Raw genomic sequence first — 71740 nt, forward strand, 5'->3', positions numbered from 1 at the left:
TAGCCGGAAGGCTCCAGCCCACCCCAAAATTACTTGAATTTGTGTCAGAGTTCTTTTCTAACAATGGAAAGTGCACTTACTTTAGACTAAGTCGCCCACAGATACTAACTGTCCTGGGAGGAGGCTGCTGTCCATTCCCTGCCCCGACCTCGGATTTCCCGCCCTCACTCCTAATGCCGATTCCCGCCGGAATTCAGTAACTCCCCTCACTTGCTTGAGCTCTTATAGGTCAGGGTCTCCTCCGCTGCTCTGCCACCCTGACATCACTCATGCGCCTGGGTCGTGTGTCACCGTGTCTTACCTCCTCTGTGCGTTCCCAAGACCATCGCAGAGTCTCTTCCCCAGCTCACACGTGCCTTCCCCGCCCCCAGCGCCCTGCGTAGAACCCACAGTGGTTCATCCTAAGTAAATATTTGCTTAGTGATGCCCGGTGAGCTGTGACTGTCAAAACACGAGAAATGGATATAATTTTTTTCTAAAAAAAAGTATCATGACAGCTCCCTGACCCCAGAAATAACTTGCACACCCAGCCCCTGGCTGGTATCATCAGAGGCCTTCTCACAGGTGGATAAACTATGGCCAAATGAGGCATCCCAGGGGAAGGGACGAGGGTTTACTGAGCATTGCCCATGTGTGTCAGGTCCTTCATATGATCTCTGCTAATCCTGCACCAGCCCTGGGAGATGGAGGTTGTGACCCCATCACACACATGAGCAGACTGAGGCTGACAGTGGCCAAGTAAGCCAGCACCCTACTAGATAGGGGTGTTCTGTTTGCCCTGGAGGAGCAGAGTTCCTTCTGCCCCTATGGTGTTGCCTCCACACCCTGTTGCCTGGTGAAAGATGCTGGGTTACCTCTCTCTCTTATTTTGATATCCACCCCCTTTTCACCTGTATGAAATGTAACCTCCCATTAAAACTCAAGCCTTATCTCCCCTGCGAAGTTCTATCCGGAAGATTCTAGCCCAGGCTGATTTCCAGTTTTCCCGAGTGCTTTGAGCACTGATTTCACACATAATCCTACACTCTGCCTTGTGTTATCAATTAGCTTTTTATTTGGCAAAGGATGTTCCTGGGTTGAATCCGAAGACCCTAAGGTGGGGAGCTCTGTCTCACGCATCTTTGAGACTTTCCAGGATCCGAGAGCCGTTTTGTGTACGTTCTGGGCGTTGGTTGGTGTTGCTTTGTCTTGTTTTCTTTCCCTTCATGTGTGTACCTTGGTCGTTATGCGTACAGTCTTCTGCTGTACATGTGGAGTTGAACAAGACAAACCCTCTTTTCGTGGCCTCACAAACTCGGGGGGAATGTAGGTGTGTCTTGCCATCCAAATCTTTTCATGCCTCAGTTTAGAGAGTGAGGTTAGGGGTTCAGTAGGGAAGGATACCAAATTCTCTAAATCAGTTTAGATCCTGAGATTTGGATAGCAGATAATGAGAGTTTGGATGGCCGTGGATTTTATCTGAAATTTTAACTGAATCTTTCTCAGTTCTGAGTTTGGGGGGCAAGGGGCTGCTGGTAGAATAAAGCACATACTTACCCACCACAGGTGCAAAATAAGTGTTGTAAGGCTTAAATCAAGTCGCAGGGGGTATGCTAGGAGCAGGGAGCCATTTCCCTGGATGCAAGAATTCAGTCAATCAACAGGAAATTATTGAGGCCACCGTGGGTCAGAGCCGAGCTAAGAGCTGGACACTCACACCTTCTCTGTTTCCCTCGAGCAGTAAGCAGTGGAAATCGGTGTGTAACATAGCAATAGGAAGATGCCTGTTATCAGGGGAACACAGACCAGAGGTGGATGTGCACAGAGAATGTTGGGGAGGGTGGGGAAGTGAGGACTGTTCCGTGGATGATTGTGAAGTGTCTGTCACATACCGGGCACTGTTGGACGCACTTGACCCACATAAATGAACAAATCTGCCAAAGGGCCTTGCCTCCCTGAAACTTAAATTTTAGACAGTCTTCCAGGACTTCGGAGGAAGTGGTGCTTGAGCTGCTTCTGGAAGGTCAGGTGACACCTGGGTGGTGAGGACAGAAGCCAGTGTGGAAGGACCATTCTACTGGGAGGGCACAGAGAGGCCAGAACTCCACCAACTGGTTTCCCTGGGATATCCCTACAGCAGAGACTGGAGAACACTTTGATCTGATTAGTAACTATTTTAACAAAAGCTTCCTTTGCCGGGTTGCTAAGGTTCTGCCCTCCTGAGCTGGGTGCTTCGTTTAGTGGACGGTGTCTTCCTCAGTACCCATCGGAGGGGTGGAGGGAAGGATGCCGACGGGTAGATCACTCGCCGTTTTGAATATTACCATCAATACGGGAAGGGAATCACCCACAGACTCAGATCGGGGACCTCTGGCTAAAACTTCTCAGAGGACCCAGACGAGAACTCTAAAACCCCGGGCCCCTCAGTGTTCACTTGGCCACCCCCCAGAGCCCCAGTTTCAGCCAGGAGTGACCCCTGCCTCAGTTCTGGTGGAGGCCACAGGTGTCTGATGGCTTGTGCTTCTCTCGTTTCAGACTAATCTGCCATGACCACAGCACGGTGCCGGCCCACCTGGGACCTGGCCCTGGACCCGCTGGTGTCCTGCAAGCTGTGTCTCGGGGAGTACCCAGTGGAGAAGATGACGACCATTGCCCAGTGCCAATGCATCTTCTGTACCCTGGTGGGTCTTGCAGAAAACGCCAGTTTAAAAGAATTTCAGGATGAGCCTTTTTCACTTTTGTTTTTGGAGACACCGTGCAGCCCTTTGCCCTCACTTTTACCCAGTTATCGGAGGGATTCTCCTCCAAATCAGTCAGGCTCCCCAAGCAGGTTCGATTGCAGGCGCTCGTGGTGCAAAAGTAATCAGTTAAACAGAATCTTAGGAGCTGGGAACGCAGTGGAGAAACCCTGAGCACGGCGTGTGCGCTCCTTTCTGGAAAGGCAAAGCTTCACCACAGCTCCCTTTAAATTTAATTGGACAGTGACATGACTGAGATTGCAGGGGTGCTGGCCTGGTGAGTGCGTACGGCAGAACAGTCAGCTCTCCGTGTCAGCCGTCACTGCTTTAGTGCTAAGCCGGAGAGGCTGCATCTTGAAATCACATTTGAATTTCCTGAAGATGCAGCCAGCGTCACCGTGGGCCAAATGGCCTGCTCTTAATGCCTGTAGGGGCTTCTGTTCCCATCAGGCCTCTCTCAGACCCAGCATTTTACCTATCAGAAGAGAAACATGAGGGTGTAGGGTTTGTTTTCAGTTTGTCTCGTTTAATTTTGCTTGGTTTTTCTTCCCATTCAAGAAATACAAAAAAAAAAAAAAAAAAGAAAAGAAAAGTCCGGAAAAAACAATTTTCCTTTAAACTGTGAAAAACTAAAAAAGTTTCTGAATTTGACTCCTGTTATAAATGGACTGTAGGGACGGCCTTCCCATGTATGGTTCAGACGTCTGGACTGGGTTCTGTCCCCAACAGCCTCCTCCTGGTTTTCAGAGACTTCTTTCTTCCTGCCCCTATTTTACAGACCTTATTCTGTTTGCCTCTGTTTTACAGACCTTGTCTGTTTGGGACCTATGTGCATTCAATAGCATCATCTGCATTTTACGGATGAGACGGAGCTTTCAATCGTTTAAGTCTGGGTCTCTGACTTCCCTTTATGTTAGACACTGGCTTCCTGAGGGCACGGTTCTGCCCCCAAATGCCTGGTTTGCAGCGGGGCCCACGATAGATAATCGGGAGAGGCAGCTGGGGTGGACCGCACAGAGTCAGCCTCAGCCGTGTGCTTAGCAGCCGAGAAATGTGCCTCATTAAAGCCCCAGGAAAGTAACTTCAACCTGGACCACCGGAAGTTGCTTTGGGCTTTTTCTGAGCTGGGGAAGGATGGGAGGGAGAGAGCCCTGGGGGGAGGTGGGTGGAAAGACAGACGTGCAGCCAATGAACACAGAGAATTGGGCTTGTTTTCATTTCTGGAGGATGAGATGGTCCAGCGTGGGGATGGATCAAAGGGTTCTCTTTATGCAGGAATTGCCCCCTCTTGCCTGAAGGGGAGTTTTCCGCAATCTCAACCAATTGGCTCGATTCTCCTCTGCAGATGTGCCTGTAGGCGAGCTTGCTGCCACTCGTGTCCCCTGCCTGCGTCGTGTGGAGAGGGCCTCACGGGCCCACGACTTCTTTTCTTCCACTGTGAGGTCGCCCATTCACCCTGGCATGGTTTTACCCAGCCTTTCATTTGTTGTCATTGTTGTTTTAGTTTTCTATTTCTAGAGCATAGTAGTGAAAATAAATAGGCAAGTCTAATTCAGATCAAACATTTAATTTAAGTCAGGGACTGTGAACAGAGGAAAATAACATTGTTTTCTCAAAGAGGGGTTTGCTGGGAGCGCTGAGAAACAGGTGACAGCTGTGATTGTTTTCTCACAGCCATTTATTAAAAATTAAGATGTTGAGGCAGGCTTACTTGTGTCCGCAGCTCCCTGCACCGTGAAGCACAGGAAACACCTGCGTGTCGCAGACTGGGGGAAGGCGCCCATGTCCCCTAGGGCTTCCGTCACCTGCTGTCCCCTCTGTGTAGGCCTCAGGGGCCCCCAGCCAGCAGAACTGCCATTGTCTTCTTCCTGGGGACAGACCTGGGAAGGTAGGAAAGAGTGAAGAGAGAAAACTGTGCAAAGCTGAAAGGGGGCACTCTTCAAATAAAACACTACTAGAGAATTATGGGCTTTAGGTCTGAGGTAGATTGACCTCAAGGAGGAAGGGGCTCGAGGGGAAAGCCTGGTGTTTGGGGTCAGGCGTCAGGGCACTGAAACGCAGGCTGTTTCTGACCTCAGCTTCCCTTGTGTGCCTCATCTGTATAATGGAGCTGAACGGAGTTTACCCTAAGGTTCAGGAAGGACGTGTGAAGGAGTTGCCACGTGGAGGCTCAGATCCTCTCCATCTCGCTTCTGAACTGGGACTTAGAACCGCAGGGATTCGAGGGAGCTCTGGGCAGCTTTCCCCAAGCGTGTGTCCTGAGGAACACTTGTCCTCAAAGATGCACTCAGACAATCTGTGTGTTTCAGTGGATTTACTAAACACAGCATACCGTGTCCCTCTCTCTACCCTTACCCCTGGGACGCTCTGGGTGCCCAAGAGCACAGAGAAAGCCCCGAGGAACCCACACGAGGGACAGCTGTTGATTTAACCTGCATCTCCCCAGATTCCTCGAGCACCAGAAGTGTGTGCCTACCACGTACTAACGTGGCGTGACCATGACACATGTTCTGGGGGATTCCCCTTGTTTATAGGGGGCCTGGTGGCTTTAGGGTGAGTTCAAAGGTCATGGAGAGGCTGTGCACGGGGCCGGTGGGGCGTGACACAGGTAGGAGGGGGATGCACTGGTCCAAGGGTCTCAGTGGCTGGAGGGACCCTCCCAGCCCCGTGCACATTGCAGGTATGATGCTAAGCTCCAGGGGTTTGGAGATGTGACGCCCACCAGGTAGCTCAAAAGGTCAAGTTTTGGCTGAGTGTGAGAATGAAACTTAAAGAGATAAACGTAAACATTTGTGTGCAAAAATGTGAAATCTTCAAGTATGACCATCAGTTTCTGTGCAAAAGTACTGGGAGGAGAGAAAGGGTTGTTGACGTTTATGTCAAAACATGTCCTTAAACTAAGATCCTGCACTGAGAGCCAATCCCACCTCCATTTCGTCAGCCTATGTTTCTGGTGGCCTGGGAGATGCCCCGTGGACCAGAAGCTAAAATGTATGACATTTTAAGCTAAAATGAAGCCCATCAAGGCCATTGTGGTCTCCCCTATACTTGCAGCATCCTATAACATAGAACGTTTATGGTGTTTCACTGCTGACAAAGCAGGGTCAGTGTGACAGCTCGCAGCACTGGAGGGGATCTTCTTGTTCCGAAGGTTGGGGGGACTTGAGGCTCAAAGACGTGGGGTTTTGTGGTTCTCCCCTCAAAATAACACGCCCCAGGGATCAGGAAGGTGGAAATGTCTGTTTTCCGAGACCCAGAACTTCTGACTCTTTCCCTTAGTTATGTTTTCTCATCCAGAAATCCAGCACGTGAAGAGATGGACCTTGACTTGCACACCTTAACATCCCCATCAGCTTTGCACAAAGTGGGTGCTTGGTCACTTCCATTCTTCAGTCCTTGTCAAGCGCCAGCCTGTGCCAGGTGCCCTGGGTACCTGGGGGAGATGAGAGCTTCCAGTCTCTACTCTCCTGATCCCATGTGTAGGCGCGAGAGAGGTCTGGGTTGCTGTCATTGGGATGGAAAGACTTGTAATCGCAGTATAAACAGAGGTATGTGACGACACAGAGAAGGGAACTCACCCGGCAGGCTTCAGGGGGTCACTTGAAGAAAGCGTGATGGATAGAGCCCCATCAGGAAGGGCAGGCAAAGGACGGGGTGTCATGGGGGGTTCCCACAGTGACATAACTGGCAGGGACTAGAAGGGCATCAGGCCAGAAAGATGCGAATGTGCAGCTGTGCTTGGATGGTGACGTGCAGAGAGCAGGGCAGCTTGGGTCATCCATCTCCCACATGAGGCCAGAGATGTGCAAGGAGCAGAAAGCTTTGGGCCTAGAAAGTGCATGAATCTTCCAGTGAGACCAGCTTCTCGGCAGGGCATTGTTTGCATAGACAGCCACAGTTTGGACACTGCAGGAAGGGCACTTGGCTGTAATTCACAAGTGTTGACTAGTCCTAGGGTCCGCCCCACCATTAACAATGGGGGGCCCTGGGCGAGTCCCTTTCCCCGTCTTCTCTGATGCCCTTGTCCAGGGAAGGAAAGTGGGACTCTTTAGTCTCTGAGCTCTCAGACTGCACGGACATTGTCACTTGCCAGTCCCACTGGCACTGCCTTTGTGTAGGCATTAAGAGCTTCCAGTGGCATGAGGATCCTGCCCGTGACCCAGGAAGCCTGCAGAGCTGGGGCTCCCAGCGATGGTAACAAAATGGTAGCAGCTGCAGATGGCACGTCCTCACCCTGCGCTGTCCACAGGTAGAGCGAGGGCATCTCTCTCGGTGACTTGTGGGTAAGGAAGACACGTGTGTTCCCAGGGAACCCTCTGGCCTCCTTGGCTGTGTGACCGTCATTGCTCCTGTTCTTGGGGCCGGCGAGGTGGGGCACTGCTCACAGGCTCCGCAGGTGTGGTTTTCATTTTTACGTCTGGATTTAGGGTCCCTCTAAAACTTCCCCTTGTGGGTGAAAGAACAGCTTCTCTGATTGCCGGTGGTCTACCCCGTGCCTTGCGACATGGCCGCACTTCCCATAAGACCCTGCCAAGTGGGCAGGATTCTCCATCTCCTAAAAGGGACACTGCAGCTCAGAAAGACGGGGCCAGCTGCTCTAGAACGTTCACTGGGTGTGCCTTGACTCCGGTGCATTTGATTTTTGCATTAAAACCTGATGCCTGTGCATTAACCATGCAGAAGAAAGTGCTGACTCCTGGTATCAGCTTTGCTGACAAACATAACAGAGAACTGAAGGGCTGCTGGGAGGCATTTGCAGGCCATGTCGTGGGTCACGGGCACTGGGCTTCCTTCTCATGCCCCCAGATCTCAGTACCTTCCTACCCAGGAAGGACACTTGGGTCCCTCTTTCTCTCTCCTTGTTTTGTGCACTTGATTCTGAATCTCAAAGCCGACCTCCCTGTTCTCTTGCAGGAGGCCTATCCGCATCCTGCTGCAGTCAGGGTCCTGGAACCCTGCCCCACTGATGGCAAGACACCCAAATGGGCATTCTCGGTCTCCCCAGCCCCTTCTTATTCATGAGATAAAAGACAAACAAAAGTCTTGGTTTCTCCATTCGATGGAATAATCTTCAGTCCTTTGGAAAATCTAGACAGCTGAACCTAACGAGACTGGGTGAACAGAGTACCCCTCTGTTAGAATTAGCCCTCAGGTACCACCTATTCTGAGCAGTTGCCCATGTACTCCCATTGTCACACCCTCAGACCCTCAAACTCATCATATCCTTGCATCCCCTTCTCTCACGTGCCTTCTTAAATTCACATGCACACAACACACAGATCCCACACAACTGCGCACGAAACACACTCATTCTACTTTCAGGAAGAGTTCAACCCAAGGTTTATCTGTTGCTTCTGCATTTCCGGCCTCCTGGACTTTTGGTGCAGAGTAAATGAATATCTGTTGAGTGCATGAAACAGAGGACCCCTTTGTGTCCCTGACTCTGATTTCCATGTTAACCCTGCCCACCACAGCCGGCTCTGTCTGGCCTTCCCTGGGAGCTCTTGGTGATGCAGGTGTGGTTTGGTGAAACGCTCATACTTGCTTCTCCGCGGCTTAGGAGAAGAGAGACCTTGTCCTACACACACGGCATCTCCTGCAGCTCGTTTAGAGCCCGAGGGTGAGGAGAGCGCCCTCCCTGCGGAGGAGAGAATGGTGTCTTCTCCCCAGAAAGGCCCAAGGACAGCCAGGGAGCAGAGCACTGAGGTTACCTGGAGCAGGGCTGACTGTGGGGCTGCACCTGGTCTTCAGCAAAGCCGAGGGGTCGGAGCTCAGGGGAGCTTTAGTCCAGGAGACAGCAGATCCTGTGGTGTCAAGAGCCGAGGACAAAGAGAGCACAGAGATGAGAGTTGGGTTTTGTTTTCTGGGGGTTTTCTTTTGGTAGAAAGTACGTCTGAATTTTGTTTTCCTCTAAACTTTTACAATAGCAACCTTCATACTCTGGACTCGCCTGCTTTGGGTAAAGTCCCATTCCTGCAGTCTGGAGCAGCGTCGCGGCCAGCACATTCACCACGGGGCCGGCTGGGTGGCCTGCTCAGGTTTCCAGCCCCTGGTGGCATGGCCGGGGGGCGGGGGGTGATGCAGGAAGCATCCTTGTCATGCCTGCTGTGCCAGGCAGTGGCTCCCGCCTCCCTGAGGACAGCTCTGTGAGGAAGGGCTTGCCCTCCCCGCCTGCGGAGATGCCTGGGATGCCACGTCGTCCAGCTGCTCTTTGGCAGTGACCTGAGGTCCGTGCCGCCCTGGGTCTCCCCTCCTCTGCACGGCTGCTGAGTGTCTGTGTCCATGCGGGTGTCGGCTTGTCGTGTGTGTGAGCGCTCGGCTCCCCAGTTGTTGGCATCTGCCTTTCCCTGCAGCGTTGTTAATCCCTTGCATTCTACCAGCACTCACAGGCACAGGGACTGGAGAGATAAACAGTTCTTGCTTTCAAAGAGCCTGCCTTCTAATGGGGAAGGAATGTAAGCAGACCCTCAGTGATGGAGGCTGAGGGGATGCCGGGCAGAACACGTGGTGCGTGTGCGGGCACCATGCCGGAGCACTGCGGACCCTGGGGCACCGACTGTAGAGGCACCCTTTTCTGTCCGCCAGGCTTGTCTCATTCCACACCGTGGAGGACGGGGGCTCAGAGAGGCACAGCTCCGGCTCCAGTCACACATCTGGCAGGCGGGTTCGCTGGCATCCCAACCCAGGGCGGGGATTCCAGGGTCCTTGCTGTTTGAACACTGTTCGTGGGGGTCCCACCACAGTTGTTTGGACCTGCCTGCATGGACTGTTTGTAAACAGTGGATCTTGGTAAGCAGAAGCTACTCAAGCACCTTTGAGCACAGTTTCTGGAGGTTTCTTTCAGCTGTTAGCATCATCAGTAGCCAGCAGGCCTCCAAGGGAGAAAGCAGATGAAATTCAGGCTTGCTGCAGACTTTACATCAGGCAGCGGTGTCTGCGTGGCCCCCTTCTCCTTGGCAGAAAAATTCTGGCACAGCGGAGGTACCTTAGCAGATCAGCAGTGCTGCCTCTGCCTTTGGACCGGGTTTCAAAGACTTGGACGACAGAGTGGAAAACGAAAGGCCTGGAACATTCTGTGGCTCTCAACAGCCCCCCTCCCTCCTCCTGCCCTTTGTGTGGTAGACGCTCCTTTGCTGGGACGTCTTGTCCCTCCGGCCAGCTTTCCATCTCTGGGATGCCTTCCTGACCACCCGCGCCCCTGAGGTGGGACCCCACTGGAGCCCCCAGCACAGTGCGTCTTAAGGATCTGCACCCGCATCTTTTCCCACAGGGGCCTTGGGGTCTTGATGTCATGGAATGTCCTGGCATCCAAGCATCAGGGACACATAAAGACACAGTCTAGTTTGACTCAGACTTTGCCACTTTAAAATGCATACAATGCTTTGTACTGAAAGAAAAATAAAAAAACCTCATGAGGTAACAGAAAATAAGTAATAAATGATTGCTTATGAAAGAATTCTTGATTGGGGAGGAAGAAGACACGAGTTTAGAAAAACAAAACCCTCACCTCTTTGGAGTCCGGCACACGTGGGTTTGAGCTCGAGCTCCTACACTTACAGACTCCACCTCTGGGCTCTTTTTTAACCTCCCTGAGCTTTGTTCTCTCCTCCATAAAATGGGAGTGATTAACACCTCCTAAGAGCCTCCCGTTTATTTAGTTGGCTAACACAGGTAGTGATGAACACAGGGTCCTGAGGCATTTGGTTACAGAGAGCTATAACTAATATGATGGTAGGAAGTATCAGTACATCAGTGTCTGCCTTTGTCATGTATATTTTGACTGAGGTTTCTCTGGCGTACTTTTGTGCTCCTTTCAAGACATCTTTTTGCTATTAGATTGAAAACCATAGCTTGTGAGTCACGGTCTGCTTTATATCTGGAAGAAGCCCGGGCTTGTTTTCGGTGGGTGCTTGGTCAGACACTTAGATCCTCATCTCTTTTTATATAGTAAACAAACGGATGCTTCCAGAGCACAGTCATTTTGCAAATTGCATAGCGGCCTGCTAGTGGCATAGGACGGACGCTGCTGGGTAGTCCTCCGCAGACGTGACGCACTGCTTGTTGATATGTGCCGTCTCTTCAACAGCGTCGTTCAGACTCGGAGATGCCCCCCGGGTGTGTGCTTCACACCAGCTTTCATGGTTGCATTTTGTAAACCTTCTCTCGTCACGTACTTCTCTGCACAGTACTGTGAGAGTTTTCAGCATTTTATCAGTTTATGGCATTCCAGTGTCCTCCAGAGACTCAATGTAGACAAACTTAATTGTAAAAAGTAAAATGATGATCTTGTTGCTAAGGTTCTGACTTTCTTTTCACCTATGACTGTAAGGCATCTATCACCCAGAGAGACACACCGCAGGTAACAGCGGTCCCTCTCACTTAGCTGGTCTGTGTGTTGGGAATTGTGTCGGGTGCTTTTGCATAGTTTCTTTCTTACCGTTGCAAAAGCCCAGCAAGATGGGCATCTGTATTCTGTAGTCAAGGGGGCTGTGGCCCAAACTCTTCACGTAACCGGTCCGCGGCTCTGCCTGGAAGGGCAGGGATTCCAGGTGTCTCTGTAGCTCTGAAGCCTGCGGTGTTTCTCTGCCTCAGCCTCTGCCCCCAGCCCCACACGGGACATTCGCTTTCCAGTCACCTCCCACCGTGAACAGACCTTGCTGTCGGGGTTCAGCACACCACCAAACCCTGGTGCCGTCCTCCTGAAGAGGTGCAGGCCTGATGGAGGCTCGGCGTGACCCCCTCCCTCCTCCTCTGCCCCTCCCTCGTTCTGGGAAGCTCCCATGTTGGTTTTGATGAGTTTACCTCTGAAACCTCTGCCATCTTAGGCCTCAGAGGCAATGCCAGGACTAGGCTCATCCTTACTCGGTTCTCTGGAGCTCTCTTCATCATCACTGCATTGGTGAAACATAGATGATCTGGGGAAAACCTGAGTTCAGGGTCCGCGTGGTCACAGGGAGCTTGGATAGGACAGAGGCATACAGGGCCCTTGGGTTGTAGGCACCCAGGCTGCAACTGACACGTGGAGTCTTAGCATTCTGTTCAGTGCTCTTGAGAGAGGCTGTAGGAGGTGGGTCTTTTCGAGGACTACCTTGATTTCTATTTTTTAAAGGAACTGCCATCTTTAGAGTCTTTAGTGAATGAAATATTCTGGTTTTGCTAAAGTGGTGAGAATTACCCATTTAGATCAACTGTCATTTATATATTGAGCATATACTCTTGTCCATGTAGTCTTCTAGACTCTTTCTCTTTTTGTTTTTTAACATAAATGTATTTACTTATTTACTTATTTATTTATTTTGGCTGTATTGGGTCTTCGTTGCTGCGCACGGGCTTTCTCTAGTTGCGGCAAGTGGGGATTACTCTTCATTGCAGTGCGTGGGCTTCTCATTGCGGTGGCTTCTCTTTGTTGCACAGCACGGGCTCTAGGCACGTGGGCTCAGTAGTTGTGGCACATGGGCTCAGTAGTTGTGGCTCGCGGGCTCTAGAGCGCAGGCTCAGTAGTTGTGGTGCACGGGCTTAGTTGCTCCGCGGCATGTGGGATCTTCCCAGACCAGGGATGGAACCCATGTCCCCTGCATTGACAGGCGGACTCCTAACCACTGAGCCACCAGGGAAGTTCTCGACCTCTTTCCCTTGCACAATATTTTTTCAACTCCACCATGATGTAGGCTGAACCACCCTAAAATGCAGATCCAGAAAAAGAGGCTGGTAGAGAGGCAGACTTGTTCAAAGCACAGAACCACTGGAAAGTGCAGCTGGATCTGATTTTAGGCCCATCCGTTCCTAGGAACCATGCATTCTTATAATGAAATGGATTAGACATTTTGCCGGGGGGAGGAAGAGGCTTAGGAAACAGCTTATGTGCTTTCCTTTTTTTTTTTTTTTTGAATTTTTGAATTTTATTTTATTTATTTTTTTATACAGCAGGTTCTTATTAGTCATCAATTTTATACACATCAGTGTATACATGTCAATCCCAATCGCCCAATGCATCCCATCACCACACCCCCTGCCGCTTCCCCCGCTTGGTGTCCATACATTTGTTCTCTACATCTGTGTCTCGATTTCTGCCCTGCAAACAGGTTCATCTGTACCTTTTTTCTAGGTTCCACAAATATGCGTGAATATACGATATTTGTTTTTCTCTTTCTGACGTACTTCACTTTGTATGACAGTCTCTAGATCCATCCACGTCTCTACAAATGACCCAATTTTGTTCCTTTTTATGGCTGAGTAATATTCCATTGTATATATGTACCACATCTTCTTTATCCATTCGTCTGTCGATGGGCATTTAGGTTGTTTCCATGTCCTGGCTATTGTGAATAGTGCTGCAGTGAACATTGGGGTGCATGTGTCTTTTTTTTTTTTTTTTTTTTTGCGGTACGCGGGCCTCTCATCGTTGTGGCCTCTCCCGTTGCGGAGCACAGGCTCCGGACTCGCAGGCTCAGTGGCCATGGCTCACGGGCCCAGCTGCTCCGCGGCATGTGGGATCCTCCCGGACCGGGGCACGAACCCGTGTCCCCTGCATCAGCAGGCGGACTCTCAACCACTGCGCCACCAGGGAAGCCCCTGCATGTGTCTTTTTGAATTATGGTTTTCTCTGGGTATATGCCAGTAGTGGGATTGCTGGGTCCTATGGTAGTTCTATTTTTAGTTTTTTAAGGAGCCTCCATACTGTTCTTCATAGTGGCTGCATCAGTTTACATTCCCACCAACAGTGCATGTGCTTTTCTTGAATCGCTGTGACACGTAATAGTGTTATTATAATAGTGTAGTGGTGATGGAATTATGAGCCCCAGTATTACACTGGGCTGTGACTGAAGGGAGGTTTGGAGACGCTGGTGAGATATTGTGCTTTGTTGTCCCTTCTCTGAAAGGTCTGGTTTCCCATGCTCTTTGAGTTCTGATGTAAGCGCTTCAATGTTTGTCTCAGTCACAAATGGTAGTGAGCTTGCAACTAGGGAAGGTCATGACCTTTCTTCTACTTGTTGTTTACAAAGGCTTTTTAAGGGAGTATTGGATTTTTACGACTAGCAGACAGTGAAGCAAGAGTAAACTGGCATTGGGAAAGGCCTCCTCGCTTTGGTATGAACTTTGCTTTGTGTCCCTCACTGATTTTTCTGACTTACTTCAGATGTCCAGCCAGACTGCCAAGTAGCGGAAGGTGGTAGCAAGTAATTGCCCAGTAAGTAAGGGGTCCCTGAAGGAAGATGGGCAGCCATACCTGGGTTCTCGGTGTGGGGTGCAGGGGCGACTTAGAGGCAGGCGAGGCTGGCTTGGAATCTGGGCTCTGCCCTTGCTGTCTGGGTGAGCTGGCAGTTCCTTCTTTGGTGACTCAGTGTTCACACCCGAGTGATGACATGGTCACACCTTTCCTGTGAGAATATTCTAAGGAGCACGTGAAACAATGGAATATAGGGGACTGAGCATGGCGCCTGACGTCTGATGTGTGTCTGAGGGACGCGGCTTCCCTGCTTCCCTCGATGCCTCTGCTCCTGACCTGGGCGCACTGGCATGGTGTTTGCCGAGGTCGGGTCCAGGGGTCCAGCCCGCATCCCTAGTCCCGGTGCAGAAGAGGTACCACAAAAAAATGCATTGGAACAATGTTCTTGATTTGCCCTTTTTTTTTTTTTTAATGCCTCACTGCTCCTTCAGCCTTAGGGAAGTAAAGATGTTTACAGATATTTCTCTGTTTTGTTTTTTCTTTTTTTCAGTGCCTGAAACAGTATGTGGAACTCTTGATCAAAGAAGGATTAGAAACTGCAATTAGCTGCCCTGATGCTGCCTGCCCCAAACAGGGCCACCTACAGGAGAACGAGGCACGTTCAGCTGGGAAAACTGGGGTGCACGAGCCTGGGCTCCTCAGCGGATCGGGGGTTATGGGTTCTGTCTAGGCTGACCTGGCATTGTAGTCTAGCCCTCAGATTGTTATACTCCTTTTTCTTTTTTCCCTTAGATTGAGTGTATGGTTGCAGCTGAAATCATGCAAAAATACAAAAAGCTACAATTTGAAAGAGGTAGGTGCCCCAGTGTCGTAGCCCGTGACAGAATCCGGGTAACTTCGGGGAGTGCTTTGGGTGATTGTGATTATAGATCATTTGGCTACAGCAGAAGTGAAAACGTGGATGTAAATTAGACTTCTAAAGTTCGGCTGTCGTTTGAATTCTCTGCAGAGCTCACAGCTGGAAGGCCTCTGTTGGGGATCTAGTTAGAACAGGAAAGATTCGTGAAACACAGCTTGCTTCTAGGGGTTTGGGATTTGGGGGGTAGTTTAAAGAGACCCTCGTGGGGCATTATTCTCCAGCCAGGTTAAGGCCTAACAATCTGAGAACTAATTCTTTGACCTCCGGAGAATTTAAGAGATACAAAGGCCTGGAAGCAAGTCCCGAGGTCACGCAGGGTGGAATCGTGGCTCTCGCCATCCTGACCGCACACACGTCCATCGCCTTCACAGGCTGCGTCATGCACACTGGGACCAGTGGGTGCTGAGTCCTTAGTTCACCAAGTCTCCCAACAGCCCGACAAGGTTGTCTGTTAACCTGACACCCACAGGGACTCACTGACGTGCCCTGATTTCCATCTCTGGTGGGTAGTGGGGTGGGGTGTGGACCAGGTCCCCCGCAGTGCCCTGCCCAGCCCTGCTGGCTGGAGCCGGGCCGCTCCAGAGTTCAGACACGCTGAGCGTCCGGGATGGGTCTTTCTCTTTGCCGTCTGAAATACTTCAGGATCATAACATGGTACTTTAAAGAGTCTGTGGATTCTGTTTGGCCTCGTTTTCATATATATTCTGGACCTTGGGCTCATCTGAAAAGGAGCAGAATAAGACATGGGTAGAAGATGCTCTCTATGTAAAGCTTTATTGTGAAGATGCTGCATCCGGACTGTAAAATTTTCAGCTCAGTTTGTGAGCACTGAAGTTTGCTCCCCGCTCTTCCTGGACTGGTTCTCGGTCCTTGCCTGGATCAGGCATTTATGAGAGATGAAACCCTGGGTGGCGTGTTTACAGGAAAACACCATCAGGATGGGAATGGAATGCGGAATAGACTAGAGTAAAGTGTCCAGAGACTCTTAGTTTAGCTGAATGTGGAAAGTTTTCTTTCTTTTTTTTTTTTAAAGAACTGCTAAAGATAGCTGCATTTCCTCTTGAGGCTCACTTCTCAAGAAACAAAAAAAAAAAGGTAATGTGTGGCCAACCTAAAAAAAATCAAACAGGATTTTTGATGGCATTGAAATTTGTTTTCAAGAGTTTATTTATTCAAATGCCATATATTGTTTGGTTTGGGGCAGTTTATAGCTTAAATATAATGTCATGTGATACAAAAGTCAGTATGTGGAGCAATAAAATTAAGTTGGATTTCTGAGACTTTGAGCGTCTTCTGAAAACATTTTCCAGTGGGAATCTTGACAGAAAGTGGCAGTTACTTGGGTTACAAGAAAATGAACTTTCTATGACATTGAATTTAAAAACGCAGCTGGGTAAATATTCCTACATAATAATTTTAACTGTGTTATTTCTTCCGAACTTTAGCTTAGTCAAAGATTTTTTTTTTCCTTTGCATAATAATGAACCCAACTCGACTTAGGTTAAAAAAATATCTCTCAAACCCATCACTTTAAAACATTTTTCTAGCATTACGTTCAAAGCAGCAAAACACACAAAAAGGACTCGGACTTAATAGGACCAGAGACCGGTCTGAATGAAATGTTAAAATGTTAGGGCTAATAAAATACAGCTCTTGATTATAGCTGGTCACTGAGCAAATTCTGAGACAGGATCAGTGAGCAAGTTTCAACGTACTCCCTCCCTTTGAAATTCGTTTTCAAATGAGGATGGTGACTGGATTAAAAGTGACAGTTGCCATGATTTTCTGACAACCGTTAGTTACTAAAAAGTCCTATGGTTAAAGTTTCAAACACTGTCTTCCTGTGAACTTTGCACGTCTCATCTTATATCAGAGCCTTGATTTCAATCTGAGTTTCCCCACTCCTCCAGCCAGGTCCTTGGGAAGCAGGAAGCCAGGAGGGAGGCTGTGAGGTGCTTTCTGAGCACCTACTCTCCCAACTGGAAGACCCCCAAGGCAGGGAACAAACAAGCTTCCAGGGAAGGTCCATCGCCCTTGCCTGCATGCCCCACTGGACGACACACGAGCTCCTATTTGGGCGCCGAGCACACCACGCTGCAGGCATTTGTTTATGTATCCAGGGCAGTGAGAATGGACCAGTATGAGTGGGGATGCTGGGCCCTTCACAGTGTGCTTCTCAAAGGACAGCTGTGTTTAAGAAAGAAAAACATCTTTATGTGGCACATATATACAATGGAATATTCCTTAGCCATAAAAAGAAACAAAATTGAGTTATTTGTAGTGAGGTGGATGGACCTAGAGTCTGTCATACAGAATGAAGTAAGTCAGAAAGAGAAAAACAAATACCGTATGCTAACTCATATATATGGAATCTAAAAAAAAAAAATGGTTCTGAAGAACTTAGGGACAGGACAGGAATAAAGATGCAGATGCAGAGAATGGACTTGAGGACACGGGGAGGGGGAAGGGTAAGCTGGGACGAAGTGAGAGAGTGGCATGGACATATATACACTACCAAATGTAAAATGGATAGCTAGTGGGAAGCAGCCACATAGCACAGGGAGATCAGCTCGTGCTTTGTGACCACCTAGAGGGGTGGAATAGGGAGGGTGGGAGGGAGGGGATATGGGGATATATGTATATGTATAGCTGATTCACTTTGTTATACAGCAGAAACTAACACACCATTGTAAAGCAATTATACTCCAATAAAGATGTTAAAAAAAAAAAAGGAAAGAAAAACATCTTTTAAAAGAGTTGGGCTTTTTGATAAGTAGAGCTATTAGGGAACTGCTTCATTAATCTATTATGAATATACCTTTGGGAGATGGGAGTTAAGATGAGTTTCTTCTAGTGTGCAAGAAAATACACTACTTGCCTTGTGTGAAAATATATACAAATATGTATATATATATATATAAAAGATACAATATTTATAATAGTTATATCATATGATATAATGTATCTAATGTATAGTATAACATATATATGTAATACATAGGTAGATGGACAGACATAGATATGTGTGTATATACACATCCTGTAAAGAAAACCTCTGCTGTTGCCCGGTGTGGATTTTCCTGTTGATTGCATCCCATCTTGTACAACCAGCTGGCAGACTCCAGCAGCGGGGTGATGATGTAGAATTCCAATAGACGTCTGAGAGAGGAGCCCAGGCTGTGCCCACAGGGGCATGTGTGCCGGGCGCACGACAGAAGGGTGTTCTGAGCTAGCAGATCCATGGGGCAGAGTGTTTGCCCTCCACATCTCCCACAGGGAGTCTCTCCCATAGGGATGGGCGGTGCCATAAGGACCCAGGTCGCACAGTTGAAGTCGTTACCATGGAAACCCTAACTGGGTCTCCTCTGCTGTGCGCTGCAGGATATAATTGGGCCTTTCATGAAAAGCTCCCCCCACCACCCGCCGGCAGCCACGTGTGCCGTCTAAGAGGAGTGGACGGAAGATGGCGCTCTGCCGTGAGATGCAGGCAGAGATTCTGCTGGTCCCCTCCTGATGTCACAGGCTCCTCAGAGCAGACGCGGGGTGCGGTGGGAACTGGAAGGGTCTAAACTGGACAGTGTTGCCCCTTTAGGGGCAACAGCACTAAACACCTTGCCAAGTTGGCAGGGAAACAGACCCCACTGAGGACGTACCTGCCCGTGTCCAGCTGTTGGAAGGCCGAGCGCGCACATCCCGCAGCACTGCCCTCGGGGGCCGGGCACGTAGGGGCCCCGTGATGTAGGTGCGGCAAACCCTGGCTCACCCACCAGCACACCAGTACCGGAGGCAGAGCTCTTAGAGAACTTCCAGATGACGGAGGGGGAGGGCCGCCTGCTAAAAGGCACAGGACCCTGGGGCAGCGGCCGCCTCTGCATCCCTCCCTCCGCCTTCCTCCTGCCTCCTCAGCCCAGGGGCCTGCAGGCCGCTGCCCCACACACGTGCGTTTTCCCAGAAAACCACTGCCTCGGATCGGACAGCCAGAGACAGTATTAGAAAAGCCCCCACTCTCAACTCATCGTGACAAGAGCGAACTTTACTCCTTTGCTCACTATTAGGCGCATCAGGAAGATTTTACCTTATTATAAAGAAAAACAATTAAAAAGTATCACATTTTCCTGAATGCAGGTGTTCCTCTGTATTAGCAAGTCTTCTAAAGCTTCTGCCAGACCTACCAATTTGATACTTTTGTGCTGTTGATTAATTCACCTTTTAAAAAAAGTTAGATTAGGTTAGGAGTCGGCCAGCCATGGCCAGTGGGCCAAATTAGTACGGCCCCTGGCTTGGGGTTATAAATCAAGTTTTATTGGAACACTCATTTACGGATCAACACAGATGCCTTTGTGCTACCACAGCAGAGCTGAGTAGTTGGATGGAGACCTCATGGCCCTCCAAGACTGAAATACTTACTGTTAGCCCCCGGATTGGTGGTGAGATGGGTTTTAGTTCAGTTGTACCTGACAGGAGCTCATTCATGGCGGGCTGAATCCACATTTGATTGGGGAGCATGGCAAACACACGGGTGGCCTGTTGAGGTGAGGCCCGGACGCCTGCAGCTCATGACAGCCCCAGCCTGTTGGAGTGCCCAGTGACTACAAATCCTGTCTCTGATGTGGGTGAACCCACCCACCCTGGCCGTCGCTGGTCACGTGGCCGAGAAGCCTGCAAGCGCCTTTCACTGCTTCCAAGTTCCCAGCACAATGCGGTCCGTTCCTTCTCAAGAGCGACCCTCAGTGGCTGACTTGGAGCCCTTTGAACACACCCTGGAATCCTCTGGCCTCCCTTGCGGCGTTTTGGCCTTGCATCAGCATCCGTGTGGGTTCCTGCCCAGCTCTCCCTCCCACTGGCCTGCATTGAGAGTCCAGTCACACTGGACAAAGGGTCCAAGGAACCAGTAACCAGGCTCACGTGAAGGACAGCTCGGGACCGTTATTTAAAGAAATGCGAGATATGAAAGCAGATGTGAAGGAATGGGAGGGTTGTGGTGTTCTGTTTTTCAAAATCAACTTCCTGACTGATATCATCAAATCAGGCTTTTTAGTGACGTGGGCTCCACTTCAGAGGGAAAGCCTGCTGTTGAAGAGTGAATTTCATACAGTCCTTAGCTCAGGGCTTAGCTTTGAACTTGGGAGGGAGATAGTCATAAGTCAGAGGTCTGACCTTCGATGGGAAGAAGAATCAGCCATCGCCCTTCCCTCTTTTCCTTCCATCCTTAACCAGTATTTGGGGATGCCCGATGCACGCCCCACACTGGGCTAGGTTGTGAGGCTATGAGCCTGAAGGACGGTCCTGACTCCACGAAGCTACGTCCCAGGGCAGGCGGGCAGCGAGCAGCACGTGGTCCCTGGACCACAAGGCTTCCAGGATGTAGGGGCCCCTGAGCCACGAGGACTCTGGGGGTACTTGGGGATCTGCTGTCCCCCACGTGAGTGGAGTGGGAAATGGGGAGTGGCTGCGGGGGAGGAGGTAGAGCCAGATGGGTCCCGGATCGTGAAGGGGATGTTATGTCTGACCTTGATTTCCTTTTCTCCCTTAAACACGTGAAGTCCGTGTCCATCAGTCCGAAGCTCCGCCAGACCCTTGGTCCTGCGGCGTTTGACTTGCCCATTTTTATTCCCTGTGCCAGAGGTGCTCCTGGACCCCTGTCGGACTTGGTGCCCGGCGTCCACCTGCCAGGCTGTGTGCCAGCTCCAGGAGATGGGGCTGCAGACCCCGCAGCTGGTGCAGTGCAAAGCCTGCGACACGGAATTCTGCTCCGCCTGCAAAGCCAGCTGGCACCCTGGCCAGGGCTGCCCAGAGACCATGCCCGTCACCTTCCTTCCTGGGGAGACCAGGTACGCTCAGGGCACAGACTGCAGGCCGGGAGAAGGAATCAGGCTTCTCCCTCAATGTGCCTCTGGGGAGGACAGGGCTGCACCCCGGTCAGTCTCCAAGGTCAGTCTTCTCTTGGGTCTCATTCAGACCTGGGTTTGTTTATTATTAAATTTTGAGAACTGATTATGTGCCTGGCACTGTGCCAGCCTCTGGAAATATAAAGTTGCATAAGAAACAGAGTACACGCTGCCCATCCAGAAAGGCAAACGTATGAACAGTCAGTTACTAGGCAGGGTTTTAAGTCCTGTGATAACCTGAAGTTTTGCCAAGACTCCATTGTGCTGAAGATGATCCGAAATGGGGGTGCGGGAGCAGAAACGAGAGGGGGCAGTGGTTAGAAACACCAGAAGGATCACCAAATACAGGCTCCTGGTGCCTGAGGCCAAGGGGGCCACATGTCCCTGAAATGGGGGCCTTGGCAGGAAGGCTGCGGTAAACCACTATAGCGGTTTTGCCCTCCCGTCGCCCGCCAGACCCTCAGCCTGGATGGCCAGGTGGACACCACAGCACCACTCTGTGTACCTTGAAATTTAGTAGGTTGAAGCATAGAAACTGATCGTATTCAGCTGTTTTGTCCTCCAGTATCTGCAGTGGCATCTGGTTCAATCAGATAGAGGTGGCCCAGCGCCTGTTGAGGCCAGTTCCTGGTGGAGTAAATCTCACCATCCACCTGAAGGTGTCACCAGCCTGTCTTCCTCTGTCCCCATCTGCTGCCCCCGCCCCTCTCACCACAGCTCGACCTGCCCAGGGACCCTCATGGCGACGCTGGACACACTCCTGTCCCCTGCCGACTGCACCTCTGCGCTGTGCCTGGAATGTCCCTTCTCTGCCCTCCTGCTTCCCCTGGGGACTCCTTGCCACCCTCGAGGACATGGCTTATGTCCCCTCTTTTGTCAAGCTTCCCAGTTCCCGGGGCAGGGTTGGAGACCCATCCTCTGTGCCCCCGCTGGAGATCGTCTGCATTGATGACAGCACCAGCCTTGTTGGCTGTTAGTTCATCTGTTTATGTGGCCAGTCCCTCCACTAGGCTGAGCTCTTGTGTGTGTTTGGGCGTTGTCACCCCACATCTTGGCATACGGCAGGCGCCGAAACACTTAACTTATACTTAGGGTCTTGATCCTTCATAATTTTGTGAGGAGAGCCACACTGCGAGTGTGACAGATTACACATAACCGGGAGAGCTGGATTTCCAGGCTGGGGAAGAAGCAGGTAGAGGGCAGGCGGGGCTGTACCCTCGTGAAGCAGTCGGGTGACTGTTTAAGAGAAGGCCCCGTTTAGTGAGTGAGGGGCTCCTCCCTTCCAAGAACCAGCGAAACCAGGAGTCAGGAAGAGCCGGTGTCCTGCTCTTGGGAGGGATGGAGAAGGGATCCATAAAACCTCCTTAAGGTGGAGGGTGGTGGGTGGTGGGTGGTGGGAGCCTGATGACTTAGTATTTCTTCATCTGTGGTGCTCTGATTTCATGGAGGTCATTGCCCAAAGACTGCAATTATGTCACGGTGGCACAACATACGTGTATATTAAATCATCCGTGATATACCTTAGAAAGGACAAGAACAAACAAAATGAAAAAAAAAAAATCAGGTTGTGCCACCTAAGAAACTGACACAAGGGCAATTTGAGTAAGAACTCACAAATCTCATTTTGTGAAAATATAAAAAACAAAGATTTTACCCCCAAAAAATCTGACTTTCTGGCTTATCCAGCCACATGGAACTCCATCCCCACCAGGAGACAGGTGTCTGGAGCTGGGCAGCAACCCCTTCTCTATCTGGGGTTTCTGGCATCTTTACTTTGCCACAGTCCTCACCACTCCCTCTTGTCTCCCTGGCCCCTGGGCTGACTGTCAACTACCATTTATAACTGAGGACATGCTCGGTTATTTTCATATAACAGACTTTTTTTTCCTTTAAGTTAAATCTTCCTTTAACCCCCATTCCCACCCACCACCTGACAAGCCCCACTCATTTATGTTGTGTGTTTGCCCCTTAAAGACATTAGACCACGTAAATTGTGATGAAACTGTCAAAAGACTCCTACCTGCCTTCACAAGTTTGAGTGTATAGTAGTAGTTGTTACTAATAATCATTTTAAATATAATTAAGATACCAGAAAATGTTTGAAAACTGTTGTCTATACCGTATAATTTCCATGCCGCAATGCACCAGAACTTACATATTTTAACTGTTTCTGCTTGAAAAGTCTCCCTGAGAGGCGCTTTCCACTCTCCACTAACGTGGCCTCTGTTCATGGCATTTCCTTCAAAATTAGTTTATGAGTCACATGAGAAAATTGGTTTCATTATTTTAAGGTCACACCTGGCTTTCAAATCAAAACAACGTTTTCTAACCTGATAGTCAACCTTAATCACGGGACTTGGTACCTCCTGACTTTTGGCCTTTGTTAGAAATCAAGCTCATTCCAGAAGGAGGCAGCTAGCGTCTGTGCATGGCTGGCCCCTGCCCATCCCCATGGAGGTACCTGCACGTGTTACGACAGCCCTGCTTCATTGTAAATCTCATTCTGTGCAGCCAGGCTGGTCCACAGTTTGCTGTTAAATTAGAGATGAATTTGAGCTACAGTTGTATTATCTTTCAGTAATAGTATTACTAACAACTAGCATTTATTGAGTGATTACTATATACGTGCTGGGTTCTATGTGCTCAGCACAGAGAAACTCTTTACATCTTCATCACCCGCTCTGAGACGGATGCAGTTTGCCTCATGTCTGCAGACGTGGAGACTGATAGTATGTACACAGCCCAGCTAGGGCTTGCATGTCTGTCTCCAGACCCCCTGACTACGAGGACATACTGCTTCCTTCCAGGTCGTCTTACCTGGTCACCTTGTACTAGTGAACGAAACAAGAAGCTATTAAGCTGGGGCACGTGCCCCACGGTGTAGGAGCCTCGAGCTTAGGAAAACCCTGAGACTGCAATTGTTCGGAAGCTCACTGATCCTCAGACAACCGTGTAAAGCGATGACATAATTAGGGCTGACATTCACTACGATGCTTATGGAAGATCCTTCAGCCAGAATTTACTCAGGATGCCAGAATTTGCTCACTTGCAGTGAATTTATAGTCACGAATGCATTAGGTTCTGAAAAGGCTGCTCATCCCAATGGGAAGTCACTTTTCTCCTGGTGACGTTGAGTAGCTGCAGTGAGTTCAAGCAGTACGTGCCCCATAATCAGCGATGACTGCCCTTGGTGGCTTCCTTTTCCAGATGATTCCATATTTTTAGCTGTCTTTTAAGATGAATAGCATGGGATGGACATCGTTCTACAGTCAACCTAAAAAGATACCTAGGCCGTCTTGTTATGAACAGCATAGAATCATTGCTGCCGTTTACTGGGCACTTCACACAGGCCTGCACTGCCCTTTGCCCTTCACACATGCATAACCCCATCTGTCACACTCACACTGACCAGAAGGCTGGGCCTCAGAGAGGTTGCCACCCCGCCAGTGTGCAGATGAGCTGCACTTGACCCCAAGCTTAAATGCCACCATGCTCACCCCTGTGGGCCTGCTCAGACCTCTCAGGAAAACAGTTTTGTACAGACAAGCCAAGTAGATCTTAATAAGTGATTTGTGTGTATGTGTGTGTGTTTTAATATTTTTTTCTGATAATGGCAAAGAACATACCATGTGTTACCAACCCTTAGGAAAGTACACAATTATATGAATAAGGGCATAAAATTCGACCATAATCCCATTATTCAGAGACCTCCATTCTAAGCCTTTTGCCCTATTTTCTTTGGTTTGTCTGTGCACGTCTAAATTTAGACATGTGCTGATCTTGCTTTTTCTTTTCCCCAAGCCAAACTGGCTGCTTCACAGTTTTTCGGTGATTGTTTTCCAGAGTTCGAGTCTCTTTGGTTTCAACATATTTCACAGGTGACCTCAGTCCCTCTATTTGAGCTAGTGCTTCCAGGGTTAACCTGTGCTGGCAGGTGTCTCCTGGCCCTCTGGCCCTCTGAGCACAGCCCTGATGCAGCTTCTCCTTCAGCAGCTCCACTTTCCAACTGGAGGAGGACGACGCGCCCATCAAACGCTGCCCCAAGTGCAAGGTCTACATCGAGCGGGATGAAGGGTGCGCACAGATGATGTGTAAGAACTGCAAGCACGCCTTCTGCTGGTACTGCCTCGAGTCCCTGGACGTGAGTACGCGGCGGGGGCTTTGGGGGTCAGGCTGAAGCCGGAGGCGTGCGCCAGCCGCTTCACTGAAGTTACACTGTCAGGCGTTTTCTCTGTGCGTATTTATGGTAATGTGAGCTCCCTGGATGCAGTGGTATCAAAAGATGGGAGTTTGTGCAGGAGCCCTGGGAGCGAAGGGTCAGCTCAGACTGGGCTTCAGCCTGGGTGTTAAAGGGGTGGGTAGGATCTCAGCATCTCCCCACATTGGGGAGCTGAAACAACAGACGTTGGTCTCTCCGTGCTGGATGCAGGACGTCTGAGGTCAGCGCCGGCGTCCTCAGGTTATGGAGCCGCTTCCTGGTGTACAGACGGCCGCCTCCGCTGTGGCCTCACCTGGCAGAGAGAGGGAGCTCTGGACTCTCTTCCTCTTCCTATAAGGACACGAATCCCATCATGGGGGCCACAGCCTCATGACCTCCTCTGAACCTAAACACCTCCCAGCAGCCCCACCTCCAAACACCATCACACTGCAGGTCAGGGCTTCAACACAGGGATTTGGGGGAATGCAAACAGTCCATAGCAGGGGCCGTTACTGGAATAGCAAGGATGATGGAGGCAGGGGACCGCGGATGCTGGGCGCGGGGCAGTTACTTTAGTGACCCTCGTGTCACCTGCAGGGCAGAAGAACATACAGACCCTCTGCCGTCTGGCAGGATGGCAGTTTCTGGCCTCATACGGCCACCGTCTCCCCAGTGTGCCCTGCGCTGTCTCTGCTGTTTGGAATGATGTCTGAAGCCTTAAAAAGTCTTCAGGGCCGTCAGAGGCTTTATGTGTGTAGTTTCTTTATTTATCGTATATATAATTATATATATAGTCCAAATATATAGTCTCTATATATCATATATAGGCTATATATAGTCTCCCTGTATTATACATAATATAAATATATATGTAAGTTGCATTTTACTGTATTTCTTTTTTTTGAAAACTGATTATTAAATTATGTTATATTATCTAAAGTCTGGCCTGCAATTTGCAATTCCTTATCAACTTTTCCTAAAGGGGGAAGGAAATGAAATGCCAGTTTTACCTCATGTTATCAAATCTCCTGGTAGATTTTTTGGGGGAAGTATTAGAAATGGACAGACACAGATTTCCAGAGGGAGCATTGCTTCTGCTGTGACCTCCCCTGCTACCGTGACCTCCCCGAGGTCTGTCCCCTTTGAGCCCAAAGCTGTTCTCTCTCTGCTCTGGTCTCTGGAGAGACACCCTCTCTGTCCGTCTGTGTGTCCATCTGACTTGGCTCTAAAGCACAGTCCCTGCCGGCCAGAGGCCCCGTTGTGTCCTGACTCTGCCCGGACCAGGGACAGAGGTAGCACAGGGCAATTTCCTCCTTGAAGCTCAGTGTCCTTGGGGCCAAGGGTGGCCTGTTTTCCTCTGTAGGTGATGAGCTGCTGAAAAGTGACCCTGTGACCACAGAAAACAGACCCTGAGGGACAGGGGGTCTGCTCTGCAGCGGTCAATCAAGGACAGTAGCCGTGATTTAGGGCAAGTGTGTGAACGTGTGTCTGGAAGCAGCAGAGCTTCTGAGACGGAGGAGGGGCTTACATGGCCCCCTTCCCTCCTCTCGGGAATTTTCCTCTCCGAGCACCGGCTCCTGGGCACGTACACCTCCCGGAGTTATCAGTCATCTTAGGGTGATTCTTTCCATTCTTGTCCTTGCCCCTGCCCCCCCGCCAGGCCCCGCCCTCACCCGTGAGGCCCAGGACTGCACTGCTTCTCTGCTGCCCCTGCGGGCCCAACATTCACCGCTTACAGACAGAAGGGACCCGCTCGCCTTCTATCGTTTTTGGAGTTGGTGGTAAATGGTCCCTATTTATGAAGTGATGCTTACGTGGGCTGAAGGTTAGCCTATCTGTGACTTGCGCTGCACAGCCCTGTTGTTTCATACGGGCGCTCCTTCTGTGAGAGGTGGAATGATTGTTTCCTGACTTTAAGAAGCAGTCCAGGAAGGTTAACCACCTTTCCCCAAAGCACCGAAGGAGTGAGGAACGGACTCGGCATCCACTCTCTGATCTTTCAGACCCCAAGACCCAACAGCTTGGGTACGACCAGTCACTGTCAGCCAGAGTAGGACAGGAAGTCTCACACCTTCCGTGGTGGAGCTGCTCTGAGGAATTCACTGTTATCTGCGAGCATCTGGTCCACCGTGCTCTCTTTCGCCAGCACCATTGTTTCTGCTTCCACCCAGAAGCTTGATGAGGCTTCTCTGAACAATGTAAGGGAAACATTCACTCTCACCACGCACCTAGGTTCCTGGCAGGCCCTGCGGTGGGTATACCCAAGGGCTTCATCCAGGAACTTAAAGTCACGATGAAATCACTTTTATATTGTAAAAGCAACTTGGAGTGCTTTTGTTAGGGAGAAGGCTTTTGTTTTGCTCAGGAAGCATGCCGTGAGTGTTGGCAACTCAACTCCGCATGGAGGCCTGGGCTGCCAGGATGCCACTGGCAAAATCCGTGACCTTGAGGGGCTGGTGACCTCTCGACTGAGAAGCCCCTAGTAGCACCTGGTCCTCGTGAGCACAGTGCTACAGGACGGCTGGTGTGGAGTCCCCAGCAGCCCCTCCGGGGTGGGTCACTGGGTCTGGGGTGGGAGTGGGGTGTGGGCACAGCTATGGAGTTAGCCGACCAGGCAGAGGGCAGAATGTGGGAGACGGGTCACCTCCAGAGGACAGGACGTGGTCAGGAAGGATGTGGGCTGTACGTGGTCTGTGTCTGGCCGAGGCGGGTAACGTGACCAGGGTCTCCGTGCTGAGCTAGAGCTGGACCTCTGGCACGAGGGCTCGTGCCCCCCAAACACTGGTCCAACAGCAGCTTGATGAGGGCCACGTGGGACATCTGTGACCTGGGTACCCCCCCCCCCCGCCCCCGACCCAGAGTCAGGATCCGCGTTTCCCCAGGCGGCCCCAGGGACTGTAACGTGCAGTCCCCGGGTTTGTCCAGCTTTGCCAGGCGAGAGCCCTGAAGACTTTTCAGCTGGGTCACGCAGAGCAGCTCAGCTTGCGTTTCAGAAAACAAATCCAACGGCTGTTAGGAGTCTACAGAGCAAGGCCGTGAGAGGCAGCCTGGGAAAATGAGGCTTAAAGTGGGACGTGACTATCCGTGGTGTGTGGGTGAAAGAAAACAGAATTAGGAGTTCGAGGAACAGAGCGTCTCCGTGGACAGAAGTCATCAGAAATGGCCCCAGAGAGGACAAGCTCCAGCCAGAAGAGGCGTGCGTTCACCCGCGCCTGTGCTTCCTTGGACAGATGAGGGTCTAGGACAGGGGGTGAGTCGGGGGGTGGCCGTCTGGGCCCTCGCCACAACCCCCAAAAAGCCAGGATTTCCTTATGCTCCAGCGTGTGTTCAGGCTCCACGAGGCCGACCTATAAAATCATCAGACTGGAGCCTCCCTGGGAGGACCACCCAGCGGGGCCGCTAAGGACCAAAGGACACCACCGCCCCCGGCTCTGCCCGGCCCTCGGAGGAGTGACTTCCCGCCTCAGACACGCTGGGCCTTGTGCTTATTTCCCCTTTTCTCAGAAAGAGGCTATGTTTACAGGCTCAGTTAAGTGAACACACAGCGTCAGCCTCTCTCTTGTGCTGTTTACTGAGCTGGCCCTTTTCATGGACGATAGGAGAGAAAATGGCGCCTCCTGTACATGGAGAAGCAGAGGGCTTTGTCCAGAAAATGCACTCCTGTTCCTCGGTCGCTGCTCGCTGAGGTTTGGGGGCCGCGCACCGAGCCGGGGATGTGGTGACAGAGGCTGACATCAGCTCAGGGTCCCGGCTCCAAGAACCTGACGGTCTGGTGAAGGTTGTCAGGGGAAGGTGATTGGAGATGGAGGTGGGACGTGAGGACACCTGGAGGTGGTAGGGTGGGCAGGATGTTCCCTCGCGCTGTCTCTCACTTCTAGACAGTCCGAGGTGGAGGGTGGGTCTCCTCTTGAGTACTGAGAACATTTTCTTGGTCTGAGCTGAGAGGAAGGAATTTCAGGGCGAGGAGGATGGACCAGACATAAATAAGTCATTGCATCCCGGAATAATCCTGCCAGGGTGGCGGGAAGATGCACAAGCAGAGACTCGTGGGGAGTAAAGCACAGCCAGGGCTGGGGGCAGCTCGTGGAGCAGCAGGGGGCTCTGACCTACTTGTACAGAAGTCCTGCATCAGCACAGAGTCCCTGAGCCCGGCGGGGGTGGGGGTGGGGGAGCCAGGCTGCCGCAGAGACCGAAGCTGGAGCAGGGCTCCCTCTAGTGGCCCGTGAGCAGTCTGTCGGGGACGCTCCACGGAGGATGGAGAGCCCGGGGACTCACAGGGACCTGGGGTGGAAGCAGCTCCCTCTGGGTGTACGTTCTTCCTCTGCTGTTGTCCTCATTCTCTCACATCCCCAATCAGAGCTTTAAAAAAAGAAACTGGGACCAGGCAGGACTCATTCACTGAACAGAGAGGACTGTCCCACCCACCCCTGTTTTTTCCCTTCCTTCTCAGGATGACTTCCTTCTGATCCATTATGATAAAGGGCCCTGCAGGAACAAGCTGGGTCATTCCAGGGCATCTGTCATCTGGCATCGGACACAGGTAGGAGGCCGCTCACCTCACACTCTGACCTCTGGGGGAGAGGGGGAGAGAGTGTGTGTGTACATGTGTGTGGGGTTTCCAGGAGACTTGCCGGTTGGTCAAAGGTCTGTTATATAGAAAAACAGCTAGTAAATGGGGTTCCTGCCTGAATTTTTCCTGGACCAAGATGATGCTTTCAGTAGGCCTGGAATAAATATGCACCACGCTTAGCCCCTGATGATGCTTCAACATCAGGCTTTCCATTGCTTGCACCTACTCTCGACCTTGGTAATGACCCACTGTGCTTAGTCAGTCCTTGCATGGCCTTTAATGGAAGAGCTGTCCATAGAGGCTCCCAGGTGAGCAAATTAGTCACAGAGAAGGGTAAGAGGGAAGGAATGGAAAGGTCCCTGGGTGATGATGTCTGTGCAGCTGGTGCGGTTATTCATACTTTCAACACGTATTTATTTCCTATTGTGTGCCTGGCAGTATTCTAGGAGCTGGGAATACTCCAGTGAATAAGATAGATGCATCCTTCTCTGATGGAACCCACATTCCGTGTAGGGACAGATAACGTATATATATATGATGTGAATTCAGCTACAGGGGAGGTGTGACTGGGGAGGGGTCTTTTAGATGGTGTGGCTGGGAAGGCTTGTTGGAGGTGTTGCTTTAGGACTGAGCACTGAGTGTTGGGAAGCCGGCCATGGGAGTAGGTGGGACAAGGCAGAGGAGACAGTGCAAGCAGGGGGGAACGGAGATGGGCTGATGGGAGGAACTATGGCATAAAGGTCCATGGGGACCAGGAGGCAGCAGTGGTCAGAGATGATCAGAGTTGACCCCATGGGCTTTGCAGGATGAGGTGCGATCTTCGGGGTGTGCTCTGGGCACGGGAGGAGCCCACCGAGGGGAGCTGCAGGCAGGACTCAGGTGTGCGCCAGCTCCTGGGTACGGGGAAGAGCCTTGATGGGCTCCGACCATTACCACATTGTCGGCATTTCTCAGCACAGCCTTGAAGCAGGCGGTCTGGGAGATGCAGGAACCGAGACTCAGGCAGTTTTGTGGGAATAGAAGGAGACCACCCGTAAGTGTGCTTCTTCGGTGATCCTCACTGCAGACCATGTGGCAGGGCTGATGAGCCCCCAGGTGGCCGGACAGTAGACCGTCCTGGCTTTGCAGGCCATAAGGTCTCTGTTGCAACTATCAGCTCTGCCTGGTAGGGAAGCAGCTGCCGCAGCCAGTAGGCCAGCAAAGGCCCGTGGCTGCATTCCAGGAAAACGCTTTAAACAATCAGGTGGTAGCATTGACTGTGGTGAAGGTTGCACAATTCTGAGTGCACTAAAAACCATCAAACTGTGCAGTAAATAGGTGAGTTGTGAGGTATGTGAGTTATAGCTCCATAAAGTTGTAAGAACCAAACTAAACAAAACGGACCGCGGACCAGATCTGGCCCGAGGGCCAGTCTGCCGACCTCAGCGTGGAGAGTGGATTTTAGCTGCATTTTATTTCGTCCTCCTGGCCAGTACGGCCAGCTCCAGTGCTCGCCCCTCCACCTCTGCTGTGTAAAAAAAGCACCCCAAACAACAGAAATAGACTCCCTCGCGGTTCTAGAGGCCAGGAGTCTGGAGTCGAGGTGTGGGCAGGGCTCCCTCGGAAACCTGTAGGAGGGCCCCGCCTGCCTCTTCCGGCCCCTGGTCGTTCCCTGCAGTCCTAGCTCCCAGGTGCGCCTCTCCAGTACTTCATGTTTCTCTCTGCACATCTGTCTCTGTGTCCAAACTTCCCGATGGATAAAGACAGCAGTCATAATGGATCAGGGCCCATCCTGGTAATGTCATTTTAACCTGATTCCCTCTGTAAAGGCCCTCTTTCTGCATAAGGAGCTGTCTCTCCATGTGGCCTGAGCTCCCTAAGAGCACGGCAAGCTTCCCAGGAGAATGTGAGAGCTGTGGAGACCCTGTCCAATAGCAAGGCTGGGCTGGGTGCTCACACCTCAGCCCTCGTGCCTGCTTATCCGCGGGAGTGAGTCACGTGTTCCTGGGGTCCTGGAACAGTTGCAGTTCCTGGTAACAGTCATTTAGAGAACGGGCCCTTGAGAAATGCAGAAGCCTGGATGGGGGTCCGTAGCCTCCCCTGTTGTTGAGGAAGGATCCTGGGGGCACCTCCCACCAGCCTCTCTCAGCATCGTCGGTCGGCACCTGCCAGGGGCACCTGCTGAGTGCCAGCTCTGAGTTACCCCTGGAGCCACATGGACAAAGGAAGCCCCCCCCCTCTGCCCCGATCTCAGGCCCCTCTCGGTGCTGGTGGAATTGAACAAAGGCACTCGGGGTGCAGGGGTCTCTTCCTTGGGGTGTGAGGAACCCTGGAGACACACAGGGCTGTAGACAGATGTCCACACATTAGTGTTGGATTTGGGGTAAACAATAAAATATGAGCGAGCAGTGTCAAAAGGAAAGTAAGGGAGTCACGAAAACTAGCAAAGCATGTGACATATAAACCAGGAACGAAGGCCAGAGGCTTGGGAATTAGCGAGGGACATGGTGTGCAGTGGAAGAGCCCCGCCCAGAGCAGACATTCGTGTGCAATCACAAGACCAATTCGCTCTTAAGCCTTCAGTTTTCATAGTTAGAACCGCCTCCCAGCACATGATACAGAACCTCCATTACTGAAAGGAACTTGCACTCTCGTAATTTGCTTTTGGAGGTAAAGCATCCACGTGGAAGCTGGGAAAGGCCTCCCTTCCCTTGTGAGTCTCCTGGCTCTCCATCCGATTGGTGGCCTCCATTCCCTTACCCCTCAGACGGGCTCTGGCTCAGGGCACGTTCATCATCTGCTTCGTCAGTGATCCGCGAGTGGAATTTCACTTTGCATTTATCACCAAGTCTCTTAAGCAGAAATGCAGGTTTGATTATCTTCCATCAATTTACTCAGGAAAATTGCATTCAGTGTCTTCCTAGCGCCCGGACGTCATAGTAGGCGCTGATGTCCAGGTGCTCTGGGATGGCGGGCAGGCCCCCGTTCCATGGCCTGACTCTGGGTCTCCCTCCGCAGCCCCTCCTCTTTTTCTCCTCGTCACTCACTGGCCTTCGGGACGCAAGCCCCCAGCTGTGCTGTGTCCCTCTCCCTGGCCCCGCTGTGGCCCCGCTGTTGTCCTGGTCTTCATCACCCACCCCTCTCTCTCCCTGTCTTGCCCATGCCCAGCTCTGCACGTCCTAATTCTGCCCCCTTCCCTGACCACACTGAGGGCTCACAGCCCGGGCCTTCCACCTGCCCTCGTGAACACCTCTGGAAACACGCTTGTTGTGCGGCGGCCCCTGCCTTTCCCGGCGCTGTTCCAGCCATCGTGCGTAAGAGACAAGGGCGGCATTTCTTTCTCAGTCAAGTAAATCTTCTTCCTTAGGAGGCCAGCACCTGACAAGGGGGAGTCGCACCCACACTGGCTCTTCCTTTTCTTCTGAGCAGGAGACCCACCTCCCTGTAAAGAGAGAGCTCACTTAGCCCGAGGGTGGCATTTCACACGCGGCTGATTGCTGATGCCTGTGTTCACACGTGGTGGAGCTGTCCTCACTCAGCCCCCCCGAGGCCAGGCTACAGGGCAGGGGCCTCGCGCAGTGACCTGTTCTGAGGGTGTTTTTCACTACGCTCAGGAAAATACACGCAAGTTGTGTCTTGTACTTGAACTAGACGCCCAGTCCTCTCTGTCTTAAGTGCTGGGGCCTTTGGAATCGCTCTTTGGCCACAGATGTTGCATTGGTGGAATGAGAACATTGGACTGGATCATTATCCAGGGTCAACCGTGGTTTCATTATTCTACATTTATAGGCAGGTGGGACCAGCGCTTGTGACCACGGCAGGGAGGGGACGTCGTGTCAGCCCTCTGTGTGCATTCCTAGAGCCCACGGCCCGCCGGGACTGCAAGGCTATGTCTGCCTCACTTCGGTTTCCGTCCTGGCGGCCCCACCGAACTCACAGCTTCTTGCCTACCTGGCTGCCGGCCATCTCCACTTGGACGTCTAACGGTACATTTCAGCTAGCACAGGCGCGAACAGAAGTTTAGATTTTCCCTCAGGATCGCCTCCTTCTCCAGGTCTCCCTCATGGCGGGAAGCACACCCCCAGCTTCCGTATCTTCTGAGCAAAAGACCTGGGCCGCCCCCAGCACTCCCCGCAGCACCCCTCCACTCCGGCCACATCACCTCCTTCCTGCTCCCTGAACGCTACTCCCAGGCTCACTGCACGGGTAGCCGTCTTAACGTTCCCTGCTGGGGTTCTTCTCCTGCAGACAGCAGCTCGGCGATCCCATCCTCAGAGACAGCTTCCCGTGTCTCCCTTATCAGGCCCCTATCTCCACCTGCCTGACCCCTGCGGGTCCTGACGCCTCTCCTGGGGCTGTTTTCAGTGTCCTGACTCTGTTTTTGGGCAGAAGTTTTTCATTATTTGCATCCACCTCCTCCTCCCAACAGGAGAACCCATTCTCTCAGAGGACAAAAGCAGACCCTAACTCTCTCGCACTCTATCCAATCCAGAACGGCAGATATTCATGAAGCAGAGAAAAGAGGGGCTCTGTGGTGGGGCGAGGAGGACTGCAGTGGGAGCAATCGGTAAACGTTCCATGTAGACGACGCAGCTGCCACCGGCCCCCTTAGCTCATTCATCCCCTGCCTCAGAACACACACAGGGCCAGCGCAGTGAGGATATTCAACAACTGGCCATGGGGCGGCAGGGGGCGGGGCGGCGTCAGCACCCCCAGGATGGCTGTTTCAAGTTGCCAAGGTGATGTCATTGGATGGAGAACTGGAAAGAGACATGGGAGCAGCCCCCATATACCCCAGCACAGCCCTCGGCCAGTGGCCCGGCCTCTGCGCATGCAGGCCTGGGCACAGCAGACACCCAGGCTGTGTCCAATGCCAAGTTTCAGTGAATTAAATGTGTCCCGTTCATCTCACCATCTCTTTGACTTGGGTTAGTGTTCCCAAGCCCTGGAGTGGTTTTGTCACAGAACTCTCTGGGGCCAGAGGATTCAGAAGCTACTAGATTCCATTGAACTGGTTCATCCTATAAACACATATTGGACATTGGTTAAGGCAGAGCCACCAGGCTGTGTGCAGGGACTCATGGTGGTCACACAAACTGTGTCCTGCTCCGAATGAGTGTACCTCTTGAGAAACTGTCTGACTGCTTAGCCGCTCCTTCAAATCAGGGTTTGCCAGTAGGAATGATCCTCGTTTCACCGTGATTCCTTCTTTATCCTTCTGTCTTCCTACAGTATATCATTTCTGCCTGACACGTACTTATAAGATGCTCACGAAGTGATTATTTTTGTTGTGAGGTATTTGCTTCCTGTCTCATTCTTTACTGTTGGCTGACTTCCCTCTGACAATACCTGTATCCTCCCATCACCAGTTGGGACCCACTGGGTAACATTGCTTGTTCAATGGCATGCAAAGAAAGAGACAAGATAGCCTGAGTGAAAATGAAGATGGGGTCTTATTGACCAAGAATGTGAGCATTTGGTGAAGGATTTTGGTGTGTTATTGGTGCAAGAGTCCCTGGCTCCCTAGAGACTGAGAAAGTGTCCCAGGTGGTTGAGGTTATCCAAGATGCCCTGCAGATCGGTGATGCCTTCCTGGGGGGTTTTATGTATTCTGAAATATCTGCGTGCGTGATTTTAACAGAGCACGATCTGAGTCCACACCACGTGATTCCACCGTTGACATTATGTTCAGACAAATGCACTCAGCCAGGCGGCAGAAAACACAGATTCTGAGCATAAGCACAATCTAATTTAGAAACACAACACGGTGTGTGTGTGTGTGAGAGTGTGTGTGTGTGTGAGAGTGTGTGTGTGTGAGATGATTTTCCAGCAAAATCTAAGGGTGCGCTTTCATTCACACTGCTGTGATGCTGCAGCGTAGCCTCATACTTCAGAGCTGATACTAGCTCTTGGAGATCTTTTACTTTATCTGCTTATTTTATGATTGAGAAAACTGAAGCCCAGAGAGGTGAACACACTGAGTCAGGATTAGAACCATGAGCCCAAGGGGTTCATGTATTTATCGCTCTGAACACTAGGTGGCGGACGAGCTCCACCTTCAGATTCCGATTCTGGACTCCAGCAGCTGGTGGAGGGGGGACCATTTAAAGAACCACCCCCCTTGCTTCTTTGTCCAGCCTCACTGTCTGATTTGAATGACAGTATGTCTACATTTGAGGCTTACTTCCTTCGGTATTTACTCATACCTAGGGGTAAACATATGTTTTTTAAAAAAATCAAAATTCGTAGCAGTAAATGTTGGGTTTTAAACTCCAGGAATAACACAGGTCTGGTCACCCCCTAATGCACCACGCCTGTGCCTTTCTGTTCTCCCACCTGGAATGCTTTATCCCACTCATTTTTGTTTACCACCCACGTCCTCATAACCCTTATAATCTCAACCGTTTCCCATTGCACGCAAAGTCTCCTGCCCCTGGCTAATGTAGGTGTCTGGCTCCTGGGCTCCCTTTACACCCTGGAACCCAATGGCAGTTTTTGTAAAATGTATTATTATCAGTTGTAGTCATGGTCTCTTTCCACCAGACTGGGTGGTCCTTGAGAGCCAAGATCTAATGTGCCTCTGTGTTTGCCGCCGCTAATACAGCCTTTGGCTCGGAGGAAGCTTGTTGGTTAACTGGATGTATAATTGGATGGATGTTTGGGTATTTAGGTGGAAGGAGGGAAGGGAAGAGAAGGGGAAGGAAGAAAAAAAGGGAAAAAAGGGAAGGGGGAGTGAAAGGAAGGAAGGGAAGGGAAGGAAATATGGATGGATGGATGGATGGATAGGTGAGTGGATGCTGGATAGATGGATGACGGATGGGTGATGAGTGGATGACTAAATGGATTGATGGATGGATGATACAGGTGGTAGATGATGGAAACACGCATGGGTGGATGGACGAGTAGATGGAGAGATGAAAGATGTATGGAAAGATGGGTGGACGTTGTGTGTAAAATGGATGGATAGATGGATAGGTGGATGGATATACGTGGGTGGATGATGGATGCGTGGATGAAGGGATGGATGGATAGATGGGTGGATATAGGTGGGTGGGTGGATGGGTGGACAGATGGATGGATGGATGGGTAGTTGGATGGTTGGGTGGGTACAGATGGATGGATGGATAGATGGGTGGATATAGGTGGGTGGATGGATGGGTGGACAGGTGGATGGATGGATGGGTAGTTGGATGGTTGGGTGGATACAGATGGATGGATGGACAGATGGGTGGATATAGGTGGGTGGATGATGGATGCGTGGATGAAGGGATGGATGGATAGATGGGTGGATATAGGTGGGTGGATGGATGGGTGGACAGGTGGATGGATGGATGGGTAGTTGGATGGTTGGGTGGGTACAGATGGATGGATGGACAGATGGGTGGATATAGGTGGGTGGATGGATAGATGGGTGGATATAGGTGGGTGGATGGATGGGTGGACAGATGGATGGATGGATGGGTAGTTGGATGGTTGGGTGGGTACAGATGGATGGATGGACAGATGGGTGGATATAGGTGGGTGGATGGATAGATGGGTGGATATAGGTGGGTGGATGGATGGGTGGACAGATGGATGGATGGATGGGTAGTTGGATGGTTGGGTGGGTACAGATGGATGGATGGACAGATGGGTGGATATAGGTGGGTGGATGATGGATGCGTGGATGTTGTGTGGTTTATACTTTAGCTATTGAACTTGCAGATCAGCCAACTTACCCTCTGCTCCTCTGTTTCCTTCTTGCAGGTTGTGGGCATTTTTGCTGGATTTGGGCTCCTGCTCTTGGTGGCTTCACCTTTCCTGCTCCTGGCCACTCCGTTTGTACTTTGCTGCAAGTGCAAGTGCAGTAAAGGCGACGACGACCCCCTACCCACCTAGAGGAAGGCGTGATGCTGGAACAAGACCCCACCTCCGGGAAGCGTGGTTCTCTCCCATCCCCACCCCGCCGTCCCCCTCTCACTAAACATGTTTCTTGCCTTATGTGCCCCATTGAGCTTCACAGTGTCACGCCGGATGCCGTGATTTCAGGGACTGATATCAGATCGTTGGCGGAGGCCCCAGGTGCAGTCACCCCGGCGTGGGGGAGGCAAGGCTGGCATGGGTGGGGCACGTCCCACAGAGGCTGTCTCTGCAGACTTGACAAGGGAGCTGCTGTATGGACCACCAGGTGGTGGTAGACTAGGAACGTCTGGTGTTGCTTAGGAGACCTTCTCTCGCAGAATGTTGTCCGTCTCCTCCTTGGCTTCAAGCTGGCGCCACGTTGCTGAGAGAAGCAGTCTTTTAAGGATCGCATCTCACTTCAGACAGAATCCAAGTGTTCTGACTTGAGAAAAGCACTCTGTTTATGACAACTCTTTTTATTACTAATGGCATTTAGTAAAATCCTTTTTAGAAGGTTTTTTTTTTTTTTTTTTTTTCCAACTGAGTAGTGAAAAATCAACAAGGTGCATTGAAACCATCCTATGCCTTTTCTTGAAATGTGCATTTTAAGAAGTTATGGTTAAATGACCTTTCTGGCTCGGCCACTTTTCAGGAGATTTAGAAAGCCTTATGCGCTCTTTGTGTTTTTCTTGAAACTTGTGGAGACTTTTTGGATGCTGTAAGCTGTGTACTGTTATCAACGTGTTTCCTGTATCATTGCATTTCTTTGAAAACACGGATGCATTTGAAGGGACATGCCCATCCTTAGGTTTGCCTTTTGTCTTTCTCTCTCTGGTGATTCAGCTCAGCTCACAGGACTCCTCTCTTTTCACCCAAGTATCAGTAAATATTTTTTCATGTCTTCAGAAACCAAATGTTTTACTTGGAAATAGTTCTGCTGAGAATCCCTGTGGTTTGGCCGTAGCCTCAGTCTCCTCAAGCAGACAAAACCAAGCAAATAGTGACATTGATGCCCAGAAGGGGGGCCTCCTATCAGGGCTGGGGGACTCCCAGGGGCTGGGGGAGAAGCTTCCGGATGTTCACAGTTTTTGTAATGACTAAGCTAATTTGGAGAAATCATCTTAGTTCCAAATCCTGTTGCTTACCCTGCTGAAAAAAATCTTCCATTTCACTTAGTTATTTGGATTGGTCTTTTACAGGCTGTGTGTGTCGATTACCATGGCAGCAGGATGCCCGGATCAGTAAGACACACGGAACTCCATCGATTGCCTTTGGACAGTGTGTTCTTTACAGAAAGTTGACTTTAATAATGGCTTTTAAAGAGCAAACTGATTGCATCCAACTTGGGACTTCTAAACATAGTAGAAAGGCAAATGTTGTAGATTTATCATGGTGGAACTTTTTTTTTAAACTTACTAAGCATTCCACAAAGGAGTAAAATGAAAACAAAACCTGACTTTTATCTCAGTTGTTTGCTTGTGGCAAGCACATTTGTAAAGTGTGGTGGTGTTTTATATCCTTGACTTCTGCAATTGGGTACCTGTCTCAGGTCCTGGTTTACCTTCCCATAGAGAAATGTCTTTATTTCTTAACATTTCATCAGTTAGGAGAAACAGGCTCACCTCACTCTTTCCCTCTAGTATTGATTTTCTTTTTGAAACCGAAGCCATTTAGGAACCCAGTCTGTGTCAAAATTACATGCAAAAAATCCTCCTTATAATTGCAGTTTGAAAACTCAGTAACAATAAGAACATGCCTGGGACCATCTTTTTGGATGAAGCCTGGGCACTAGGTCTCTGCAGTTTGAGACATTTTGATCGGCCCTGGAGGTAGAATGGCTTTTCTGGAGAGAGTGACAGCTCCAGGAGGCCTGAAGATGAGGTTGGCGGCCCAGGCGTGAGATGGCTTCATGATCTGTGAGTGCGCTTTAGAATTCGTATGGAATACAGAAGGCTTGTGGCCCATGTCCAGTGGTCCACGGAGCAGGCCTTCATCATCCCAGGTCATCCTGCCTGTGCTCACTACTGCCCATTGCATACAGAGGTCCACACAGTAGTACCCCCTCCTTTTGGGTGGGAACCAGAGGCTTTGGAAAGGTTGCATTCCCTGGGCCAGTGCTCAGGTTCCTTTATTCCTAGCGAGTCGGGCTGTCTTGTCTCTCCTAGAAGAGTCCATGGGCAAATCGTGCACATCTAGAGCATCAACCATCCCTGTGCCTTTACCTCTGCTCATAGCACATGGTTTGACCCAGGTAGGGAACACCGGAGATTCTGGGGCTGGCCGGGTACCTACTTGCTCTGAGTTTTTGCATCAGGCATGCCTCAGAGTGCTCAGTCTGATTCAGTAAAAACAAAACTAAAACTGTCTATTCCCTAGAAAGATACCAGTGGGATCGCATTGAGATCCTTACATAGACTTGCATCGCCCCCATATGACTCCTTTTCTTTCAGGGAGGAATGCCATCCCGTTGTTTGTGGGGATGCAGTATGAACCAGGCTTGATGTCAGACGTAAACAGGATGTGGGAAGGTGGCCCGCGGTTTGGGTTTTGACCTTTCGGTCCCTCCCACTAAAACCTGGGGATTCGATGCTTAGGAGCTGGTCTTAATTAAAAATGACACTTTTACAGGTGGTTTTCCTGCTGACTCTCTGGAAGCACACGTCTGTTTATTCATTTAGAGGCCTTTAAATCTGGGGAGGAGGGGTGGAAGAGCATGGAGACAGACCACGACTGACTCTGCCCCTGTCCCGGTGGGGTTATCTGAGTCCCTTTGGTAACTGACAGCGCTGTGAGGTTTCCCCGGCCGTGCCTGGTCTCTGAGCCTGATCCTGCCCTGCATCCTCCAGCCTGGCCGGCCGAGCTCGCCATCGTCACAGGGGACCAGCGCCTTCAGAGGCGTCTCTGTAGATGCTCACGGGACAGAGACCGACCTAGGACCTGAGCATGCGCAGAGCCTTTGACAGCACGCATGGCTGTCCAGACCAGTGTCTGCTCCACCTCCAGGGGGAGCTGCGGGCTGAGGGACCAATATCCGCCACCTCTGGCATCTTTTTAAAGGGGAACAAATTCTCTTTACAGCATATTATTGCACAAAACCGGTTTAGCAACCAGGCCAGTTCCCGGGGGAAGGGGAGTATCAGATATGCAAAAATTACTCCAAGATGATTTTATCTTTCTCTCCTATGTTACAAATGTTAAAGGTTATTTCGCAAATTAGAAGAGAGCATTTTCCCTTGGTCGTCTTTAAAAATGAGAGGATTGGAAAGAACCAGGGTGGGTTTTTTGTATATTTCTCAGATTCTCATTGATTAATAAATACCCTGGGATGTGTATATAATCACAGTAAAATCATCAAGGGAAAACATTTTGCATGTATAAAGCTTCCTGAAGGTCTCTTTAAAAAATGCCAAAGCTTGTTTATTCCTTATCATTAACCCAAGCCCTTATGAAAGCAAACAAGAGTTATGACTGGTATTGTCAAAAATGCCTGCTGGAGAGAAGGGGCTGCATTAAAGCAGAATGATGGACGCCTCCTAACCAGGAGAGCCTGCTGTTTGGGTGTGTAAAGCCCGTGGTCTCCCCGTCCTTGGTTTGCACAATCCTGTCTTCCGAGATTCCAACAGCCTTCAGGGAGGGGTAGGTACCCGACCTTTCCTTCATTCCATGCTCATTTTACCATGGGTGTATTTTAATCTTGTATAAAAATATGCATGAATGAGTCATGCACATGTATACATTATGTATTTGACAAGTGGTGGTAAAAACAAAACAACAAAAACAAGTTTGGTTTGTGTTTTTGAGATGTCAGTACGTTTTGTGCCACTAACACTGTGATGTATAAAAGAGCTGTTTGAATGCCTTTTAATGTTGTGTTTTGTACTTTGGAATCATATGGAAAAGTTTGATTTGTAATTTCAATACATATTTTAAGTGTATTGTGTCTTATGTAGTTTGCCCCCCCACCCTTTAGAAGGGATTTCTTTTTAAAGATATTTTGGCTGGAATACAGGTTACTTTTGTAAATCCTGTCTGGCTCTATCTTTTTTATACTCTTAGTTGACTGCTGTCTTGAAGATTGAAAATACTATGAGGATTGGAGGTGGACGGGAAGGGGAACTTCTACCACCGGGAAAACAGGGTTTTTTTGTTTGTTTGTTTAAAGAGTAATAATTAACATACACTAGGATATTGTTTTGGGTGTACAGCATAGTGATTCAATATTTTTATACATTATGAAATGATTACCACAGTTAGACCAGCTACCATTCGTCACCATATAAAGCTTTCACAATCTTTTTTTTTTTTATTGGAGTGTAATTGCTTTACAATGTTGTGTTAGTTTCTGCTGCATGGCGAAGTGAATGAGCCATACGAACACACACATCCCCTCCCTCTTAGACCTCCCTCCCATCCCATCCCCCATCCACCCATCTAGGTCATCCCAGAGCACCGAGCTGAGCTCCCTGTGCCATACAGCGGGTTCCCACTAGCTATCTATTTTACACACTGTAGTGTATGTATGTCAATGCTAATCTCCCAGTTCTTTCCACCCTCCTCTTCCCCGCCATGTCCACCCTTCCATTCTCTACGTCTGCATCGCTATTCCTGCCCTGCAAATAGGTTCATCTGTACCATTTTTCTAGATTCCACATACATGCATTAACATACGATATTTGTTTTTCTGTTTCTGACTTACTTCACTCTGTATGACAGACTCTAGGTCCATCCACATCTCTACAAATAACCCAATTTTGTTCCTTTTTATGGCTGAGTAATCTTATTGACTATTTTCCCTATATTACATTACATCCCTGGGATCTCACAGCTGGAAGTGTGTACCTCTTAATCTCCTGCACATTATCTTGTCCATCCACCAGCCCCCTCCCTTCTGGCAACCACCAGTTTGTTCTCTGTAACTATGAGTCTGTTTCTGTTTTGTTTCATTTGCTTGTTGGTTTTGTCTTGTAGATTGCACATATAAGTGAAATCATAGATTCTTTGTGTTTCACTATCTGACTTAGTTCACTTAGCATGATACCCTCCAGGTCCATCCACATACACTGAGGTTTTCTCTCTTGGGAATGTTCTCAACTCTGTTTTGCAGCCAAAACGATCTGGGACGCTGGGAAGGTGGGCCCATTCATCCTCCCGTGTCTCCTTCTCCCGGTGCCAGCCCAGGAAGGCGGCATCAGAAAGCATCCCAGCCTGGCTCCTCTGCCTACGTCCACAGAGACAAGCACTTGCAAAACTACCAAAGTTTACAAGAGCATCATCAAAGTCAGTGATCATCCTTTCCCTACTGGGAAAAAAAGAATAAATATGGATTCTGTGTGTTTAGCAGGGGAAAGGAATAGTAACTCTGAGTATTCCACCTTGATTTTCCTTTGCTCCATCTACACCTCATGGAGGAATGTATGTACCTCACTCATTAACCTGAACTGAAAGGCTAGAAATAGACAGTTAATTACCTGTCCTATGGCTATGTTTTAAAAACCACCCTTAGAATCTGGAGATGCAGATGGAGCGAGGAGTGTTGTGTGAACTGGGGACTCATTGCTAGCATTGAAGACACAGAGTCCCTGCTCACAGGGACTCTTAGTCTGGAGTGAGGCAGGTCTGTCCATCAGAGACGATGATTAGTGATCTGGTGGGCCACCTGCAGCCCTTCAGCCGGAGAAGGAGGATGAGCTGTGTGAACTGGGTCTTGGAGATGAGTAAGGGTCAGCCAAGCAAAAACGAGGGCTGGAGTGTTCAAGGGAATGGCCCAGTCCAGCAAGTGCAAGGGCTTTGGTCAGACCAGCACACTGGGGCTGGACTGTCACTCAAGTGTCCACCTGCGGTGGGCACAGCGTGAAAAGCTCTGGGACTTGACCTTCACTCTAAAGCTACGGGGAGTGTGTCGGCTTTCTAGGGCTGCCATAACAAAGCCCTACAAACTGGGGGGCTGAAACAACAAAAATTTCTTCTCCCACAGTTCTGGAGGCCAGAGGCCCAGGATCAACGGGTAACAGGTTTGGTCCCTTCTGAGAACCCTTAGCAGAGAGGATCAGTGCCAGCCTCTCTCCCAGCTTCTAGGAGTTCGCTGGCATCTCTGGTGTTCCTTGGCTTGTTCATGCCTCAAACCAATCTCTGTCTTCATCTTCACGTGTTCTTTTCCCTGCGTGCCTGACTGTCTCTGTGTCCACATCTCTTCTTTTTCTAAAGACACCAGTCACTGGATTAGTCCCACCAGGGACTGATCATCCAGGATGACCTCATCTTAACTTGACCGTTTTCAAAGACCCTATTTCCAAATGAGGTCACATTCACAGGTGCTGGGGGTGAGGATTCCACCATGTTTTGGAGGAATACAGCTCAGCCCAAAGAGGGAGCATGGCCCATGGGTGGACAGCCCTGCCCGAGTGAGACCGATCACAGAAGGCAGAGGAGATCTGAAGGTGGGCGGTTGCCAAGCCTCCCCCGCCCTGAAGCAGCCCCTCCCCACTCTGGTTGGACCTCAGTTCTTCAAGCTGCCCTGGAACGTGGGAATCACCCCAGAGGACACTCTGCTGAGAAGGAAACTGCTTTTAAGCAAAATAAATCTGCGTGCGTGTGTGTGTGTGTGTGTATACTCATGGGCACGTGGATTCGTCCTCCCCACAAAAACTACTCCTCACTGTACCAGCACTCACCAACATCAGCCTCTTAGGGGACCCAAATTGCAGGGCGCAGGAGGGTGTCGGTACTGACCACGGCTTGTGCACGTAGGAGGGTTGCTGCGAAGGTCGACCTCACCGTGTGGAGAACGGTTCTCCACTGTGTGGAGAACGTAGCTGTTGATGTGGCCAGATCCGAAGACAGTGTCAAATGCTGGGCTCTGTCTCAGCCCGTGGGTGACTCAGACGTTTAAAAATAGCCATTCCTGCTCATTACTGGTTTATTACAATGCTTCCGTTCTAGCGTCTCTCAGCGTGTGTGTTTTAGGAATGGGGCTGACACGGAACAGGGGGCAGAGCATCATGGTCAGGAGTGTGGCCACTGTGCTCAGGGCACCCTGGGCTCAGGTCCCAGATGGGTGACTTCCTAGGCATGTGCCTTACCCAGGGGGTCCCTTTCTTCATTTGAAAATGAGGGTTAAAATACTTCACGGGATTTTTTTTTCTACTTACTTTTTTCAATATTTATTTAAATTTTAAAATAAATTTCTACAAGTTTTAAAGGTTACTTTGCATTTACAGTTATCACAAAATACTGGCTCTATTCCCCAAGCTGTGCAATACGTCCTTGAGCCTGTCTTACACCCAATAGTTTGTGCCTCACACTCCTTCTCCCCCACCCCCGTGTTGCCCCTCCTCCACTGGTGACCACTAGTTTGTTCTCTGTATCCTTCCCTGGACCTTTCCAAGGATAAATGAGAAAAAGCAAGTCAATCGTAGAGTGTTGGGCAACATGTCAAGTCATTGATGAATTCTGGTTCTGATGTGGGTGACAGCCCCACCAAGAATAGTCACTCACATCCTCCAACTACAAAACACCGAGGGCCTCTTCCCCTCTTCTCATTCTAAGACCCGTGAAACATGCCGGATCCGACCACTTTTCCCTCTGATATCACAGCCCATGCTGCCAGGGATACTGGTAATGGCTGTGTTGGACTCTGACACAAAGAAACACGGAGTAAAATTCTCCGTATGGGAAAACCAAAAGTCATTCACTTGTTCCCCTAGGTAGTTATTTGGGTCTTTTTAAATACATATTTTAACTCATTCTATATATAGTTTTTATCGACTTAGAAAATCCACTCAGAATGTCCATATATTTAATGCAGTTTTCATCACACTGGAAAGCTCCAGGAGAGCATAGTCTGTTCTCACTCCTCAGATTCTCTCTGTTTATCACAGCTTTTATGCAAGGCCCAAAATGTAAAAAGAATAAATTTTGAAAGCTTCAGAAAAGTGAACTCGATTGTTAGTTTTATCCAGGAGTTTAGGAAATTAACATTATAAATATGGGTTTTTACTGTTTGCATCACTAACTCCTACTACTGTCTGACACATAGTAGAGACATAGTAGATGCTTGTCAAATGAAGGAATTAATTGTTCTGTGAGTGTGTGTGTGTGTGTGTGTGTGTGTGTGTTTACAGGAGGAAGGTCAATTGCTTGGGTCATTCGGTTAAAAAAAATCAACCATTAAATTTAAACTGGCAGACCCAGCAATCCCATTACTGGACATATACCCAAGAGAAAACCATAATTCAAAAAGACACGTGCACCCCAATGTTCACTGCAGCACTATTTACAATAGCCAAATGGATAAAGAAGATGTGGTACATTTATACAATGGGATATTACTCAGCCATAAAAAGGAACGAAAATGGGTTATTTGTAGAGACATGGATGGCCATAGAGACTGTCATACAGAGTGAAGTAAATTAGAAAGAGAAAAAACTATCGTATATTAATGCATATATGTGGAATCTAGAAAAATGCTATAGATGATCTTATTTGCAAAGCAGAAATAGACACACAGACGTTGAGAAAAAATATATGGACACCAAGGGGGAAAGGGGTGTGTGTGGGTTGAATTGGGAGATTGGGATTGACATATATACACTATAGATACTATATAGAAAATAGATAACTAATGAGAACCTACTGTATAGCACAGGGAACTCTACTCAGTGCTCTGTGGTGACCTGAATGGGAAGGAAATCCAAAAAAGAGGGGATATATGTATACGTATAGGTGATTCACTTTGCTGTACAGCAGAAACTAACGCAACATTGTAAAGCAACTATACTCCAATAATAATTAATAAAAAAAATTGAACTGGAAGTATACAGACAGTCTAGAAGCAAAAGTGTCACTATACTTGTATTATGAATTGGGACCCTATCATAAGCTGGGCAGTTTGCTCACTCCCTTACACGGGTTGATTTGAGTGCTCACAGGTCTGCAAGGACTGTCATCTCCACAGCACAGGAATGAAAGGAGCTCTGGGAGGCGTGGCCACAAGGACCCCTGTAGGAAGTGGCAGCTGGCGGGGGATGCAAGTCTGCCCTGCTGGACACATGTGCTGCCCATCACACTATTCTCCTGCCTTTTCTTTCTTGATCCACTCTTAAAAAAATTGTTATCTATATAATATATATTATATATTGTAAATATACTACAATAAACCACTCTGCATGGTTTATTGTAATATATTCTGTAGAAGTTTTGCGAACAGAAACAGTGCACAACAGATCCAGGAAGGCAGTTACTTTCTAGAAAACTGAGGTGCGGCAGGGTGAGGGAAGGAAGGGGACACCCATCAGAGACTTCTCAGCCTCACCTGTGATGTTTATTTCACACACCAGACATAAAACTGAGCTCTATAGGATTCAGGTCTTAATTTTTTTTTTAATTTAGCTGAAAAGTGCATGGGTGTTTGTTACACTATACTTTTTAGTTTTTTGGATTTTTAATTTCTTAAGAATTAGATTTTGACCCCCAGCTTCCCGTACTGCTCCTTATTTATGCTTTTACAATTCTAAGACAATAACATATCCCAGGAGTGTGAATTCTCTGGAGAGCTTCAGGGAGATGCAGAAGAACTCTCCCTTCAAGGACTGATTCTTGGCTCTCTCTTCCGACCTCATGGAGAAGACCCCGAATACCAGTATTTCAGTGAAGCTTTGATCCCTAACGAAGCTCCCCAGGGAAGAATCGACAGACTCCCACGGCTGGAAAAACCCCTCAGAGATCACCTGTTCTTATAAACGAGGAGCCTGGCGCCCAGCGGGGAGACTTCCTCGCCCACAGCCCGCAGCTCCTTCTCGGCAGATCTTCTCTCTCCATCCTCGGCACCTTAATTCCGCACACAGACCAAAGAGTGTGCAGCGGGATTCTGCCCTCAGGCATCAAGGCCACTGGGCTGCAGAGATGAGGAGGTTATACCTGCCCTGAAGCACAGTGAGGGGCAGAGAGGAGCAGCATCCCTCAGGGGAAGTCAGAGCAACTCCTGGGGGAGAAGGGATTGCAGGGCTTGGGGGTGGGCAGAGAGAACAGGGCTTCCCTGAGCACAGACAGGAGGGAGGGGAGCCTCTTCACACCCTCTGTGTGAGCAGAGTCACAGAAGCAGGCCTCCCGGGGTGGGGTTGGGGACAGACAGGTGGTGAAGGGGCTGGAGCAGCAGGAAGAAGACCACTAGGCTTGGCCAGCCTGGGAGATTCGGGATGAAGGCTGGTGGTGGCATGAGAAGCATGGCTACCAGTTGGGAGCCTGCAGTGGAAGGGAGTGGAGGCCTGGAAGTGACTAGGAGGCTGTTAAAATGGGTGGGCGTCTGTACCAGACTGTGGAGTGGAAGCAGAAAGGATAGAACATCAATAAAAAGACTTAAGATCAGCAGAGGTGAAATTGCAGAGTTGGCTCTGTTGGCAGTTGAGTTCTGGGTGTACGGTTTGCTGGACATGCTGCAGTGACCTGGACTCAGGGACTGTGTGTTCCTGGGCCGTGTTGTGGCACTTTGTCCACAGGGTTCAGGATGACCAAGGGAAGAATGACTACTCTGACTGTTCCCGTCCTCTGCTTTCAACACTGCTGGATCTTCCTGTGCTAAGCGCCCTCCTCCAGGAGAATCATGAAAACGCCCAGTGTTAGGAGATACGCAGAGCAATGCTCGCCTGGGTGTGCCCACTTCTTACTCATATTCCCCCTTCTTCAATCCATCTTAATTATGATGCTTAATTAAACATCCCACAAATGCTGCCAACATGCCCCATTGCCTCAGCCGCTAGAGCTTGGAGGAAGTAAATGCACAGGGACAGTCCACGCTCACCCTCAAAACTCAGGTGATACTCTCTCAGAGTCACCTTTTCTTGATGCTGAAAGAGGAAAAGGAAACTGATGATCTTGGCCAAGGAGACCATGGGGAAATGGGCAGGGGGATGACTAATTTCTTTCTTCTGTGACGCTTCACTCAACAAAGAAGCTTACTGCCTAGCGTGGAGCATGAGAAACCTTAACCCTTAACATTTTCCAATCCTTACAAAAATTCTAGAAGTCTGTATCATTTTGCACCCATTTTGTAGATGAGAAACCATAAGCTGACCTGCCCACGGTGAAAGTCAGTATTCCATGGAGCCAGGATTTGAGCAGGTGTCCTTAGGATTGCCAAGATGGATCTCTCCACCGAATTGTTTCATTTTCCCAACGCCTCTTGTAGAGTGGGTACCGTGGAGGCAGGACGGCTCATTATTTTGAGAGAGAAGCTCATTATGGCTCAGAGAGGATGTATCATAAGTGATGTAACTGGTAGCAACAAAGCCAACTTATCCCATGCTGACCAGCGACGGTGTGCTTGTGCCTTTGGTCCAGTGTTTTAGAAGGAGAAGCTCTTGGGTTTGTGGTCCCCATGCTGAGAGCATGTTTCAGGCTTCTTTTGTGACATGGTGGGGGCCACTTGTTTACCAAAGACCCTCCTGTTCCCCGTAATTCTCAGTTTGTGTATGAAACAGGGTAAGTCGTGCACAGGGACCCATGTACACCATTACACGTGTAATATTTAATTAGAGCTAGCACTTTGTTGTAATTTCTCTTTCCAACATTTATTTCATCATTAGTCTTTTCATTTCTCCTGCAGAGCCTTGAGTATTTCTTGAAAATGACTTCTATGAAATACTTCCATATGCATTTAAACTTGTTCAACATACTTTTTCAGTTTTTAGTGAAATTGCAAAAGTCAGTTTTAGATATTTGCAAACGGCAATAACTTCTTTTCTTTGATCCTCACGTGATTTTCTTCTCCAGCTGGTATATTCCTAGAGTTGGAAGGAATCTCGGTAGGCATCTTATCTCCTTTTTACTGAAAATGTGGACCTACTTAGAAACGCAGAAACTAAGCCCCACCTCAGATCTACTGAGTTAGAATCTGGATTTTAGGATGATCCCTAGGTGACTGGCGAGTACATTATATTAACTTTTCATGGCTGTGTAACAAATTAGCAAAAACTTGGTGTCTTAAAGCATGCTGATTATCTCACAGTTTTTATGGGTATGTAGTCTGGGAAGCCTAACTAGGTCCACTGCTCAGAGTCTCACCAGGCCAGAAAGGTGTCAGCTGGGCTGTGTTCTCATCTGAAGTCTCTACTGGGGAAAAGCCCACTTCTGTTCTCATTTACAATGTTAGCAGAATTCATTTTCTTCCATGTGCCTGTTGTTGTCTGCAGGGGGGCCCCTCAGATCCTAGAGGCTGCCTGCACTTCCTCACCACGTGGGTTTCCTCAACATGGTGGCTTACATTATCAAATCAGCTAAGAAAGTCTCTCTCTAGTGTGTGCTAGCAAGATGAACATATATGCATATGTATATATGCACTTGTATGTATAAATATATGTATATATACATGTGTACGTGTGTGTGTGTGTGTGTGTGTGTGTGTAGATTAACCATGGGAGTGACATCTTTGCCTTGTTTAGAAGCAAGTTATGGGACTTGCCCCACTTGAGGCAAGGGAACTATACAGGGTGTGAGCATGGACGCTATCCTAGGGTCTTTCTTTCGTGTACATAGAAATTTGAGGAGCAATGATCAGATCTCATCTGTTACCACATTCTCACAGGTGCAAGGACCTAAGGCTTTGCGTATGAACCACTTTTCCTAAGTGACACAGCTGGATTTCTAGTCCTCTCGTTTGCTTTTACACCACACTCACCAGCTTCTACACCCACTGCCCTCTCCAAGCATCTCTTGCTAAAGTCACCAATGTCCTCTCAACCCCCACAGGCTCCAGTTGCATTATGCCGGCATTCTGCTTTCCCAGAGAGGGTCACAGCTGAAAGGGCTCGACAAAGAACGCGTGGCGGTGTCCCCAGTGGACGAGGGGGTCTGTAAGACCCTCAGCTATTCTCAAAGCACGTGGTAATCGGCGTTTCTGGATGCTTCTTTTGCTCCTCACAAATTCCAAAGGATTCAGCCAGACACATACTCCAAGACCCTCTGGAGTGTTTCCCTTGTGCACAAACTTCAGCCAGAATAAACCAAAAGTGAGATGGAGGGAAAGGTCACAGTGTTTTTCTGGGACTCCAAGTGACTGCCTCAGATTTAGCTCTGATTTTTCCAGCTCACGATCCCTAACCACAATCCCACCGTCCTTCACTGTTTCCCAGACCACATCAGAGATGCCTGGGATCTCCTGCCTTCTCTTCTCACTTGGAAGAACTCTTGACCTCCTCCAAGAGACCCTGCTCAGATGTCCCATGCTCTATGAAGCCTTTCCTGTCAATCCAGCTACTGGTCCGCCCCACCTCCCTGACCAGCTCCTGCAGTCTCGCTTTCCTCCTATGCTCCCCTTGCATTTGGTCGAGTTGCCATGCTGGCACTTAAGATGAGTTGTAATGACCTATTTATGTGCCTGTATTCCTTGCGAGAACTTGGGCCCTGAGTCTACACTTTGTTTTTCCTAATGTCTAGTAGATGGGCACCAAATGATTTCTAAAAGGGTAGATGTAAACTATAGAACTCAAAGACAAATAAAAATGTTTTGAAGACCTGAGTTCTACTAAGACAGCGGCCTGAGTAGACCTGTTCTGTTCACCCCTGACATTCATGTGAGCTGGTCACAGAAATAAAGAGGCTGCCAGCATGTCAGACCTGAGTTTCGTTATCAGGTCCAAATTAATTCCCAGTTTCCAGGCAAAAGCAGAATGTGGCACTCTGACAACTCATTCCAAGCTCATTTATGTAAATATTTTTCTGCACTGCTTTATGTCTCTGAGTTGGGGTCTGACTTCCAATGTCAGCACAGAGCCCTGACGGGAGTATAACGTTCCCACCAGGCTTCAGTTGAATATTTATGACTATTCTGTAGTAGCTGCCTTCTATTGTTCCTGGAAGATTTTTATTATTTAGAGAGTAATTAATCATATTCTGTGGGACAATGCAGGAGCCAAGTTCCATGGTGAGGTTTCTCTTCCCAGATGAACAAAATAATAACCACAGCCAAGGCTTTCCCCCCAGATCGCTTATCTCCTGCATTGATCTGCACACGTTCCCACAGGCCAAGGTGGAATTCCATCACCACGCAGCCAGCTGAAGAACACAGCTCAGCTGTACGTCTCCTGCTGTGATTTTGTTGGTTGGTTAGCACACCTAGTCTTTGGAATTCATGATTTAGGCCAAATGCTGCGGCCTAGAATTATATCTCATACTTACTTCTGGTAAGGCTATCATAGCTCTTCATAAATTACCCAACATAAGAATGAGAACTATTTCTAGAATCTCAGAGGTTGATATGGAAGAGTCCCCACTCTGTGCATGAGACACTCTGTGCCTTTGACAGATGTTACCTATCAAATACATATTGTATGACAGGAATTTTCCCCATTTTACTCTGTAACAGATAAAAAACATAAGTGATAGTAAATCAGTTTGCTATGGATAATCATTCCCAAGTTCAGTGGTTTAAAATAACGAGTATTTCTCATTGCCGGTGAGCCTAGTGGTCAGGGAGGCAGTTCTTCCTGTGTCCCCAGAGCTAATTCAAGCACCTGTGATTAGCTCGGGTCAGCGGGGTTCGTGGTTCTGCCGATCCAGAACTGACTTGGCCTCGCTTCACGTGGAGGCCCGTTTCTAGCAGGTTTGGCAAGTGTTGTCCTCAGGCTGACCCGGGCAGAGGTTGAACAAAGAGTAGAAACACGCAGGGTCCCTGGAGGTCTAGGCTTGAAACTGTTTCATTTTAATTCTGCTGAGTTTTTTTTTTTATATTGTTGTTTCCTTTTTGTTTTTTTGCCAAAGCAAATCTCAAGAAGGTTCCAGAGTTAAGAAATAGGGAAATATTGTACATTCTGCCTCTTGATGTGAGTGGCTGTAAAATCACATTGCAAAGGGGGTGGATGGGGGGCCATCCATGTAATCAGTCGCAGATGTGTTCTTTGTAATGATGTGGGGAATTCGACGCAAAGAAGGTTACGTACGGGGCCTTCCATCTCAACCAAGAAAGGCCACAGAAGACATTGCATCCTTGGTATGAAGGACATTATGGTCCCAAGTTAAAACAAGTTGATTACAGACAACTCAGGTGGAGAGTCAGATAAACAAAGAACGATAAAGGTTTGTTCACCACTGATACCAGCGTGCGTGGTGTTGAGTGAGATGGACCAGAGGAGGGAGGAGAGATATACACCCAGTTTCTTTCTCTGAATCTCTGCTGACTTTGAAGGGAATTCTCTCTTCTGCTCAGAGGGCTGATTGTGGTGAAGTTCTATCAGCAGCTTCATTAATTCTTAAGCAGCTCAAATGGGGAGAGCTTCCGATCCCACCACGTATCAGGGCAGTCATATTAGGGATGACATAGTTTCTGGTAGGCTCCTGTCTATGTATGGACCATCTCCTGTCTCTAGAAATTCTTCTTTTGGGGGGAACAGAAATATAATAATACTAAGAATATGAAAACAAAACAATGACAAAAATTCAATTGGAATTGTTTGTGGTCCAAGTACTGAACAGAGGTGGGAAAACGAAAATGTTTGACATTTATCCTATGGGTAAGGTGTAAGCAGGCAAGAGGCAGGATCAGCTTTGCAACTTAGAAAGGGCACATCTGTATGGAGTGAATACTCACACTAGATTTGAGAACACAAAACTGAGTTTGGCAGTAATCTACGGAAGAGATGCTAAAGGTCATGATGGGGGCATTGGTCATTGGGTTGGAGAAACGAGGATGAATTTAATAATGTTCGTAGGACAGAACGTGGCAGTTAGCTGTAGCAGCGTGGTGGTGACAGGGAGAAAGCAGCAGCTCTTGTTCTGGGTTCAAGGCCTTGGACAAATGTGCATATGCACTGGGGTGGTGAATATAGGAGGAGGAGCAAGATGGGGTTGGGAGGGAGATTGTGGGTTCGGTTATGGACAGGTTAAGCTTGACGTGCCCATGCGGTACCCAGTGGAAGTGTCCAAAGGGCAGGTAGATATAAAAGAACAAAGCTTAGGAAAATAATCAGGGCAGGGGATTAACTTTGGAACCATTGTTATATAGATGGACAGTAAGGATATGGAAGCCAAAGAGGTGTTGAAAGAGTTACCAAAGGAGAAAAAGCTCAAGGCAGCAGACCAATATTAGAGCTTCGTCAGAGGAAACACAGCCCACAGAAGGGAGACTCAGAAGAAGTGGTCTGCAAGGTAGAGGGAGAAAATAGGAGTGGAGAATAAAAGATTTCAAAAATGAAGAAATGGTCTAATGTCTACTGCTGCAGGCAATTCAGGTTAGATTTTTTTTTCAAAACCATTAGTTTTGCCCTAAGGAGAGCATTGGTAATCTTGAAGAATAGATTGGGAGCCAGAACAAATTCAAGGCTACAGTCTGCTGTAACTATAAGCTGCTATCGCGTTTAAAGTGCTTTTTAGGTGTCGGAACATTTTCTTGGCTGTAACAATAATAATGGTAAAAGCTAACATTTCCTGAGTGTTCAACATGCTAAGTACCAGCATGGTACTTAGTGCTTTGGGAGACACATTTTAAAATTTAATCCCCTGAACAACTCTATGAGTTTGATACTCTCAGTTTTACTTTAAAACTGAGCACATGAGGCTTCGAAGTGTGAAGGAATTGGCCTGAGGTCAGGCAGCTAATAGTGATGGAACAGAACTGGTTTCCAGGTGCTCCAACCCCAGAGGCAGAACCTCTTACCCAGTAAACCATGATCCCTGTTCATGGTGTTCAGACTCTTTGGGCTGCAAGTATCCCATTCAGTTCTGTTAAGCCCACAAGAAAAAAGATGAATTCATGACAATGAAACAGGCAGGTGTGCAAGTGGGTCTTTTACTGGGATGGAGAAAGGTGGTGGCTTTTCTAGCGACCCAGAATGTTCTCTCCTTCTCCCTTGCATGGACATCTTTCTCCCTGAAGCCTGACTTTGTCAGTATCCCACACATCAGTGTCCTGACAACAACTGTCTTTAAGTTGATATTCCCTCTGTTCAAAGAAGATTTAGGTTGATGCTCGAATCTCTTAGTTCCAAATCAAAAGTCCTGGAGAAGAACTCTGATTGGAACAAACTGATCAAGTGTCTTCCTGTGGCCGCATCAACTGAAGTCAGGAGGCCTGGACCAAATGTAAAAATGGCTACTCTCGTCTTGACCTTGTAGAATTGGGAGAGCTGGAAAGGTAGGTTCCTAAGAAGTGGGATGAGGTGGGGGGAATCTTAGGGACAAAACAGTAGGTGTACATTTTCCATGATGTCTAATTCCTCTGGCATCCCAGAGAATTGGGTAGTTTATCCCATGTTTTAAAAATGAGCACTGACAGGTATATGAAAAAATGTTCAATATCACTCATCATGGGGGAAATGCAAATCAAAGCCACAATGAGATGTCACCTCACACCTGTTGGAAAGGCGGTTATCAGGAAAACAAAAAACAAGTTTTAGTGAAGATGCAGAGAAATTAGAGTACTTGTACACTGTTGGTATGCAAAATGGTGCAGCCACTATGGAAAACAGTATAGAGGTTCCTCGAACAATTAAAAATGGAATTACTGTAAGATCCAACAATCCTACCTCTGAATATTTATCCAAAGCAATTGAAATCAGGATCTTGACAAGATATTAGCATTCTGATGTTCATAGAAGCACTATTCACAATAGCCAAGGTATGGAAACAAGTATCCATCCACAGATGAATATATAAGGAAAATGTGGTGTATCCCTACACTGGAATACTATTCAGCCACACATGACAACACTGACAGACCTCGAAGACAATTATGCTAAGTGAAATAAGTCAGTCACAGAAAGATAAATACTGCATGATTCCACTTACAAGAGGTATCTATTAGTCCAATTCATAGCATCAAAAAGTGGAATAGTGGTTCCCAGGGGCTGAGAGGAAAAAGAAATGAGGAGTTAACTAATTGTTGGGCATAAAGTTTCAGTCAAGCAAGATTGGAGATGTACAATGAGATGAATGTTGTTTTCGTGCCTGGTAACACAACACCCATTCTGCAGCCCGTGGATCAAGGAGTGATTCTGACTTTCAAGTCTTGCTAAAAAATACGTTTTGTAAGGCTATAGCTGCCACAGTGACTTCTCTGATGGATCTGGGCAAATTAAACTGAAAACCTTCTGGAAAGGACAATTTTAGATGCCATGAAGAACATTCATGAGTAACGGGAAGAGATCAAAATATCCATATTAAAGGAGTTTGGGAGAAGTTGATTCCAACCCTCATGGATGACTTTGAGGGGTTCAAGACTTCAGTGGAAGAAGTAACTGCAGATGTGGTGAAAATAGCAAAAGAAGTAGAATTCGAAGTGGAGCCTGAAGACGTGGCTGAATTGCTGCTATCGCATGATAAAACTTGAAAGGATGAGGAGTTGCTTCTCATGGATGAGCAAGGAAAGTGTTTGTTGTCATTTCAACAATCTTCACTTCACCAGGAGTACGTTCCATCTCAAAAATACACAAAGGATTCAGAATATTACAAACTTAGTTGATAAAACGGTGGCAGGGTTTGAGAAGATTGACTTCAGTTTTAAAAGAAGTTCTACTGTGGGTGAAATGCTATCACACACCATTACATGCTACAGAGAAATCTCTCATGATAGGAAAAGTTAATCAATGCGGCAAACTTCATTGTTGTCTTGTTTTAAGAAATTGGTGGGATTTCCCTAGTGGTCCGGTGGTTAAGACTGCGCTTCCAGTGCAGCGGGTGCAGGTTCTATCCCTGGTCAGGGCATTAAGATCCCAGTGCCGTCCAACCAAGAAAAACACAATTGCTGCAGCCACCCCAGCCTTCAGCAGCCACAGCCCTGATCAGCCAGCAGCCGTCCACACTGAGGCAAGACCCTCCATCAGCAAAAAGGTTATGACTCTCTGAAGGCTCAGATGATAGTCAGCATTTTTTAGCAATAAAGTCTTTTTAAATTAAGTTCTGTACATTGTATTTTTCTTAGACATAATGCAATTGCACACCTAATAGACTACAGTATAGTGTAAAGATAAGTTTTACATGCACTGGGAAATGAAAGAATTTGTGTGATTTTCTTTATTGTGCTACTGGCTTTATTGCCATGGTCTGGAACTGAACCTGAGCTATCTCCAAGGTCTGGGAGCATTTCGACCAGGTGGTGAGGATGAAACTAAACTCCTTGAAGCCCCATTAGCTTGGGTGTATTCAGTCCTCCTAAATATAATAACTAGAGAAGATTCAAAGTAGTCCAACCTAAGCAGTCATCAGTAGAATAATTCCTTGTTAGTTGTAGCCCAGCTTCTAAACACACGTGCATTGGAGGTGGGGGGCACATAACTTAAGAGCGGCTGGTCCCCAGGTGTCTGTGGCGCCGCCCATCCTGCAGGGAGTTACTGCAAATTAACCATGGTCCCTTGGCCATGGGTGTCCTCTAGGGTGTCCTGTCCTTCTTGTGAGCAAGAAAGTTGAGGTGTTTTATCAAGAACTTGTTCTTATCAGAGCCACCTGTAACTGAGCATCCCTCTGGAACGATAGCCTTTTGGTTTATTATTATTAAGACAGTATTTTAGAGTAATTTTAGGTGCACAGCAAAACTGAGCTGGGGGTAGAGAGATCTCCCGTTTACCATCTGCCCACGCCCACACACATGCCTGCCCCTAATCTCAACAGCCCCCTCCAGAGGGCACATTGCTGGAATCTATGAACCTACACTGACACATCATCACCCAAAGTCCATAGCTTACATTAGGGGTCCTTCTTGGTGTTGTACATTCTGTGGTTGGACAAATGTATAATGACATGTATCCACCATTATTGCATCATACACAGTATTTTCACAACCATAAAAATCCTCTGTGTTCCACCTATTCATCTCTTCCCAGTCCCCCAATCCCTGACAACCACTGATTTTTTTTTTTTACTCTCGCCATAGTTTTGCCTTTATCAGAAGGTTATCTAGTTGTATTCATGCAGTATGTAGTATTTCATATTATCTTCTTTCATTTAGTAATGTGCATTTAAGGTTCTTCCATGTCTTTTCATGGCTCGATAGCTCATTTCTTTTTAGCACTGAAAAATATTACATTGGATGAACCACAGTTCATTTATTCATTCATCTACTGAAGGACATCTTGATTGCTTCTACGTTTTGGCAATTATGAATGAATCTGATATAAACACCTGCATGAAAGAGTTTGTGTGGACATAAGTTTACAACTCCTTTGTGTAAGTACCAAGGAATGCAATTGCTGGACATATGGAAAACATATGTTTTTCTGGTAAGAAACCACCAAACTATCTTCCAAAGTGTCTGCACCATTTTGCAGTCCCACCAGCAATGAATGAGAGTTCCTGTTGCTTCACAAACTCATCAGTGTTTGCTGTTGTCAGTGTCCCAGATTTTAGCTGTTACAATAGGCGTGTAGCGGTACCTCATTGTTGTTTTAATTTTCATTTTCCTGGTGATGTACAATGTGGAGCATCTTTTCGCTACTATATTTTTTAGCATTGTGTTTACCCTGGAAAGGCTCTTAAAATTTGTCTCTAAAGATAGGCCAATATGAACTATTAAGATTATCCTCACACAAATGTTACCTTTCTCCTCCCTCCCTCCCTTCCTCCTTTCCTTCCTTCCTTCCTTCCTTCTTTCCTTCCTTCCTCCCTCCCTTTCTTTTTTTATGATTAAGGCTTTATAGACATGCTAGGCTATGAAAATATAGTTAGTAAAGAATTTACGGTTTAATGTGGAAGCAACATGTGACCTATACTACTATTACTACTACTATAACATAAGAACTATAATAATTCTTAGAAGTCAAAGACAGAATTACTGTCCCTCCCTGAACAGGTGTGGCTCAAGGAAGAGATTTAAGGAGGTACCATGTGATGTGCACACACTAAAGGTGAGTCAAAAGCTCTGGTCCCATTCCACTTTAACCCTACAAGGTGGAATGATATTTTCAGATTTGAAATGCTAAAGTGATGTGACTTTACCAGTATCAGGAATTGAAGAAACTATTGGCTTAGCCAAAAAGTTCATTCCAGTTTTTCTGTAAGATGTTGTGGAAAAACCCAATCAAACTTTTTGGCTAACCCCAACATATCACAGCAAAAATCATAGACACTAAAAAGAAGGCAAGATTATGAACACATTCATGCCACTACATTTGACAACTTGGATGAAATAGAGAAGTCTTTGAAAAAAAACACAACTAACCACAAGTGACAAAGAACAAATAGAAAATCCACACATCTCTACATCTACTAAAGAAACCAAATTTATAAGCAAAGACCTTCCCAAAACAAACAAAACAAAAACCTCCAGGCTGAGAGGGTTTGACTGGTAAACTTTATCAAATATTTAAAGAAGAAATGTTAAAAAATCTTACATACAAACTCATTCAGAAACTAGATGAAGAGCGAATACTACCCAACTTATTTATAACCCTGATACCAAAGCCTGACAAAGATTAGAATGTAAGGAAACTGCAGAAACACAGATGCGAAAATTCTCATTAAATTTAGTAACTGAAAACCAAAAATATACCAAAAGTATAATTCACCATAATAACAGAATAAAAATAAAAATCATACAATCATCTCAGTGAATATTGCAAAAGCATTCGACAGAAGTCAGCTTCCATTTGTGTGAGAGCTCTCAGCAAACTAGGAATAGGCAGGAACTACTGTGGTCTGTTGAGAGGCTTCACCTACAATTTACAGGGAAATAGTGAATGCTTTTTCCGTAACATTGGGAACAATGCAAGGCTCTCTACTCCTTCCATTTCTATTCCACATTGTACTAGAGTTCCTGGTTCATGCAACAGGCAGGAAAGAACTAGAAGGCATAAAGATTTGGATAAGAAGTAGAACTGTCTTAGTTTGTAGCTGATACGATTACTTACATAGAAAACCCTAAGGAATCTACACAAAACTACTAGAAGCATCAAATAAATTTAGTTATGTTGCAGGATACAAGGTCAATATATAAAATGTATTGTATTTCACTAGGCTAGCAGCAAACATTTGAAAAATTAATTTAAAACTCCATTTTTAACAGCAGCAAAAATACAAAATGCTTAGAAATATATTTAACAAAATACGTATAAGATGTTTACTCTTAAAATCTCAACCCATGGGTAAGAGAACTTGAAGAAGACTTGAAGGAAAGGGAGATACGCGATGTGATGTTCACGAATTGCAGGACTCAGTAGTGTCATGATGTCAATTCTCCCCAAATTGCTCTGTAGATGCAACGTACTCTCAAGGTCTTATCAGATGTTTCATATAGAAATTGAAAGTTGGTTCTAAAATTTATACGGGAATGCAGAGAACCTAGAATAGACAAAACAATCTTGAAAAAAAAAAAAAAACTTGGACGACTCAGATCACGATTTTAAAATTTCTTATAAAACTACAGTAATCAAGACCCTGTGGTTTGGGGATAAGGATAGACAAAAATGCTTTGACAAACCACAGCTGTGAGCCAAAAACAGCCTGCTGTTTGCTGTTGTACAGTGGTAAGAATGGCTTTCACATTTTTAAAAGTTTGACAAAATCAGAAGAAGAAGAAGATTTTGTGACACGATGTGAAATTTGCCTTTCAGTATTACAGAAGTTCCCCTGGAAGACAGCCACACCGCACACTCTGACTATTTCACACCCCAAGCGGAGAGGTGAGTCTTTTCAACAGAGACCACATGGCCTGCAAAACCTAAAATACTCCCTGGCTTGCTCTTTACAGAATAGGCTTATTCATCTTTGGACAAATAGATCAAAAGAGTAGAATAGAGAGCCTCCAAAGAGATGCACGTAAATGTGGTACACTGACTTTTAACAAGAGTGCCCAGGCAATTCGATCGTGAGTTTTCCTAACAACTCCACGTGGAAGGCCTGAGCCTCAGTACCTACCCCACAACCGACACAAAAATGACTTGAGGTTGATCATAGATTTAGCATAAAAGCTACTGAAAGAAAACAGAGGAGCATATCTTTGTGGCCTTGGGGTAAGCAAATATTTTTTTGAGAGGATACAAAAATTTTAACCGTGGGAGAACAAGATTGATAGAATGGTTTTATCACAACTAAAGCTCGAAAGGGGAGGCTATGAAGAAAATGAAAAGACAAGCCGGGGAGAAAATATTTACGATATAGTATCTGACAAAGAACTTATATCCAAAATATATAAAGAACTCCTTCAAATCAATAATGAAAGGGAACCAACCCGATTTTAAAAGATGGACACAGGACTTCTATAGCCATGTCACAATATAAAATACATGATTAGTTAATAAACACATGAAAAGGTGTTCAGCATCACTAGTTACCAGGAAATTGCAAACCAAACCTGCAATGGAATAAGGTTACACCCCCACCAGAAAGGTTAAAATTAAGCCACTGACAACATCTCTCACCTAACAGAAAGACTTTCCCCTCATAATTAAAGTTGGCTTAGGCAAAGATGCAATCGTTTTGAAGAAGCAACAAGTATATGAATGAATATTGCAAAGATTTTTGCTCCTGCACAGCTTTTGAAAGATTCAGAAACAGCCACGAGTGGGGATTTTTCAAAAGAAAGTTTTATGTCTCTAGTTCCCAAATCTATTCTCAAATCATAGCCTCAGCCCCGAGGACGAACATGACATTTGTTTACGTGCCCTATGCCTTATAATGATTTTATTTTATTCTGGTTTACAGATTTTTGAAAGAGAGAGTAGGACCAGCTGAGCTTGAAGGCGTGTGGTATGTGTACTCAGACCCTGCGATCATGAACTGGACGCCCCATAGTGTGAGGATTTAGGGGAGTAACAGGTGCTCTGCTCTACCTGTTCGTTCACTTACTCACTGGCTCTGAGCACAGGGTGGGGATGGAAGGGAGGCAGCGGGACTGACCACAGGCATCCTGGTCAGGACACAGAACAGTGGACTTTCCGAGCATCTACTCGAGGCCAAGGGCTGCTGGTGGTGGTGGTGGTGGGGGCTTCCTTATGGCTGCACAGCGTGGCCAGCATCTTGTAAAACGATCCACACACCCGTCAGCCACCTAAAGAATGTGGGCAATGGGCAGGAACCCGTGGCGGGCCATTCGGAGTCCTTCTCAAGGAAGTCCGACGTCATATTAATGCTCACGAGGCCAGATAAACTTGGGGTGTCCCCACCTGAGGAGTAGAGGGAAGGCTGGTCTGCAGGGAGATGGCGGAGAAGGACCAGAGGGGAACGAGACCTGCGCTCACAGTGGCGTCCAGTTCTAGGGAGCTGCCCTGCACGTGGGCAGCGAGGTCCTTTCGGGCTTCGAGGTGTAATAAGACGGAGCAAATGTTTTCAGGAGAATCCTTCTCTGCGGAGCATTGTTACGTTTTTCAGGAAGGTTTTCTTTCGTGAACATATTTAAGGTTTCTAGCTGAGATCAGCCCTGGAGAGGAGTTTCTGGTTCTTGTTGGACACATGGAAGCAGGAAGAAGGGTGAGAGAACCCGGAGGTGGTGGAGGGTGAATTCCTTGGTGTGGTCATTTCTGGGCCGTTAAGGAACCTCACAAAGTATTTGCGGTGGGCGAAATATGTGCATGTGTGTGCACACTCGCGGAAATAACCTGGCGCAGGGTCCGGACTGGCATGGAGGGAAACCCAAGGTTCATGTGAAGAGGAGGGCCCACGGAGGCCGGAAGAAATTTGCAAGAGGAAAAAGTGGGCGAGAGCTTGGAGCTCACAATCTCTGGAATTGGGGTTTGAGTCAAGCATCACTGCATTTCTGAGAAGCCGGCCAGCATGCAGTGCCAAGAGATAGCCAGCAGGTGACACTGCAGCACTTCGTGTTTCCAGTTTCTGGTGGGCCTGTGCTTTGAGGTCTTTTGTTATTTTTTATTTTGTCGTTTTTGTTTGCCATGTAAGTGGCGAATTCTGTGTCTGCCTCCTGCCCTTCCACCCTGTACGCACCTAGCTTCCTTTCAACTTCTTTCAGAATACTTTTTTTTTTTCTTTCTCCCTTAAATTAATCAAAACAAGAAGGGCAACAAAGAAAGAAAAAGCAAGTGCTGAGGTTCAGAAAGGACCGTGTGATATTTAGGGCAGCTGAGCAGACCCTGCCGTGCACGTCTCTGACTGAGACCAGACCTCTGCGGCCATCGCCTCACCCTGGTCCTCGGGGGCCACACTGCGAGTAGGTGGAATCCCATCATGGGGTCCAGAGACAGGTGATGGACAGGTACCTCCTCCCCATGCACCTGGTCCACATCCCAGATGGACACACCTGTTTGAAGAGGTCCCCTTTCAAGATAATCTAAAAATCAGCCTTCACCTTAGACGTCCTTCAGTAACTGCTTTCTGTTCTTCAGGCCAGGAGATTGGTTCTTGCCCAGACAATGGTTTCTCCCCGTAGGCTCCTTTCTCCTTAATAGAATGAGAGGGAACCCCAAAGACACACCCGCTCAGGGGGAACTCTGGTCCCTGCTCTGCCAGTCACCTCAGGCACGTCACTCAACCTCACTCATCCTCGGTGGCCTCACCTGGGAAAGGTTTTACTACTGTGCCCTCTAGACCCCCAGGAAGCGAGAATAAGAAAAAATTAAATGGGTTTTGCCTTCTCCCTTCGAAAGTGTTTTCAGCCACTTTTAATCCTTTGAAAGGCTTTGAGGTAGGCATTGCCCTCCCATCTTCTCTGCCCCTTAACGCCTGTGGGACCTTGGACCCACTCTGCTCCATCTCTGAACTGCAGGTTCACATCAGCTCTTCATCTGTAAAATATGGACAAGAGTATGAATCCTCTAAGGGTTCCATTCATTGAAATAAACATGCATAAAGTTAACTGGGTTTAGTCATTGCAGTGGTTAGTATTGTATCTTAGGATCTAGCCTGATTACAGATCCATGCATGGATGAAAAGGAGATCTATTTAAAACTTTAATGAAGGAACCTAATATTTTTCCTTCTACTGCCAGATTCTACTCAGAATATGGGACCAGAAACATTTGCTCACCAGTCTTAAGGGTGAGATGTTTGGGCTGCAAAGCAAACTCTTTGTTTCATAAGTAAAAAGACTTCTTTGCATAGTGAGCAGAGTGATTCCAGATCTTTCTCATTCACTCTGAGCGGCTCCGTTTAGCCTCTGGGTTGGGATGCAGTGTGTTGCCTTATTGCCAGCTGGGAATTAGAAGGAGAAAGTCGGAAGACCCCACGTTCTGCTTCTGCTTGTATGGTCTTGGGCCTCACTTCACGCCTTTGCCCACCATTTCTTCCCTTGGAAGCAAGACTACCCCTTCCTAAAACAGCTCATAAGGCTGTTGTGAAGATCAAATAAAGATGGGAGTGTGAGAACACTTCTAGAACTAGAGAGCTTTGTAGACATAGTTGTTACTAGCGGGTCATTTAATTCTCAACTTGTTGAGAACCTCTGTATCCTGGTCCTAGGCACATGGCAAGAAGGCACCTGGCAGGAAGCAGAGTGAGACAGAGCCCTAGAAATGAACAAAGCATAGTTTCCTCCCTCAAGTCATTTCTATGGAGCCCCTGGACTTGACAAAATTGAAGACCATTTATTTATGTTTAAAAAATGACCAGAAAGGGATTAATGTTTGGTTTCCCAGAGGTAATTCCACCAAAAAGGAGTGAGATTTCATTTTAAAGCTTTAAAAAAAAATGTATTGATGAATCTCCCTGGGATTCATTTCTCTAAATAATAAGCTTTATTTACCTTGAAAATCTCAACGAGTATTGTGGACTTATTTCTAGCTGACAAAGTGGGTATTTTCCCTACTTTATATCTCAGTGTCGTACTGCTTTGAAAGAGTGCTGATCACATGAAATCATTTTTTTTTTTTTTTTCCGGTACGCGGGCCTCTCACTGTTGTGGCCTCTCCCGTTACGCAGCAACAGGCTCTGGACGCGCAGGCTCAGCGGCCATGGCCCACGGGCGCAGCCGCCCCGCGGCATGTGGGATCCTCCCAGACCGGGGCACGAACCCGTGTCCCCTAGCATCGGCAGGCGGACTCTCAACCACTGCGCCACCAGGGAAGCCCCCATTTGTGGTTTTTAAACCCTGGAAACATTGTTAGCTTCCTTCCGAACCGCAGCGGGCTGGAACATATGCAACATCGGTGCTATTAACGTTTTCCTGGTTATTGTCACTGAATAGGCATCTTTAACATATGCATTATTCATTCTTTGTCTTTAAGAATCATTCCCAATTTACAGTTTTATCCTATCTGCATGCAAAATTTTGCCAATTTTCTCACAATTTCATTTTAAGTTACCTTTTCTTTCCTTCCCATCATAATTATAACTATTTTTGTGTCGCTACTTTGGAAACTTTCGCTACTCTTGCATTTATGAGACAAAGTGAGGTTTGTTATATATTTGTAAAACGCTTCAAATCTGAGCACCATGCCGCACCAGCACCTGCGTCGCCCAGCAGAGCAGGTGGGATTTTGTCCTGGAAGATCACTTTCATCTAGTCCAAGAAAAATTTTTAAAAGTGTGTAAGTAGAAAAAACTCCACACTATTGCCCAATCCTATTTCATTAAGAGTTTTAAATCAAGAATGGAATTTTAATTTTATCAAAGAGCTCTTCCAAACGTATGGAAAAGGTGATAGATGGTCTTTTTCCCTTTGGTCCATTCAAGTGGAGGATTGTGTGGTAGGTTCCCTCATGTTGAATCACCCTCGCATTCTAGAATGAACTAGAGCTCTTCATGGTGCTAGACTGTGACTAGGCCTCTGGATTATGTTTGCTAATATATATTAAGAAATTGAATGTAATTATTATTTATTTATTTATTTATTTATTTATTTTGTGGTACGCGGGCCTCTCACTGTTGTGGCCTTTCCCGTTGCGGAGCACAGGCTCCGGACGCGCAGGCTCAGCGGCCATGGCTCACGGGGCCCAGCCGCTCCACAGCATGTGGGATCTTCCCGGACCGGGGCGCGAACCCGCGTCCCCTGCATCGGCAGGCGGACTCTCAACCACTGCGCCACCAGGGAAGTCTGAATGTAATTATTTTTACGTCGAGTTGGCCCACGGTTGTCCTTTCTCTTCTTGGTTGGTTTGTTTTCCTGTTTTGCCGCTTTACAAAATGGTTTGGGAAGTTTTCTTCCCCTTCTCCCTCTTCCATCCTCCGCTTCCTCCTGCTCAGAAACACTTCATGTCATTCTAGAACCTCTTCCTCAAAGGATTGTTAGAAATCTCCTTTGAGAATGACCCGGCCTGGTGCTCTTTTATAGGAAGGCAGTTAATTCTCTAGGACTTCGTTTGTTCTCTATTAACTGGACTATTTAGAATGTTTTCTTTCTTTTGGAGTCAGTTGGGTCATGTATATTCTATCTCAGGTCTTTACATTGATTTGTGCAAAGTTTTGCAAACTGTGCTTTATCTTTTTTCACTTTCCCCTTATGTCTATAATTCTTATTATTAATGGTTCATCATTTTATTGTTATTGTTGCTCTTTAAACCAGGAGTTGGTTTTTAAACATTTTTAATGTTTTTCTCCATTTTATTTATTAATGCTACTACTTTTTTCCCTAAGTAAATAACTTCTGCTTTTATCTTTATTAGTTCTTTTGTTCTGCTTTCCTTAATTTTACCTTTCTTATGTTTTCCTAATTTCTTGCATTAAATAATTAAATAACACATTTCCAGTTTTACTTTCTGATTGACATGCATGATAATGGCAGAGAAATCCCCTCTGAGAAACGTACGGTCCTGTCCTGTGGTCCTGGCATTCCACGTTCTCACCGTCTTACGTCCAGAAGCTTCACACTCAGTTTTGAGCTTTGAATTTACTCTTTGACCAAAGTACTGTTAAATGGAATTTCTTAGATTTCCTCACGAAAGGCTTTTAGGATTAGTTTTATTTTCTGACTTTGTTTTTTAATCTCTGGGTTTTTTTCCATCGTTGTATATAGCATTTCTACTCTTCGGGGATTTAATGAGTTTTTTCTTGTGACCTCATAAAAGGTCCATTTTTAAAAATTGAAGTATAGTCAACATACAATATTGTGTAAGTTTCAGGTATACAGCAACGTGAGTCCGTTATACACACACACACACACACACACACACACACATATATATATATGTACATATCTATATTCTGTTTTCAATTCATTTTAAAGGGCTGTTACACGGACACTTGAAACTGTCTACCTATCTTCTGTTCCCATGGCATATGTTAGACATGAATTGATTCTCTTCACCTTATTAACATTTTATTTAAGACTCCTCTTTGGGATGTGTTTTGTCTACTTTTATCTTTTCCGTCATGATACAAGTGACTTAAAATTCTGCCACTAGTGTATTTCTATTTGTCCACGTCCTATCTTCAGTTTCTGATTTATAAACGTGGGTTCCAAGGCATTTGGAGCATAAGCCTTAGGTCTGTTCTGACTTGAATTCAAATCCTGACCCTATTACCTATTAAATGTTTGGCCTTGGTTGATTTCCTTTATTGACCTGAGCTGTCTTTGGAAAGTGGGATAATGATTCATACACTGTAGAATCATGACAGGGTTTAGGAATGATGCCTGTGGAGAGCCAGACCCTCAGTAGATGCCAATAAACTGTAGTTTTCACTCTTGCTGCCATTATTCTTATAATTACACTCTGTTAGCACGTATAAAGAGTAGTTTTAGTAATGAAGGTGTGACGGGTAACACACTTTTCTAATGGTTTCTCTACTTCTGTGGACGTTGTTTATGTACAAATCCTACCGTTCATGTGACTCACACTATGCTCATTACCGTTGCCCTCATACTGCTGCTACTGCTTAAGCTCTTGTCGCTACTGTTAACACCTAGGCTGCTGTTATCTCTAATACTTCAATAACTTCTACCTTCGCTGCTGCTTCTGCTATTAATATGTCTTCCAGTACAACTGCTTCTCCTGGTGTTATTCCTCTATTGTTACTACCACTGTGACTGCTGTTCGTGAATTACAATGATTTCTGAGCGTTTTAGTATAAAAGAATGTGGGACCGGAAGCCAGAGGTCAAGGCATGGTTCTAGTTTTGCCGCAAATCCAGAGCAACTCGTTCAATCTCAGCAGATTTCTCTACCTGACAAATGTGGTTTCACTGCTTCTCTAGCCCCCTCACTGAGTCACCATGAGATTCAAATGAGATCACATTTGCGGAAGTTCTGCAAAGACACTGAGGCCCTAGAGGTTACCTCAGAGGTTATGACATCCTGGCTTCGTTGTTTGTTTGTTCCAGAAAGGCTTGGCCTTGTGTGTGTGTGTGTGTGTGTGTGTGTGTGTGTGTGTGTGTGTGTGTATGTGTGTGTGTGTGTGTGTGTGTGTGTGTGTGTGTGTGAGGGAGCACAGGACCCAGTGTCTGTTTCCACACCTAGTCCCAAATCAATTCTGGAACCACATTGATTCTATGCTGTTCCTGGAGTGAAAGAAGATGCTCTGAGGCCAAAATGTACCACTTTGCCCTTTAGATGTTGAATCTCAAATTTCTAGTGTTCCTTCCAAGCTAAATATATGTGCCCACAGATACAATAATCTAGTTAAGTCTCAAGATTTATTATGTCACAAGTGAGACCAAGAAGATGGCTTCTGCCGAGGTTGCCAGGAGAGCAGGGCCACAAGCCAGAACGAGGCTTTTCTGGAAGAAGGAATCATGTGCGGTTTTCATCAGGGCTGGGAGTTCCGAGGTCACTGACAAGCTTGTTGTTTCCCAGAGAAAGATGCATTTGAAAAGTCTCCTGGGCCTTCAAAATTGCAGGATGGAAGTGGTCTCAGGTCTGTGCCCTTCTGTAGCTGTACGTGAAGTCACAGACGAGTTAGGGGCCTCCAGGCCTGGTTGACCCCCTGCTACCGGGCTACTTCGGCCCCATCAGACCTTCTCTGAACTCCATCCCTAGTGCTTGTTCAATGAGGTCAGGCAGGCAGGCAAAGATGGTTGAAACAGTGAATGCACATAGTAAACCTCAACAAATGTGATGATTAGAATGAAGGTCATAATCTCTACCCTGCAGAGTCCGTGGTTGCAAAAGGGAGTGACCCCATGACATCATTTTGGGTGTTTTGGAAATGCTCCCATTTCCCCTTAGGTGTTCCGTCAGGAGAGACAAGGATTGAGCAAGAGAAGAGAAGATGATGCACACGGTGCTGATGGGAACCAACCAGAACATTAGAATTTTGGAGGGGTAATTGCGAGAGAGAGAGTTGGGCAGCTTTCATTTTGTGCAAACACGGACATGTGTGTACATGCATGATCTCTCTCACACACACACACACAATGCAATGGCTGTCATACTGAAGATGACAGACAAGCAGTTTGTGTACCAGGAGTTGTGTCAGATGAGAAGCCTGCCAGCGGCTGGACAGGCCGTGTTCACTCACAGACTGCTGGCTGGGGCAGAGGTGCCTCGTTTGGAGTGGGAGTCCACTGAGGTGATGCTTGGTCACTTACTACGATGACCTAGTGGAGGGAAGTGGGCTAAGGCAGCATAGCTCAGAGAAGTCGGATTGGATGGACAGGTGGATTGTCCCAGGCTGTCTGGGGTTGGAAGGATTAGGGTCCACTGGGGTGGGAGGCAAGGTGAGCTAAAGAGAGTTAAAAGCATGCGGGGCAGGTGAGAGAAGCCACCTGGGGAAATGGCTGAGCTCCGGTGTGTGTTGATAAACCAGGTTTTTACCCAGAGTCCCGATGTTGTGCAGGGTTTGGGGGGACACTGCCTCATGGCCAGTCTGGATAGAGGCTAGGAGGCCACACAGACTGATCAGAGGAAGAAAACAAGACTGGCTGCAGAAGGTGCCTTCCCTCTGTGATTCTGGGGAGCAGCGGGCTGCCCACTCGCCCTGCACACCCGGAGCACAGGTCAGCAGGGCCCTGCCCCACTCAGCGGCACCCCAGATCAAGGAACGTGACTCTGGAAAACTGATCAAGGAGCTAGGGGCTGACGCATGAGGGCTCCACTGTGAAAGGAGAAAACATGCAACAGGATGGATGAGGGGAGACTTTATCTTGACTTACAGGCTCCGTGGTCATTTAAAAAACTTTCCTAGGGCTCACCTGCATTATACAATAGTATTTCACAACTCAGCAATCCACAAATTGAATTTTTTAGGTCTTGTAATATTTGGTCATCTAATTCCACAGATGAGGAAATAGAGCCTCAAGATAAATAATTTGTCCCCGTCTCTGCAGCTCATGAGAGGGGGAGCCCAGGTGTGACTGGCTGCAGAGTTAGCTCTTTTCCTCTGCAACCCTTGGCCTGAGTGCACTCAATGTATCCAGGCTTCAGATGTCCGCAGTGGGTTGGTTCCTTTTTGAAGGTCATTCGTGGCAGTGAGTTTATTTAACGGTTGCCTGCAGGCAGCCTGGGCACGGGGTGGGTGTGCATGCACACATACAAGACAGGTGTGTAATTGTGAGCGTGTGATGTTTAGCTGAGCTTGCACTGGAGTCAACTCAAGCTGACCAGGGGCCATTCCCACCGAGCTTATCCAAACACCCAGCGAGGACATTCGGCCACTTTATAATGCATGTGACTGGGTTCTGCTGTACGATGGTGCATGACGCCCCTTCATTAAATCCTGGAAACATCTGTTTCTCTTCAGCCTGTTTAAAGGTCTCACTTTATTAGATATTGGGTAATGATCACCAAGTCATTTGCGGTTAAAAACAGGTGTCCTCGTGCTTAAAGCTGGTGTCTGGGGCTGAGGGGAGGACAACTGAGCCTGTACACAAAGGGTGAACTGTGGGTGTCCCCGAGAGAAGCCCCAAACCACTGAGGCAACAGAATGGTCCACTGCCAGACCCTGGGCTTGTACTATCTTAATCCTAGCCCTATGGACTCAAGATCATGATTGTTATTTCCTTGTTTGGGGGTTGGTTCTGGCCTTGAGGGATGTCTTGTCTGGACACATAAAAGCACATGCACATGGGGGTCCGTCTGTGGCACCTGCACTGTCGCTCTGATCTCCTTTATACCAATGCAGTTGACTGCCTGCCCTTGGATGATGAGAAAATAGTGGACTTTGACCGCTGCATGCTTGGTTCTCCAGGAGCCCTAAACCCTGACTTTGCTGGAGCCAGACATTGGGAGGAGCCTCGTAGCTAAACTGCAGCCACCAAGCTCTCGGGCCCTACAATGTGAATGTAAAAAAAAAATTTTAATTGAAGTAGAGTTGATTTACACTGTTTCAGTTTCAGGTGTACAGCAAAGTGATTCAGATATATGTATTCTTTTTCAGATTCTTTTCCTTTATAGGTTATTACAAAATATTGAGTATAGTTCCCTGTGCTATTCAGTAGGTCCTTGTTGTTTATCTCTTTTATATATAATAGTGTGTATCTGTTAATCCCATACTCCTAATAATTTATCCTTCCCTCACCTTTCCACTTTGGTAACCATAAGTTTGTTTTCTATGTCTGTAGGTCTGTGTCTGTTTTGTAAATAAGTTCATTTGTATCTTTTTCTTTAGATTCCACATACAAGGGATATCATATGATATTTGTCTTTCTCTGCCTGGCTTATTTCACTTAGTGTGATAATCTCTCCACCCCAGACTTAATTTGAGGTTTTGAGCTCTTTACCAGGTATGATGTGAAACTGTAAAAAGAAAAAAATCCATCTAAGTCTCAGTTAATGACGATTGAAACACCTATTCAATGGCTTATTCCAAAGTCTTGTAGAGAAGTTCTAGAATTCTAGAAAGTTCTAGAGCTTTCTTTCAACAACAAACTTGTGGGACTTCCCTGGTGGTGCAGTGGTTAAGAATCCGCCTGCCAATGCAGGGGACACGGATTCGAGCCCTGATCTGGGAAGATTCCACATGCCACGGAGCAACTAAGCCTGCGCACCACAACTACTGAGGTCCATGCACCTAGAGCCTGTGAGCCACAACTACTGAGCCCAAGTGCCACAACTACTGAAGCCCGTGTGCCTAGAGCCTGTGCACCACGAGAGAAGCCACGACAATGAGAAGCCCGCCCACTGCAATGAAGAGTAGCCCCCGCTCGCCGCAACTAGAGAAAGCGTGCGCGCAGCAATGAAGACCCAACACAGCCAAAATAAATAAATAAATAAATTTATAAACAAACAAACAAACAAACCTGTGGTTACCAAAGGGGGAAGGTGGGGGAGGGAGTTTGGGATTAACATACACATACTACTATGTATTAAATAGGTAACCAACAAGGACCTACTGTATAGCCCAGGGAACTATACTCAATATCTTGTAATAATCTATAAGGGAAAAGAATCTAAAAGAGAATATATATAACTGAATCACTTTGCTGTGAAACTAACCTGAAACTAACACAACATTGTAAATCAACTATACTTCAATAAAAATAAAATAAAATAAGTGGCATAAAACCCAGCCCTGAGCCCCCAGTGGGAAGCAACTCTTGACCATGTCAATCTGGGCATGATGTTCAGCTCACCTTAACCTTTTCTCTCCCAAGTGTCACTTGGTGATTCAGTGTAAAAGTCTGTCACAAGTACAGCTCAGAGTGGCCATGCAGTAAATGTGACTACTGTCCCTCAACCTTTCCTGGATC

The 71740-nt window shown here is 47.7% G+C and overlaps 1 protein-coding gene across 1 annotated transcript; it reads left to right on the forward strand.

Moving 5' to 3' along the window:
* The first annotated feature begins 2514 nt into the window (after positions 1–2514).
* Positions 2515–37993, forward strand: RNF144A (ring finger protein 144A). The gene is made up of 7 exons (XM_082672856.1): positions 2515–2660; positions 14435–14539; positions 14677–14737; positions 20427–20634; positions 24682–24832; positions 29340–29429; positions 37185–37993. The coding sequence occupies exons 1-7, from the start codon at positions 2526–2528 to the stop codon at positions 37314–37316; spliced, it is 882 nt and encodes a 293-aa protein (XP_082528982.1). The 5' UTR covers positions 2515–2525; the 3' UTR covers positions 37317–37993.
* The last annotated feature ends 33747 nt before the right edge of the window (positions 37994–71740 follow it).

This window comes from Grampus griseus (assembly GCF_964374135.1).
Source record: "Grampus griseus genome assembly, chromosome: 15".
In the NCBI taxonomy this organism is placed as follows: domain Eukaryota; kingdom Metazoa; phylum Chordata; class Mammalia; order Artiodactyla; family Delphinidae; genus Grampus; species Grampus griseus.

Bases quoted from the DNA above. Each gene is read 5' to 3' on its own strand.
- RNF144A (XM_082672856.1), top strand. From the start codon at position 2,526: ATGACCACAGCACGGTGCCGGCCCACCTGGGACCTGGCCCTGGACCCG. The intron at 14,540-14,676 runs GCACGTTCAGCT...TTTTTCCCTTAG, and splicing joins GCCACCTACAGGAGAACGAG to ATTGAGTGTATGGTTGCAGC. The intron at 14,738-20,426 runs GTAGGTGCCCCA...TCCCTGTGCCAG, and splicing joins AAAGCTACAATTTGAAAGAG to AGGTGCTCCTGGACCCCTGT.